General features: G+C 42.4%; 2 protein-coding genes across 2 annotated transcripts; one reads left to right on the top strand and one right to left on the bottom strand.

The window, feature by feature from the left end:
• Window positions 1-7207: 7207 nt before the first annotated feature.
• Window positions 7208-20708, top strand: CLN5 (CLN5 lysosomal BMP synthase). Its single transcript, XM_077297221.1, has 4 exons — window positions 7208-7341; window positions 14748-14922; window positions 18949-19174; window positions 19483-20708. Exons 1-4 carry the CDS (start codon window positions 7241-7243, stop codon window positions 19974-19976), a joined length of 996 nt encoding a protein of 331 aa, XP_077153336.1. The 5' UTR covers window positions 7208-7240; the 3' UTR covers window positions 19977-20708.
• A 14725-nt stretch (window positions 20709-35433) lies between these two features.
• Window positions 35434-53701, bottom strand: LHFPL5 (LHFPL tetraspan subfamily member 5). The gene is made up of 4 exons (XM_077299720.1): window positions 53543-53701; window positions 45901-46352; window positions 45142-45378; window positions 35434-38333 (listed from the first exon to the last, which is right to left on the bottom strand). Exons 2-4 carry the CDS (start codon window positions 46310-46312, stop codon window positions 38317-38319), a joined length of 666 nt encoding a protein of 221 aa, XP_077155835.1. The 5' UTR covers window positions 46313-46352; window positions 53543-53701; the 3' UTR covers window positions 35434-38316.
• Window positions 53702-72089: the final 18388 nt, after the last annotated feature.

The following is a 72089-nucleotide window of genomic DNA, read 5'->3' as shown; positions in this document are numbered from 1 at the left end:
TCGTCTCCCGATAATTACAAACACACAACCTCTGATCCTCACAAGATCTCCTTCTCTACTCCCCTCTTATCTCCTCTTCCAACAATTAGATAACCTGCTGTAACCACCGATCGACCAAACCACTGCATGAACAGCTCTACCCTCACCTACTGTATTCTCACCCATACCTTGTTGGAGCTTGTGAGGCTTTGCGGCCCGGTTCCTCTCTCCTCCAGGACCTTTTTTTTTTTTAAATTATTTTTTATAATATTTTTTAGAAAATGTTTACCCCCCCTTACATGTAAAGCGCCATGGAATAACCAGAACAAATAAGATTAATAATCATATTTTCTAACAAAAATGTGTATTGTTGTTTTGACTTACTGCCTTAGATCCATACTGGCATCCAAAAAGGACAGACGATCGTAGTAAATGTATTTCCTTTTTTTGGGTGGTGCTGCTGACCCACTTCTTGCCCGCTGCTGCCTTTCCTGCCGGTACTGGTCCCTGATGCTGCGCCATCGTGTCATAACATCATCCACTGCAATGACATGGTAACAAATATTGTTTAAGCTCATTCTGCACATTGCTTAAACCAGTTGGCATTGATAGATCATATTTGAACGATGATAATAAAATGAATTCTTAAAAATGATTTGCGTAAAGTTACAATTGCTGAAAAAAACAACAAAATATAAAAAAAAAATAAACGACAGGGTCCACACCTGTCTGTACCAGTTTGGCGAAAAAAAAAAAATATTAAGCAACGCAACATCAATATTAGCTATGTACGTAAACACTTTATCATGTTAATCATCTTTGCTTTTTTAAAAAAAAAAATAAAAATACCATACTAAGGCAAAAAATATTCTTCATGTAATCATGTTGGTAAAGCATTTTTCAAGGTTAATTAATGTCGCTACATGACTGTACTTACAAAGTTGTGTCTGCTCCGCACGTGGCCGTTGGGCATGATCTGGGAATAGGATCCCACAGATGGTCCTCCAAGCTGCCTCTTTCCTGGACCGGTTGGCAAAATTTGGATCCCGCTGGTCCCAGATTTCTGGCCTTTCTTGGACCAGGATGAGGAGCATATCCACGTTGATTATGCTGGCCATGCTGCTTGGAACTCAGTGGAGGCGAGCGCCAGACTTCCGGGATGTCTGTCTGGCTTTTTCAGCTAATTAGCATGTCTGAACTTCCTGATTGAGGGCTTGGCACAATTCCTGGCACCTGGAGATGTCTGGCGTATTTCTCACAAGTCACAAAGCTGGTCCGTGTGTAATCCGTATTTTTATCGCCCCATAGACTTTCATTGGCGATTTTTTTGCGCAATACGGTGACAAACGCAGCATGCTGCGATTTTCTACAGCCGTACAAGACCGTATAATACAGATCCGTAAAATACGGCAGATAGGAGCTGGGCCATAGAGAATCATTGTACCGTATGCAATCCGTGTTTTCAGCGCCTCTCATACGTCCGTAAAACTCGCTAGTGTGACGCCGGCCTAAATCATACATACTTGAAATGAAGGAGCAGATCTCTGATTTACATTGCCAATGGTTCGGGCAGCATGATTCATGTTACAGGCTCCCTTTAAAAATCAAAACTATCAATGTAGGCCTAGAACTATTCTGAATATACAGCTCTGGCAAAAATTAAGAGACCACTGCAAAGTTTTATAAAAATCAGCTTCTCTACATGTCTGACAGCCATTCCATTCCAGTGTCAGTTGAATTCCAACCAGAGTACACCTCATTCTACTTAATGTGATCAGTTGATCACCTGAACCAAATCTTATTTCACTGAAGGAAAATATAAAAAACCCTGCTGTGGTGTTCACAATCCTTTTCCAATAGGACAAGCTTAATGGTAAAACAAGTGCTAGTAATATCTCAAAAGTAATAGGAATGAAAAAATAATTTGTAGCCATGCCAAAGGAGTTGAAAAGTCTTGAGTAAGGAAAAGAAGGGCTCAATTCTGGCTTTACTAGCAGAGGGACACAGTGAGCATCATGTTGCCTCCATCCTTACAATTTCTAAGACGGCAGTCCATTACAACAAGGTCAAGCAGCAGACATTGGGGACAACATAGATACAGACCGACAGAGGGCGAAAATGACTCTCCACTGACCGGGATGACCATCATCTTTTATTTGAAGGTCACTCAGCAAACGCAGGATGACATCAAGTGACCTACAAAAGGAATGGCAAATGCCAGCTGGGGTGAAGTGCACGGCAAGAACAGTTCGTAATAGGCTCCTAGAGGCAGGACTCATGTCATATAAAGCTAGAAAAAAGACTTTCATCAATGAGAAGCAAAGGAGAGCTTCCTTTGGGCTTGATGTCGCCTGACAATACAAATGTGACATCAACCCCCCCAACCATTGCCCGACTTATATATTGAAATTATGAACGAGAATTTTAACTATATGGTGAACATGAATTCCCTTTTAAAATTAATTTTATTTACAAATATCTAAAAAACACCTTCCCAGTGGTTTTAGGCAAAAAAATAGCCAATGTTTTGACCAAGGTCTAGCGCATACCCTATGATAGGCCTTATCTGTCTCCTGCCTTACTGTGGAGGTTGGCACCCTAGATGTATGATTTTAGCGCCCCTACTCAGGGCAGTAAGGGATAGCCTACGTTATCTCACACTATATTCAAAGGTGAGAAAACAATAATTTAAGAACAGACATGAAAAAAACAAAAAAAATGGTCAAAAAAACAACACAAAAACAAATATAAGTAAACAATAAAAACCAAAACAATAAACAGCCTCAATAGAGCAGTGGCCTTTGGGTTTCACCCTATATTAGCTCCAAGATCCTACTGGCACAGGATATGATAAATACAAGGCCAATAAACTGTTTAAACGATCTTTGACCTTAATGTAGCATAATTTGCTTATTCAATGAATTAGCTGGGTATGCTTCCAGGCTATTAAATGTATATGCAAATTAACACCAACACATGAATTCATCCTATATCACATCCAATCAATAGGAACATAGATGAAATATCACTTATCCGATATAGGATGCCCCTTTTCTGGGGTGGCTGACAACTGATGTTTTTAGCTTGGGCGGGCCAGTATCCAAGGCCCCTTACTAGGTTATTAATATCAGATGCGCGGCTGTCTGACTTGCCATTGCTGGTTATTAATTATAGGGGGACCTACATAATTTTGGGAGGGGGACATTTTAATAACCAGTAAAGGCTAAGTATACAGCTGTGAGCTGATATTAATAGCCTGGGAAGCTCCATGGGTATTACCCCCTTCCCATGCTATAAACATCTGCCCTCAGCCTTTCCCTCTGCTGCTTAAAAAAAATACAAGGTAGCCCACATCATTTTTTTCAGAAAAATAATCGTTTAATAATTAAAGGCATGTACAGTAAGCTGCACGCACACTGTACTAATTGTACATGTCACTGACATCTATATATTTATCTATTCTTAGTGTATGTACTGTATGCATTCCATCTATTCTATCCTGTTGGGTCCCACTGTGATTTTACTGTATGTGGCTGCAGAATTGCTGACTTTTCTTCTATTTATCTATATATATATATATATATATATATATATATATATATATATATATATATATATATATATACAGTGGGTATGGAAAGTATTTTTCACTCTTTGTTCCATTGCAGCCATTTGGTAAATTCAAAAAAGTTCATTTTTTTGTCATTAATGTACACTCTGTACCCCATCTTGACTGAAATAAAACAGAAATGTAGTCATTTTTGCAAATTTAGTAAAAAAAAACAAACCTGAAATATCACATGGTCATAAGTACTCAGACCCTTTGCTTAGTATTGAGTAGAAGCACCCTTTTGAGCTAGTACAGCCATGAGTCTTTTGGGGAATGAGGCAACAAGTTTTTCACACCTGGATATGGGGATCTTCTGCCGTTCTTCCTTGCAGATACTCTCCAGTTCCGTCAGGTTGGATTGTGAACGTTGGTGGACAGCCATTTTCAGGTCTCTCCAGAGATACTCAGTTGGGTTTAGGTCAGGGCTCTGGCTGGGCCAGTCAAGAATGGTCACAGAGTTGTTCTGAAGCCACTCCTTTGTTAGTTAAGCTGTGTGCTTAGGGTCATTGTCTTGTTGGAAGTTGGACCTTCGGCCAAGTCTGAGGTCCAGAGACCTCTGGGAGAGGTTTTCATCCAGGATATCTCTGTACTTGTCCGCATTCATGTTTCCTTCAATGACAATAAGTCGTTATGTCCCTGCAGCTGAAAAACACCCCCATAGCATGATGCTGCCACCACGTTTCACTGTTGGGATTGTATTGGGCAGATCATGAGCAGTGCCTAGTTTTCTCCACACACACTGCTTAGAATTATCACCAAAAAGATCTATCTTCATCTCATCAGACCATAGAATCTTATTTCTCATAGTCTGAGAGTCCTTCCTGTGTTTTTTAGCAAACTCTATTTGGGCTTTCATGTCTTGCACTGAGGAGAGGCTTCCGTCGGGCCACTCTGCCATAAAGGCCAGACTGGTGAAGGGCTGCAGTGATAGTTGACTTTGTGGAACTTTCTCCCATCTCTTTTGGAAATCAAGGTCCCAGAGTCTGGAGGAAGAGTGAAAAGGCACACAATCCAAGCTGCTTGAGGTCTAGTGTGAAGGAGTGGACTACTGCTGGAGTCACACACACAGATGTATCCAGGACATGGGCTACAAGTGTCACATTCCTTGTGTCAAGCCACTCATGACCAATACACAATGCCAGAAGAATCTTACCAGGGCCAAGGAGAAAAAGAACTGGACTGTTGCTCAGTGGTCCAAGGTGTTGTTTTCAGATGAAAGTAAATTTTGCATTTCTTTTGGAAATGAAGGTCCCAGAGTCTGGAAGAAGAGAGGAAAGGCACACAATCCAAGCTGCTTGAGGTCTAGTGTGAAGTTTCCACAATCAGTGATGGTTTGTGGAGCCATGTCATCTGCTGGTGTAGGTCCACTGTGTTTTATCAAGACCAAAGTCAGCGCAGCCGTCTACCAAGAAATTTTAGAGCACTTCATTCTTCCCTCTGCAGACAAGCTTTTTGGAGATGGAAATTTCATTCTCCAGCAGGACTTGGCACCTGTCCACACTGCTAAAAGTTTTTTGTCATTTGTATGTTAGCTTACTGACTGAGTACTCCGCCGTTCAACATGTGTTGATTTTAATTACAGCAGGTTCCTACTTACCCACAAATGCAGGCATAGCTGACAGAGGTGTCCACATTCACCCAGAAATTCAGACATCAGCCTAAGAGAGGTGTTCACACAGGACAGGGACCCATCAGTTTTTGAGACCATCTTGACGATCGTTGATGGGCAGATATAATTTGGCCAAATGTTATGCTAAGCATCTCAAATTTTTTTCCTAATATTCAAAAGCCGTATTACTATTCATATTTCACATTCACATGCTTTAGCATGATAGAGTGCAACTTTTTTTTGTATATTGCAATTTGATTTTTAGTCGGATTGCATTCGTCCAATTTCATCGCAAGTGGGAATGAATGAGCCCTAAATGTGTTATCTCCGTGATCAACAGCAAAAAGAAAGCTGATACACACAGCATAGCCATAATTCTGGTCCGGTTAGGTTCGGTCCTTTAAATGTCAGGGCTGTCTGCAAATGGCTGCAGAAGTGGGCAATGGCTGTCAGAGACACCGGACTCCCCACAGAAGGGGCAGAGACAGGTCATTGCTGTTAGATAGGAGCCGCTGAATGATGAAAGTTGTGTAATCTGGGCAGGAAGCAAGTAGCTTCCTGATCTTGCTCCAGCAATCACATGGTCTGTAGTGACCGCAGCTGCAGGGTATAACAGGGCACACCAATCTGCAGTGTATGTCAGGAGGCTGTGTTTCTCCTGTAACTGGAGGGAATAATATGTTAGCCCCAGTTACATTGGAAATCAACAATAAAAAAATAAAATTGGAAAATAATTTAGGACACCCCAATGATAGTACATCATGTCCTGGGTGTATGGTTTTTGATCCCCTACAGCCAATTAATGGAGCTGCTGGAAATGTGCTGAGCTGATCTTCAGCACTCCCATATCAATGAATGAATGGTAAGACCACTTCCCCATTTACACAGGATTGGTGGGGCCCCAGCAGGCAGACCTCCACAGGTTGGGATGGGATAACATCCAAACTACATCATACCCATTACGTCCCTTCGTGGCTACAGATACATGTTCTGATGGAGCCAGGGACTGGACCCCAAACTGTCAGCACTGCAATAAATTGGCTCAGGATAAAAAATATAAACTAACGGCAGGTGCAGACGACCGTAATTTCAGTCCAAGTGAGATCTGACAATAACATTGTATTGCACCCGGTCCAATATTATTATATGGGGACATGTACACGTTTGATTTTTTTTCCTCTGACAAAGCCGGTCGGGAGAAAAAAATCGCAACATGCCTGAGTTTTATCCGCTATTTGTATCGCACTCGGCCATGCAAACCAATAAGTGCGTGGGACACATCGGACTGCGCTTGTATGACATCCAGTTTCCACGGACTGACACAATGAAGAAGACGGAGACATTTTTTCTCCATCTTCTCCTCATCTGAAAGACTCAATCACACAGATAACACACAGATCAGAGTGTGATCAGAGTGTGATCAGAGTGTGATATGCATAAGCGGCGGTATGCTCTCAGATGGGAGAATGGAGGGTCGCTGGCACCTGCCCTAAAAGTGTCACCCTGCCGCCAGCCCCCCGCAATGTCACGGCTGAGCAGCATGAAACCCCCTGCTAGCAGAACATAGTGCCCACTTGGTGCTGACCCGGTGTGTGCCAGCAGGTATTGCGCCTGTCCTCCCTGTGCTGTGCGATGCCGTGACACCGAGGACTGACAGCAGAGGGAGCTAGAGTACTCCGGCTCACACTGCAGGGATGACCGCTCTACTTGCAGGGCTCACTGGTAAAACACAGCAGTCACAGGGCCCACTACACGTGACAGTCACGGTCAGGGTCACGGGCTACGTCAGCAATAGCTCTCTGAGGGATCCTGGCATACATGCAATGCTATTGCTAATAACTAAAGATGCGCCGTCGTGTCTGTGTCCAGGCGGGCCGGTATCCTCGGTGTAGTACCGGAGTGGTCAGGGTGCGGGCACTGTGGGGAGGTGGCGGCTCGGGGCAGGGCACCGCCTGGAGATGCGTGTGTCTTCCTGGTCATATGACAGTGTGATGAGGAAGGAGCGGGCGGCGGCGGGGCTCGGGGGCGGTGGTGCCGCGGTCATGGCGCACGGGGTTGGAGCTGCCCTGCTCCGTGCTGTGGCCCTGCTGCTCCTGGCGGGGGCAGTGTGGAGCACAGCGGGAGGGTGGCCGGTGCCCTACAAGTAAGTGCCGCCCCCCTCCTCACTGCCTGGGTAACCCCTTCGGGGCTGGACACTTCCGGCACTATAGATGACATGGTGGCTTTCTACTGTAGAATGGCTTCATCATTACATTCCTTAGTATATTAGTGCAGGTGACAATATGGTGAGAATCTGCAGTGTTGTGGGGACATCACAAGAAGTGCCCTGTGCTGGGGATCAGTGGGGTGTCAGCAGGGGCGAAACTACAATAGGTGCAGGGATTGCAATCGCACACGGGGCCCCAAAGGTTCATATAAAAAGACCAATGCTATTAAAGATTTGCAAGAAGTGGGGGCCCTGTTGGAGCTTTTGCATTGGGGCCCATGAGCTTCAAGTTGTGTTACTGGGTGTCAGTGTTTGGAGAATGATGAAACCTATATCCCTCTTTATAACCCTTTAAGATGTAATCTGTCTATCCCTTTAAGATTCACCTGTTGCAGTGTTATGCCTCATGGCCAGTGAGGCTGGGGCACCTCTAGCCATGACTTAAGATCACTGTCTGCCACTCCTACATCACAGCATAATGCCGGGGAGTGGCATCGCATTGTGATCCGCACCGTACTGGGATCACGACAAGCAAATTACAAAATATCTAACTAGTTCCAACTTTCTGTGGCTTCCTAGATGTCACTTGCTTGCCATGTGACCCCACTCACCTGCACTGTGCTGCCATGTGGCACACAATGATCTTTGGCAGCAGGACTGGCATCACGGCTAAGTCACTGTGTAGTCCCAGCCTACGGCCTAAGTCATATAAATCGTATGAAAAATCGGTCCGAGTCTCCCTGCCGAGAGTCGCACACGTGTCATGCGAGTGCAATCCGATTTTTCACACTTGGTGTCCGATTTACGCCTGATTGCAGTGCAATTTTAACATGAGCTTTTATGGATCGCCCCCCAAGGGCCATGGGGTACTCGGTACCGGGTCCTGCGGTTCACAGGGGGATGTCACGGTGGCTGACCCGGTCCGTGGCCCTGGGACGTCCCTATAAAAGGGAAAGGTCTTTAAAGGGATAAAGTTTATGTTCGTAACGCCACCTGTGGTATTCGGTCAGGGTGACAGACGCTGCTTTCAGGGGTCCACTGGGGTGATGTTATGGCAGCTAGATGGTATACCTTCCCACAGGTGAAGTATGTCCCCAGGGCTTCCCGGTGTGTAGATAGTGGTATGGTGAGGGGCGCAGAGACGAACGAGGACACAAGGTTGCAGTCTCTTTACCTTTACTGAAGACTTCAGCATCCACAGTCCAGGGCACCAGATCACAGGGCAGGCAGAGTCCGGCCGGTTTGGAGGCACGTCCAGAGTTCCCTTGTCCAGGTGGAAATCAGTAGCCTTCCCTTGCGCTGCGGTGGTGATATCCCTTACTGCTTATGGCTTCACATAAGGGTCTCACAGATGCAATGTTTCGCTCTCTCTGTCCCCCGTATAGGATAGGACAAAACCCGTATGACTGGTGACTTGAGCCTGTTTATAGGGTCTTTTAGATAACCCGGCTCTGTAGGTGTCACCGTGCCTCCTGGGTTTAGGTGCGGACAGGTAACCTGCAATTAGCTGTCCTGCCTGTCTCTGAAATAAGGCGTAGAGGTCCTTACTCCCTCGGTGTTCCGGCTACCGGGATTTTGCGCCTCAGAAGGAGGCAGCCTGAGCAGGGCTGGTCCCCTTCTCGTATCCTCTCCTTTGCTTAGACTTCCTTCACGCTCTCTGCAACACAATTCTGCCTTTCAATGTCTCTTTCTGGTAGCTGCAGCTCTGAGGGCATGCACAGCTCCTTTAACCTTCCGTCCTCAGACTACTGTCTAGAACTGACTGAGCTGAGCTCAGCCAGCAACTATCTTCTGTCTGGAACTAACTTACCCTACAGACTACCAGTTATATATACTGTATATATGGGGAGTGTCCTAATAAATAGGAGCAGAAGCTCCCCCTGGTGGCCTTGAGTGTGAATGTGTTGCATGTTTGTGATACCTGGATGCAGTTATCCCTCTTTGCCTCCAAACGCAGTATCACTCTCCCCTAGAGGAAAACAATACCACTGCGACGACCAGGACCCTGGAGCGCCACATTTACATAGAAAAATTCTGTATGTCATATATATCATATATATAAAGTGCTTCTCACAAAATTAGAATATCATCAAAAAGTTAATTTCAGTTCTTCAGTACAAAAAGTGAAACTCATAGTCATTACAGAGTGATCTATTTCAAGTGTTTATTTCTGTTAATGTTGATGATTATGGCTTACAGCCAATGAAAACCCAAAAGTCATTATCTCAGTAAATTAGAATGATTAATAACACCTGCAAAGGATTCCTAAGCGTTTAAAAAGGTCCCTAACGCTAGGTTCACATTGCGTTATGGCAGTACGTTAAACGGACTACGTTACACCGCGGCATAACGCGGTGTAACGTAGTCCGTTAACACCGCCATTGAAAGCAATGTCGGACACATCGCTAGCGCACGCCCACAATGGGCGTGCGCTAGGCGATGTGCCGTCATTGAGTGACGGACCCGAGACGCGGGCTGCAGCGTTTCCGGGTCCGTCACTGCTAGCGCAGATGGAGCTAGCAGATGCTCCATCTGCGCTAGCGCTGTGCCAAAGTCGGCACTTGCGTTAGCGCAGTCCGTTAGCGTATGCGCTGAACGGACTGCACTAACGCAGTGTGAACCTAGCCTTAGTCTGTTTCAGTAGACTCCACAATCATGGGGAAGACTGCTGACTGCAGATGTCCAGAAGGCAGTAATTGACACACTCCATAAGCCACAAAAGCTCATTGCTAAAGAAGCTGGCTGTTCACAAAGTGCTGTATCCAGGCATATTAATTGACAGTTGAGTGGAAGGAAAAAGTGGTGTAGAAAAAGCTGCACAAGCAAACGGGATAACCGCAGCCTTGAAAGGATTGTTAAGAAAAGGTATTTCAAAAATTTTGAGGAGATTCACAAGGAGCGGACTGCTGCTGGAGTCATTGCTGCAAGAGCCACCACATACAAACATATCCAGGACACGGGCTACAAGTGTCGCATTCCTTGTGTCGAACCACTCATGACTAGAGTTGAGCAAAACGGATCGGTCATTTTCATAAGTCGCCGACTTTTGGCAAAGTCGGCGTCTCATGAAACCCGACCCGATCCCTGTGTGGGGTCGGCCATGCGGTACGCGATCTTGGCACCAAAGTCGCGTTTCGTATGATGCGTTTAGCGCCATTTTTTCAGCCAATGAAGGAGCGTGGGCAGAGTGATGACATAGGTCTTAGGGGAGTGCACGCCTTTCGCCCATTTTATCGCTTGTGCGCAGTAGGGATTTGCAATGTGCAACACGAGATTTTCTGCTGGGATGGGACGGAGAGAGAGAGAGAGAAAAAATATATATATATATATATATATATATATCCCCATTGACGTGCATAGGGTTTCGTGTTCCGGCCGATCCCCGACTTTTCGCAGTAATCGGCCGATTTCGCCTGACTCGACTTTTCAAATAGTCGGGTTTCGCGAAACATGACTCGACCCTAAAAAAGTCAAAGTCACTCAACCCTACTCATGACCAATAGACAAGGCTAGAAGCGTCTTACCTGGGCCAAGGAGAAAAAGAACGGGACTGTTGCTCAGTGGTCCAAGGTGTTGTTTTCAGATGAAAGTAAATTTTGCATTTCATTTGGAAATCAAGGTCCCAGAGACTGGAGGAAGAGTGGAGAGGCACATAATCCAAGCTGCTTGAGGTCTAGTGTGAAGTTTCCACAATTAGTGATGGTTTGGGGAGCCATGTCATATGCTGGTGTAGGTCCACTGGGTTTTATCAAGACCAAAGTCAGCACAGCCGTCTACCAGGAAATGTTGGAGCACTTCATGCTTCCCTCTGCCGACAAGCTTTTTGGAGATGAAAACTTCATTCTCCAGCAGAACTTGGCACCTGTCCACACGGCCAAAAGTACCAATACCTGGTTTAAATACAACAACATCACTGTGCTTGATTGGTCAGCAAACTCGCCAGACCTTAACTCCATAGAGAATCTATGGGTAATGTCAAGAGGAAGATGAGAGGAAAATGTGTGTAAATGGATAAGTAACTGGCTTAGTGATAGAAAGCAGAGGGTGGTTATAAATGGTATATTCTCTAACTGGATCGCTGTGACAAGTGGGGTACCGGAGGGTCGGTGGTGGGACCTATTCTCTGCAACATTAATGATCTGGCAGAAGGTTTACACAGTAAAATATTGATATTTGCAGATGATACAAAACTATTGTGGGGGTTGTACTCGCTCAGGTGCAACAAGTGGCAGTCAGGAGGCACGTTCCTTTAAAAGTTCACTGGGTTTATTCAACAACTCCAAAAACAGAAAACAAATAGCCTTAAGCTCAGGCAAAAGAAAATAGCAATGTCCAGTACTTCAGGCTCAGTCCTGGAGCCTCAACTCATATTGGAGGCTTTCACCTCCCCACATACAGGTCCTGAGTTAAGCATTAGGCTACATTATATAGTTTTAAACACACCCAGGAACCCATCACATGATTAGTCACGTGGTAGTGACATCACCGCAGGTCCTCAAACACATATAGAGATACGATGATGCCCCTACCCAGGGGTAAGGCATGTGGGTAGCCAGACCCTCCCATCTCTCACAGCTACCCATGATCCGGACCCAAGTGTACTCAATGATCCCTTATTGCTTATGTGCATTAGAAAAAACACTCCTGGTTACATCACAGAGACAAGCCATCTTTGCGAAACATACCTTCCGTCGACTATACGACCTTTAGCCACGCTACACTATGTAAAGCAGTCAATACAAGAGAAGATAGTATTCTGCTACAGGTGGATCTGGATAAGTTGGAAACTTGGGCCAAGAGGGTTCAAGAGAGGCCTGGATGTCTTCCTGGAGCGTAGCAATATTGTATCTAAGGCTAGTTTCACACTAGCGTCGGGCTCGGCCCGTCGCTGTGCGTCGGGCCGACGTTCCCGATGCTAGCGTCTCCGCCGCACAACGGGGGCAGCGGATGCATTTTTCCAGCGCATCCGCTGCCCCATTGTGAGGTGCGGGGAGGTGGGGGCGGAGTTCCGGCCGCGCATGCACGGTCGGAAAAAGCGGACCGTCGTGAGCAAAAAACGTTACATGTAGCGTTTTTTGCTCCCGACGGTCCGCCACTGCACGACGCATCCGTTGCACGACGGGTGCGACGTGTGGCAATCCGTCACAATGCGTCGCTTAATGTTAATCAATGGTGAAAAAACGCATCCTGCAAACACTTTTGCAGGATGCGTTTTTTCGGCAAAACGACGCATTGTGACGGAATGCAGTTAACGCTAGTGTGAAAGTAGCCTTACAGTTATTAGGTTCTTTAGAAGGATGTAGATCTAGGGATTTATTCTGATGGAATATAGGCTGAACTAGATAGACAAATGTCATTTTTCGGCCTTGCTAACTATGTTAGTACTAGATAGTGGCCCAATTCTAACGCATCGGGTATTCTAGAATATACATGTCCACGTAGTATATTGCACAGCGACGTAGTATATTGCCCAGCCACGTAGTATATTGCACAGCCCACGTAGTATATTGCCCAGTTACGTAGGGTATTGCCCAGCCACGTAGTATATTGCACAGCCCACGTAGTATATTGCCCAGTCACGTAGTATATTGCCCAGTCACGTAGTGTATTGCCCAGCCACGTAGTATATTGCACAGCCCACGTAGTGTATTGCCCAGTCACGTAGTATATTGCCCAGCCACGTAGTATATTGCCCAGCCACGTAGTATATTGCCCAGTCACGTAGTGTATTGCCCAGCCACGTAGTATATTGCACAGCCCACGTAGTGTATTGCCCAGTCACGTAGTATATTGCCCAGTCACGTAGTATATTGCCCAGTCACGTAGTATATTGCCCAGTCACATAGTATATTGCACAGCGACGGAGTACACAGCACAGAGCCACTTAGTATAGAGTTAAAATAAAAAATAAACATATACTCACCCTCCATAGGCCCGTTGAAGTCCTGGCCCTGTGCGCGGTGCAGGCGTCAGGTTCCGGTCCCAGGGTGTGATGACATCGCAGTCACATGACCGTGACGTCATGGCAGGTCCTTCTCGTGTAGGACCTGTGATGACGTCACGGTCACATGACCGTGACGACCGCAGGCGGCAGCTTCCGGTCCCAGGATGGTATGCCAGAAGGACCTTCCATGACGTCACGGTCATGTGACAGCGACGTCATCACAGGCCCTGCGAGAAGGACCTTCCATGACGTCACGGTCATGTGACAGCGACGTCATGGAAGGTCCTTCTCGCAGGGCCTGTGACATGTCGTGTTCACATGACCGTGACGTCATGGAAGGTCCTTCTGGCATACCATCCTGGGACCGGAAGCTGCCACTTGCATGGAGCGGTCACCGTAGCGACGCTAGGAGCGCGAAAGGCGGCGGATGGTGAGTATAGCAGGTTTTTTTTTTAAATTATTTTTAACATGACATTTTTACTATTGATTCTGCATAGGCAGCGTCAATAGTAAATAGTTGGGGACACACAGGGTTAATAGCAGCGGTAATGGAGTGCGTTACACCGCGGCCCATTACCGCTGCCATTAACCCTGTGTGAGCGGTGACTGGAGGGGAAGGGGATTATGGAGCGAGTGCCGGGCAGTGATTGCTGGGGAGTAGGGGAGGGACTAATCGGACTGTGGCCGTCGCTGATTGGTCGCGGCAGCCATGACAGGCAGCTGCCGAGACCAATCAGCGACTTGGATTCCATGAGAGAGGCCTTACCCAATGTATATCCGGGACAGACAGCAGACGGAAGTACCCCTTAGACAATTATATATATAGATGAGAGACACCAGACCCAACAATGCAGATGATCTGAAGGCTGCTATCAAAGCAACCTGGGCTTCCATAACACCTCAGCAGTGCCTCAGGCTGATCGCCTCCATGCAACACTGCATTGATGCAGCAATTGATGCAAAAGGAGCCCCGACCAAGTATTGAGTGCATTTACTGAACATGCATTTCAGTAGGCCAACATGTCGGATTTTAAAATCATTTTTCAAGCTGGTGTTATAAAGTATTCTAACGCTACGTAACGGATGCATTAGCGCACCCATTGACTACCACTATGTAGCGCATGGAGCTACTGTGCTATCGCGATCGCATGACGCGATCTATTCAAGGCACTAGCGTTGGTGCAGTCCATTTAACGCATGTGTTGAACGGACTGCAGCAACGCAATGTGAACCCTGCCTAAGGAATATTAGTGACCTGCAAATACTTTGGTCTTAGGCCTTTTGTATTATGGTCATGGAACTCGTCAATGATTTCATGAATTCTTAAAGGGGGTGTCAAACCTGCATATAATATAGTTAAAGAGCTGTTAAAAGTATAGTCTGTTGCCTTTGTCTCTAGGCGTTTTGACCATCGGCCCAAGTCGGACCCATACTGTCAAGCTCAATATACATTTTGCCCTACTGGATACTCAAATGGTTCGATACCCCTCATGAAGAATGAAGATGTCATTGAGGTTTTCCGACTGCAAGCTCCTGTCTGGGAATTCAAATATGGAGACCTGCTTGGACACTTTGTACGTATGATTTTATTGGGCTTAGATTTTTTTTTTTAAGATTTTCTCCATTGAAATATATTCATATAAACTATCCTATTCATTATAGATGTCAGCTTGGTTTCAGCTCAGCCTTGCCTTTTTGTTCCTCCTCTGTTGACCATCAAAATCTTGGATTAATTTGGAGCACATAACTAAATGGGGCAGCATGGTGGCTCAGTGGTTAGCACTGTTGCTTTGCAGTGCTGGGGTATAGCTACTACCTTTGATCACTGCTGTTTAACCATTTAAATGCTGCTGTTATTCACTGTAATGGGTGCTGATGTGCGCATAGGGGCTCCCATCATCCCACTACCATCTGTGGCACGATCATGGGGATCCGATAGGTTACCATGGAAGACGGGAGCATACTGAAGGCATCTGTCGCTGCCATCTTGGCCCAGCTAAGAAGCTTCACAGGAGGAGATCAGTTACTTTCTTTACTACAATACTTAAAGGTGTATTCCCATCTCGAAGATCCTATCACAAATATGTATTAGATGTAATAAAAATAATATTAGCAAATGCCTCCAATTAGAAATGTAGTATAGTTCTTCTGATTCGCTATGTCGCTTATCGCATGTGCATGACATTGCAATAGGTTAGGTATCCATGATTATGACCACTAACAACTAACTAACTGTCACTATATCAATGGTCGTAGCCATGGATACCTAAAATACTGCAATACCTGCATATGGGGTAAGCAATATAGCCAATCTGAAGAACTATACTATATTTATACTTGGAAGTATTTAGCAAATATTATTTTTACACATACTACATATTGGGATAGGATATTGGAAATGGGAATGCCCCTTTGAGTACAATTAATCAGAAAGGATAAAAAAAAGTAAAAATTTAAAAAAAAATATAGAAAAGTTTAAATCGCCCCTGTTTTCTCAGTCGAAAAATAAACAAATTTAAAAATAATAAAGAAAACATATTTGGTATCATCATGTGTGGAAAAAGTCTGATCTAGCAAAATATTAAATCATTTAAATTGCACGTTAACCGCCTACACAAAAAATTGCATTAAAAAGTGATCTAATGTAGGGTTGAGCGAAACGGATCGGACAGCAAAGTCGGGTTTCATGAAACCCGACCCAATCACACTGTGGGATCGGCCATGCGGTCGGCGATCTTCGCGCCAAAGTCGCGTTTCATATGACGCTTTCCCCGCCATTTTTTCAGCCAATGAAGGAGTGTGGGCAGCGTGATGACATAGGTTCCGGCTTGCTTTGTGCGGCGTCACAGGGGGTGGGGGTATAAACGCCATCTTAATGTTTGGGATATAGCGATTTGCACAGTGAAACACAAACTTTGCAGGGACGGAGGAGAGAGAGAGAGAGAAAAAAAAAATCTCCCCATTGACCTGCATTGGGTTTCGTGTTTCGGTTGGCCCCCGACTTTTCACAATAATCGGCCGATTTCACACGATCCGACTTTCGAGACAGCCGGGTTTCACGAGACCCGACTCGATCCTAAAAAAGCAAAAGACGCTCAAACCTAATCTAATGTCATGTGTACTTCAAATTGATGTCAATAAAAACACCAGCTCAGTACACAAAAAAAAGATCCTCAGATCCATCAACAGAAAATTCCACGTCAGAACATGACAACACAATAAAATTGTTATATATAAAAAAAACTCTAGAATATAATATCTAAAAAAAATAAATACGTTTGGAATCACCCTAGATGTACGGACCTGAAGAATCATATTGTACAGTCATTTTTACAGCACAATGAACACTGCAAAACAGTTGGGAATTTTTTTTAGTATATTATGTGCTAAATTACATTTATTCAAAGCTATAATTTGTATTGCCAAAACAAGCTCTCATACAGCTTTATTGACTGAAACATAAAAGAAAGTTGTGGTTTTTTAAAGCAGTGGAGGGAAAAAAACAAAAGAGCAATAACAAAAAAATGCTGGTCATAAACAGTTTAAACACTTAAAGAAGTTGTCCACTGCTTGGCTAACTTCTTGTCATAGCCCTCACTTGGCCTCCATAAAACAATATAGCTTATACTCGCTCCCGTGCCGGCACCGTTCCCGTCTCCCGGGGCTCCTGTGACACGTGACCACGGTGCCCAATCAGTGCTGGCGTCACTGTCTCCGCCTCCTGTCAAATTGAAAAGGAAGAGGAAGTCCAAAATTAGCTGTAGCTCGGACTTCCTCTTCATGGTCAATTTATCCGAAGGCGGAGACAGTGACGCCGGCGCTAATTGGTCACAACAACCACCGACCGGTGAGAACCGACACCGCAGGAATGGCCCCAGCACAGGAGGTTACTACAGGCTTTATTATTTTATGGGCACCAAACATTTTGATTAAGAAGGGCTTGTCCTAGTAGTTGACAACCCCTTTAATGAGTAGATGTCAAGTCTATATTATTATTGCAATGAACTTCCAGACATTAATGGGACCTGTTGAACGTTGGATTATCAGACGCTCTGGACTAGTATGAGGAGGGCGCCTCGAAGAAGGCTACATGTTATAGTAGATTGGCCATATCTGCTGGCACAGCTCTTTTCATAAAGACCGCTTCCCTTCTTAGTGGCCGGGCTACAGCAGGGCACACAATACTCCCATTCCCCTAGTAGGAGGGAAACACTGAGCTTGGCCTGTACGCTCAGCATATATGCCTGTTACACTTTCCAATCAGTTTGCCCAAAGACCATCATTGCTAGAGGAGTGTACTTTAGACGTAGCTTTGGGCGTTATTTATGGTCATACTTTTTTTTCAACTTTATTCAATAAAACATAGTCTTCTATGCAATTCAGTATAACTGGATTCTATAGCTAAGGATGCTGTGCTGTATATACTTTTACAATTCAATGATTTACTTCAAACATATATGGCCTCGTTGAACATGTGTGAACACAGCCTAAATCATCTTTGGTGGCACTTGCTAGTTTTTGTTATTGTTTTACAGCTCAGTCTTGTGTCATAGCTATGTAGGTAGATAACGCATTTTTTATGAAGAGCTGATGTGTTACGGGCCAGTTGAATAACAGAATAGAATGATAGAACAAGTTGCAATAATTTAAATGGTCACTGTCTTTTCTAATGAATATCTTAGTGAAATATTCTTGTTTCTCCACTTATGAGCCACGTCTTTCCTTTCCTCTACCTTCTGAACTCACTATTCCTTCTGTAAAAAAATACCAACTCAAATCTGTCTTGGTCAAAGCAAGACGCACTGAATTGTGTATTAAGTTACAGCTGCCTGTTAGTCTTTGGGAGAAGAGGAACCAGCGTGAGAACTTCCCATTACACTACTTGGTTCTGCTGTTTGATTTCTATCCAGGATGCTGCTGCTGCTTCTGAGGATGTGTGAGGCGAAATTCCCACCAGCGTAGAAATAATCTTCATCCAGAAAACTCAGACAATTTTTTTTCTCACTTGTCATACGTGTGTAAATCATATACAATCTATTGTTTACAGCAGCTATTAACCATTTACAGTTTTCTATGTTGCAGAATTGCAATGTATCCATAAGAAAATGGATGCTGTACTGTGGCTCCAAGTGGGCGAATCCCATCTGACAAACAGAAGAAATGAGTGCATGATGTGATGTTTTTCACAAGCATATTTGGTCAGTGGGAAAAAATTGCTCCTTTGCAGCCCCTCAGTGATTAACATTAATCCTAGTGCTGTATATGTGGGGTCCGTTTTTCTTACAGACAGCACTTGGACCAAAATACACTCATGTGAACAAGTCCTCACAGTGAGATAGGGGAACAGGATTCTCTCACATCTGTGTGTTGTGCATGAAAGACATCATAGCAGCTGGTGTCCACCCACTAGCTCAGAGACAACTGAAAATTTAGAACTGGGGTCTGCAAAAGAAAACTACCAGTGCAAAATTCAGGATGTAAGGCACATAATAGCCAGAAATAGTGTTATTCCACATGTACACGAAGCTTATTCTGAGCAGTCACCTGAGATGACGGGTACGCTTATGAACTAACCTCTATCTCTATTGTCTTTTGCTCAGAAAATCATGCATGATGCCATCGGTTTCCGGAGTACGTTAACTGGCAGGAATTACACAGCCGAATGGTATGAACTCTTCCAACTTGGTAACTGTACATTTCCGCACCTCAGGCCTGGCATATCGGAGCCATTCTGGTGCAATCAGGGAGCAGCGTGTTTCTTTGAAGGAATAGATGATCAGCACTGGAAAAATAATGGCACTTTAGTTCCTGTAACAATGATATCAGGTAAATGGAAAAACAAGGTTTTCTGATAAAATGAAGTTTGGGGATTAATCAGAGGCATATTTACATTTTTTTTATACTTTTAAGACCTGCCTACAATCAAAGGTAAAAATACAAAGGATCACCCTACCCAAAACTGAGTGTATGGTGGAAGTGGGTGATTTTAATTCAGCAATTGACTAAGGTTTATCTTATGTCTGTCAAACGACCCCGTTCCAACAAATATTTTAAATCTTATTTTACATATTCAACTTTTTTCCTGCTTTATATTTTCTAGTTAAAAAAGGTTTTAATGAATTTGTTCCCTTTAGGTTCCATCTTCAATCAGCTGGCGAAATGGATACGAGAAGATAACAACACCGGCATTTACTATGAGACGTGGACTGTGCAGGGATCGCTGGGACCCAACTCATCTGTGTGGTTTGATTCGTACGACTGCAGCAAGTTTGTGCTCCGCACTTACGAAAGACTTTCACAGCTCGGTGCCACATTTAAGAGAAACCTACAGACAAACTACACTCGCTTATTCTTATTAAGTGGAGAACCTGTCTATCTGGGGAACGAAAGCTCAATCTTTGGCCCACTGGGAAATAAGTCACTGGCTTCTGAGATTCAAACATTTTACTACCCTTATAGACCCCATCAGTCTTTGAAAGAACTTCTCCTGAGTATTCTGGATATTTATGGGAAGGTGGTTTTAGATAAGACATTTTATCTGTATTATAATTTTGAATACTGGTATTTGCCTATGAAGCCGCCTTATGTTAAGATAACCTATGAGGAAATTCCCCTCCCGTCCAGGTAGCGTAGTAAGGCAGAAATCACATCTCTTTAGTATTGTCATTTCAGATCTATGTAAATGTCCTTCTCTATTAAGAAGGTGATACACGAAAGAAAACTGGAGGAACTTTCCTGCATGATCATCTTCATCACTGCTCCTCTTCAGCTCTCCTACTCCGGCGCTTTAACGTCATTACATTTTGAATGTCATTGCGGAGAGAAGTGATGAAGATGATTGTGATAGATCCTGAGCATTGAATGTAAAGACATTACATCAGAGAAATCCTCCCTGCACTTGTGATAACAGTAAGCATCGGGAGTGAGGAGATCTCAGTGTGAGACATCGGTCTCCCCAGATCACAGTGGAGAAGCCTGTTCTGATCTTCACTGAGAGCGTTTCCTTCTTTCTCCTGTATGACACTGCCTTTTTTCCTCTTGATTGACACTGCCGCCTTATGATTGGGCAACGTGATATAGTGTTAAGAGTAAATGCCCCCAGAGAAGAATGTCTGTTAACGCCCCCTTGTTGAAGGGGAAATTGGCCTACTAGGCATTCTAAAATTAAGAAATCAATATCTCTTCAACAGAGAAGATAAATTAAAATGGAAAACTATGTTTTATTCAGCTCTTCAGACACTTTATCATGAGGTAGCCAGAATAACTTGCAAAAAGTGAATGGGGTTATTTTTGAAGGGACAGTCCACAACTTGCCTTCCGTAGGTTAAGTGTTACACTGTTGATCGCAGCAAAATAAGTTAAAAAAAAAAAGAAAACATGTCCACAAAGATGGAGAGCTCTTGTAAATATAGAATTTTTCTAACATGCCAATTGTTTAGAATGAGTAAACTGAGGATTTATTAGTGAGCTTATTCTGACCGTCTGACTGGAGAGTTTCATCAGTCTTTCCTGAGCCTGTAAAAGCCAAGCAATGCAACGTTTTTAATGATTGAAGAGTTTGCAACTCTTGTGGGTTTTGTTTCTTAACTTTTAATGAAACCCAATTGCAAAATGATTTTTAGCCCCAAAATATATGGATTTAAGATAAAAAATAAAACTTTCCCCAAAGATGCATGGCGCCTATAAATAGAGGAGCTGTCTGCTTTACTGACATGTCTGTTTCACTGTATACTTGTATATACAGTGGGGCAAAAAAGTATTTAGTCATTCAGCAATAGTGCAAGTTCCACCACTTAAAAAGATGAGAGGCGTCTGTAATTTACATCATAGGTAGACCTCAACTATGGGAGACAAACTGAGAAAAAAAAATCCAGAAAATCACATTGTCTGTTTTTTTATCATTTTATTTGCATATTATGGTGGAAAATAAGTATTTGGTCAGAAACAAACAATCAAGATTTCTGGCTCTCACAGACCTGTAACTTCTTCTTTAAGAGTCTCCTCTTTCCTCCACTCATTACCTGTAGTAATGGCACCTGTTTAAACTTGTTATCAGTCTAAAAAGACACCTGTGCACACCCTCAAACAGTCTGACTCCAAACTCCACTATGGTGAAGACCAAAGAGCTGTCAAAGGACACCAGAAACAAAATTGTAGCCCTGCACCAGGCTGGGAAGACTGAATCTGCAATAGCCAACCAGCTTGGAGTGAAGAAATCAACAGTGGGAGCAATAATTAGAAAATGGAAGACATTCAAGACCACTGATAATCTCCCTCGATCTGGGGCTCCACGCAAAATCCCACCCCGTGGGGTCAGAATGATCACAAGAACGGTGAGCAAAAATCCCAGAACCACGCGGGGGGACCTAGTGAATGAACTGCAGAAAGCTGGGACCAATGTAACAAGGCCTACCATAAGTAACACACTACGCCACCATGGACTCAGATCCTGCAGTGCCAGACGTGTCCCACTGCTTAAGCCAGTACATGTCCGGGCCCGTCTGAAGTTTGCTAGAGAGCATTTGGATGATCCAGAGGAGTTTTGGGAGAATGTCCTATGGTCTGATGAAACCAAACTGGAACTGTTTGGTAGAAACACAACTTGTCGTGTTTGGAGAAAAAAGAATACTGAGTTGCATCCATCAAACACCATACCTACTGTAAAGCATGGTGGTGGAAATATCATGCTTTGGGGCTGTTTCTCTGCAAAGGGGCCAGGACGACTGATCCGGGTACATGAAAGAATGAATGGGGCCATGTATCGTGAGATTTTGAGTGCAAACCTCCTTCCATCAGCAAGGGCATTGAAGATGAAACGTGGCTGGGTCTTTCAACATGACAATGATCCAAAGCACACCGCCAGGGCAACGAAGGAGTGGCTTCGTAAGAAGCATTTCAAGGTCCTGGAGTGGCCTAGCCAGTCTCCAGATCTCAACCCTATAGAAAACCTTTGGAGGGAGTTGAAAGTCCGTGTTGCCAAGCGAAAAGCCAAAAACATCACTGCTCTAGAGGAGATCTGCATGGAGGAATGGGCCAACATACCAACAACAGTGTGTGGCAACCTTGTGAAGACTTACAGAAAACGTTTGACCTCTGTCATTGCCAACAAAGGATATATTACAAAGTATTGAGATGAAATTTTGTTTCTGACCAAATACTTATTTTCCACCATAATATGCAAATAAAATGATAAAAAAACAGACAATGTGATTTTCTGGATTTTTTTTTCTCAGTTTGTCTCCCATAGTTGAGGTCTACCTATGATGTAAATTACAGACGCCTCTCATCTTTTTAAGTGGTGGAACTTGCACTATTGCTGAATGACTAAATACTTTTTTGCCCCACTGTACTATTATTTGCCTTCTATAAGCTCTCCGTTGTACTGACTATTGCAGGCCGCAGAATGATTGACCTGAGAATCTGTCAGTGAGCTTGTTCTGACTATATGACTGGAGAGTTTGTAACTCTTTTCTCTGTGTTTTTTATTATCTGAGTTTCTCTCAGATTTTGTTTGCTGGGAAAAAGCCTGTAAATGCGAATTGTTTTAATGGAAACTAATTGCCAAAAATTATTGCCAAAAAATATTTTTAGCTCTACATACATACATTTATATATATCAAAAGTCCCCAATAATGAGATCTCTTGTAAACTTGTAAATGGAGGATCTGTCCGCTCCACAGAGATGTTTATTTGAGAATAATATTTGTATTCCCCATAAAATAACAATTTTGTATCATCATTTCTTACACCTCTGCATTGTGCAAACATACAGTATATAGGCATAATTGCGTCTTACGTAAGCAGTTACTGAGGCATAGTTAGGTCTTGGGGGGGTGTGCACACATTCAGAAAAATCTGCTCCAAATACTGGAGTGTTGGCAGGAATAACGCTTCGTAACATACGTGTTTTTTCCCCATTCGTTTGGGTGAAAAACACTGCAAATATGCTAAAAGAATTGACATTCTGCAGTTGTGGAGGGAAAAAAATGGCATCATGGGCATGAGTTTTCAGAAATCTCAACCACTTTGCTGGTACGGTAAAACACTGTTTTTACACTGCAAGCACTCATCATGTGAATATACTGTAAGTGGGGTTATGTGGTTACAGAATAGCTCTGCTCTCAGGCGCAGATGGAAGTAAAAAAAAAAATGAGAATGTGCTTTACTCGCTCTACTCTGCTGCCCCCTTGAGAGCCTTTTGAAAATAGCAGAAAAAAATATTGTAGAAAAAGATGGTGTCAGTTTCTTTTTTCACTATTAAAGCAGGTAGATTTTTTTGGACAAGAATTAATTTTATAAAGCATGTCCTTTTAGAGACTGTTTTTATGAAATAGAGTTTTGTGGTTTTTGCGGTATTAAGCTTTGTTAGTTAAATGATATTTGGCCTTACCTAGCCAAACACTAAGCGGTCCCGCTTCTCTGTCTAGTGCCCTGACTGCATTCCAAGGTTGCCTCACTTTTCTTCACGGTTACTGGAACATGTTAAAGTTTATTGTATTGTTTACTGGTTTATAGTTTATTAATTCACTTGGAAATTTCCTTAAAGGGGTTTGCTGATGATGTGCGGTGAACAGGTATATGCCAGGAAGCATGCGCCGTCAGCGGGTACCATGAACCTATTTTATTCATTATATACAATATGGAACTGTCTTGGGAATTTCCTTCTTATTAGGCTGTATGTTACTCTGAATCCTATCATACACTGTGTGCAGAATCATATTAGACTCTTTGTATTTTTGATGGTTCATTTTATTATTGAACAACCACAGTGCTCAATATTTAAGAAAGTTAAAGCCAGATTTTTTCTTTCTTAGGAGAATATTTATGTGTGCAAAATTATTGGCAACTATTAGTGGGCAGAATTATTATGCAACTAAAATAAAAAGAAGAAAATGTTCCTATTATTTTCATTTTGTAAAGTGAGACTAATAACAAAACAACTCAATGTGCAAAATCACATTTCTAACATAAAAAAAAACAGCGTCTTTTTTATCAACATGTATTTTGCGATCCTGATGACTATTTGCAACAAAACTTTTGATGGTTCAGTAATAATCCCACAATTATATATTGTCAATTTCAGGACTTCTGCATCCCTGTCATGCTGGCTTTCACACTGGGGAGTGTGATGTGCAGTCTTTGATCTTCCTGTTGCTTAGCCTGAGTTTGGGCATTGGGTGTTCTCAGAATTTCAGCTTTGGAGGAGTTAACTGTTTGGTTTGTGTCAATTGAAGCCTGAGGCTGCTAGGAACACTCCCTTTAAGTATGGCTCAGAACATGACTGGATGCTGACTATAGCATTTGCGTGCCTCTTGCATACCGATCCCATGTTGGAGTAGCTGTTGTTACTCAAATCTTAATTTGGAGTCTGGTGAACTATACCTTGTTGTTTGTTCTTTTTCCATTTTGTATTGTGTTCCTCTCACACACTTATTGTGTCATCCTGTATTCCAATTGCTCCCTATGAAATCCCTCTGTAAGACTTGTAACAATTTTTGACTTTTTTTTTTAAATCAGTTAGGAAAACAAGCTGCCTAATAATTCTACGCACCTTGATAAAGAGTATTGATATCCTTAGGGTATGTGCACACGTTGCAGATTTGCCTGTGGAATTTTCTGCGCAGATTCTGCATCTCTTGGCAGAAAACGCAGGTAAAAATCCGTGCGGAGTTCATGCGTTTTTTTCATGCGGATTTGTATGCATTTTTGTTGGTTAAATAAAGATCTATTAATTAGCAAAAAAAAGAGAATTGTGATGTCATTTCCTTGTCCAACCTCTTCTTTTACATACTCCATTGAAGAATAATGTTTACACACACAGATAGATAGATAAATAGATAGATAGATAGATCTATAGATAGATAGATAGATCTATAGATAGACAGACAGATAGATAGATCTACAGATAGATCTATCTATCTATCTACATAGTATATAGATCTATCTACAGATAGATCTATATACTATATAGATAGATAAATACCAAGCCCGATGTTTAGTAATAAACATAATAAAATGGTACATAAAGAGTTAAGACACACACACACACATTAAATCTTCGTTAGGCTGGGGTTACACTTGCGAGAAACTCGCACGAGTCTGTTTCATCAATACCCTGCATTTCTGCCGCCACTTGGAACCGAAGCGTTCAGATGCATAGAAATACATGCAGCCACGCACTCCGGTCCCGAGTGCCGGTGGCAGTGCCAGGAATCGAGGTGCAAGAGTCGTGCGAGTTTCTTGCAAGTGTGACCCCAGCCTTAAACGCAACATCTGTTTAATCTAAAAAAAATATTGAAAACAAAAATGGCGTGGGCTCCCACACATTTTTCTGCGCCAGAGAGGGAAAGCCAGCTACTGGGGGTCGATGTTTATAGCCTAGGAAGGGGTTAATACTCATGGATCTTCTCAGGCTATGAATATCATCCCGCAGCTGTATATTTAGCCTTTGCTGGCTATTAAAATAGGGGGACCCAAAAAAAAACGACGTGGGGCCCCCCTATAATTAATAGCCTGAAAAGGCTATTCAGACAGCTGCGGGCTGATACTCATAGCCTAGGAAGGGACCATAGTTATTGCCCCCCCAGCTACAAACACCAGCACATAGCCACCCCAGAAATGGCGCATCTCTAAGATGCGCCAATTCCGGCACTTAGTCTCTCTCTTCCCACTGCCCTGTAACAGTGGCATATGGGTAATTTTTGTGGGGTTGATGTCACCTTTGTATTGTAAGGTGACATCAAGCCGGCTTAGTAATAGAGAGGTGTCAATAAGACAGTTATCCATTACTAATCCTATAGTTGGTAAAGGGTTAAATAAATACACAACCAGAATAAAGTATTTTAATTAAATAAAACACTACGCACATTTGTCCCATATTTATTGCACAGTTAATCCATGCAACGCCCTCGATCTCCTGCAAAAAAAATAAAAATAATAAACCAACACAAATACTCCCTAGTCCATTTAATAACGAGTGTCACACGACGATCTCTCCTATAGAGCAGTCGCATCAGAAGATGTGACTGCTCTACAGGGCCTCCAGTGACACACTGACAGGAGGTAATGGCTCCTGCAGTGCATCACTGAAGAGGTTACTTGAGTTCAGGCTCTCACTTTATGGCACTGCTGTGTGAGAATTTTCCCACACAGTGGCGCCGCAAGTGACAGCGATCTCTGACGGCGGAGTGATACACTGCGGAAGGATATCTTCCGTCATTGTATCACCGGAGCCCCTGTAGAGCGGTCACATCTGCCGATGTGACAGCTCTCCACGGGAGATCGTCGTTGGCCACTCATGAAATGGATTACGTCAGAACAGGGAGTATACTGTTGGTTTATTTATTTATTTTTTACAGGTGATCGAGGGTGTCGGGGATTAGCTCTATAGTGAGTATATACTGTATATGTATATGTATGTACTGTATGTGTGTATGTGTTTGTTTGTTGTTTTACACTTGAACACAGTGCTGGATGATGGGAATACTACTGCTGTCCCATCATTGGCTAGCTGTCACTGTAGCAAGCATAGCTGGATAGGACTAGTAGTCCCATTGGATGATGCCTGCCTACCTACAGACCCACAAACACACAGACACCCACATATTCACCGCACACACAGGCACACACAGATACACACAGACACGCACACACACACAGCCCAGCAGACCCCCACACACACAGATACACACAAATACCTGCACACAGACACGCAATCTTCACCGCACACACACAGTATCCTCCCCCACACATAGTCTCTGCCCACATACTCTTCCTCCTCCCGATCTGCAGCGCTTCTCGCACCCAACTCTGCAGCAAAACCGCAGATCTTTTTAAACCTGTGGTTTTGCTGCGGATTTGACTGAATCAATGGAAGTCAATGGGTGCAGAAACGCTGCAGATCCGCAAAAAGAATTGACATGCTACGTTTCTGCAGCATGTGCACACCAATTGTCAATTTCCCATTTGATTTGATTTGATTTGATTTGATGCAATTCCGTGAGTCCAAAAACGCTGGGGAAACGCATTAAAATCTGCAATGTGTGCACAAAGCCTTACAGCACCTGGTCTGCTTCCTCCAATACACATTCAAGTTCATACAGCTTGGAGTTGGAAAATGGTGATCTGGTCAAAATACTTACATTTCAGTAGATAATTGTGCACACAGTATTATCTACTGAACAATGCAGAGGGTATCCATCGCTGGGGATCCAGACTTTAGTTTTCCAACAATCAGATGAAGCTACCGTATATACTCGTGTATAAGCCAAGATTTTCAGCAAATTTTTTTAGGCTGAAAACGCCCCCCCTTGGCTTATATATGAGTAATTGTCCCAAAAAGACAGCGGGGGAGGGGGAGCAGCCGGTCACAGAGGCAGGATCTTGCGGATGTAACTGTGACCGCTGCTAAAAAGAAATGAATATTCACAGCGCGCACAGTTACAGCTGCAGGCACCGACTTCCAGCACACATCCTACTTACATTCCCTGCGCGCTCTTGCTGCATCTCGTTCCGGCGCCAGCAGCTCTTCCGGCCGAGTGATCTCGAGTCCCCTGCTCATTAAGGTAATGAATATTGACTGCTTTAATGAGCGGGGACACTTGATCGCTCGGCCGGAAGAGCTGCTGACATCAGAACGAGATGCAACGAGGGCATGCAGGGAAGGTAAGTAGGATGTGTTTTTTTTGTTTGCTTTTTTTTAATAAGAACCATGCATACAAGGATAGGGGATACGGAGCCATGCATACAGGGACAGAGAGCCATGCATACAAGGACAGGGATGGGGAGTCATGCATACAAGGACAGGGATGGGAGCCATGCATACCAGGATAGGGATGAGGGACAATGCATACCCGGCTTATACTCGAGTCAATAAGTTTTACCAGTTTTTCGTTTCAAAATTAGGTGCCTCGGCTTATACTTGGGTCGCCTAATACTCGAGTATATAAGGTAATTCCCCCAATAAAATTATATCAAGAAATTGCTGTCTAGACTTGTTTCCATTTCAGCACTTTTTATTTTATTATTTTTTTAATTAAGATATTGTTTTTAATCTTTTCTGACAAGAATAAAGTTACTTTGTGCATAAAGAAGATTTTTAAGATGTTTATACTGAATGTTTCAATAGTATGAAAGATAAATATTAAAGTGATTATTCAGCTTCCCTGACTCCCACATTGCTAGGCGAAAGACGCTAATGACATGGCGTCTGTTGAACACTTGCCAGGTCTCATGTTTTGTAACTAGAATAGGACGTGAGATAACCCCTTTAAGTTCTGTATAATGTAACTTTTTATTGGAGTTTACAAAATAAACTTTTAAATTTGTTGTAAGAGCATTCTTTAAATCTGCTTTATCAGACATTATCTTGGAAGTGAATGGAATGCTTTCTTTTAGGTCACTCAATATTCAGTGTGTTATGGAAAAGTATTAACCCCTTCAGAACCGTTAACATTTATTTACATCAAAGGTTGAGTCCCTGCCATTGAATGGCCGGCATTCATAGGAGATTGTGATTTTTGTTATTCATAAGGGGGAGACTATTGAAATCAATAAAAAGTGTGAAAATCAAAGTTTGGAAAAAAAAAGCAGTTCAAATCACCCCATTTTGCAAGATTAAAAATAAAACATTTTAATTTGGTATTGCTGCATTCAGAAATGTCCAATCTAACAAAATATAAAATAAATTAATCTTATCGGTAAACAGCGTAACGAGAAAAAAAAATGTTTTCTTACAGATTTGGAAAAAAAAACATATACATGTTTTGTATATACTCGTACTGACCTAGAAAATCATATTGCCAGGTCATTTTTACCATATAGTGAACATGATCAATTAAAAAAAAATGTTAAATTGCACTTTTTTGAAATTTCAAAACACTTGGATTTTTTTTCCCGCTTTCTAGTGCATCAAATGATAAAATGGATGGTGTCATTCAAAAGTACAACTCGTCCTGCAAAAAGCAAGCCCCCATTCTGCTACTGGGACAGAAAAATAAAAAAAAAGTTATGGCTTTTGGAGTAAGGGGAGGAAAAAACAAAGCAAAAACATAGAAAATCGCAATGCGATGAAGGGGTTAAAGAATAGTAAATCCCGCAGTTTATACGCAGTTTATAAACAGTCAGCTATATGCAACATTAGTGAGTTATCTGTCTAGAGGTGATGCACTGTCATTGCAGCAGATCTTCTGAGGAAATGGAAGTATCTATTGATCGCTAAAGCTGGTCATAAATATGTGAGAGAATTTGACATTGGTGTTCCCCAAATGCCCCATTAATGTGAGCGCTCTGCTTTGAAAACCAAAGGATCGGACATTGAAATTCCAACTTGACTGATCCTTCTCTTCTTTGACATCATCTGTCAAAGGAGACTCGGGAAGCTATCATAAACATCACTCAGTCATCTGGTGCTGCCCAAAATAGCCAGAATAGGACAACTTTCATCCAATGTGTTTTGTGACCTTTAGAGGTTATTGTTAAACAGTAATTATTATTTTCATATTTATTTGATAACTCAGCAGTAGACATAAAATAAGCAACTGTTTAATACATATTATCAGAGAAAATTAATTCACTTTCATTTCTTCGGTTAAAACTGTATTAAGTTAAGGCAGATTTTCCCATTACTGACATAGGAAATGATAGTTGTTGTCAGGGCTGGACTGGACATCTGATAATTTTGACATATGCCAGATGAGCTGGTCTAGCTGTGGGCCCTATCAATGGAGGCTATGTTAACAGTATCGGCATCCTCAGGACACCGGTAGTGTTAACATCTGTAGCAGCGCATAAAGCCATTGCTCCATGCTCTGTCACTTACTCTTGTAGGCCTGCAGTTTTCTGGGGGGCTAGCGCTACACAGGTGTCATCTGGCATGATGATTTCACTGCATCGCGTCACCAGTGTCTACTGCAAGCCAGGATTGAAGGGGAGGATGAAGGTTGAGGTGGATGCTAAGGTTGGATTAGGTGAGTATTAGGTTTGGCGTCTTTTTGTGGGCTGTGGTGCCGATAATACTGAGGACCATCTGGGGGAACCATCATACTATAAAGGGATCTATGGGTGGGACCATCATGCTATATGGGTGGTCACAGAAGATTATCATACTATATGGGTAGCTATGCGAGACTATCGTACTACACTCCCTGACAGAAGTTATGTCGCTTATCCATATTATGTAAATAAAAGCTTATAACCTGACGTTAAATTCATCCATTGGTTGTATAAATTATTCTTTTGAAAGCTGAAATCCTCCGAAATGTGGTTTAGGTTAAGAAAATCAATTGGCATCAATGCAGAAATATTGATCAGTTAATGGACACAGAATGGTCAGATTTTGGCAAGACAAATGTTTTGTCGCCTGGTCATATAATGCACCCAGACCTTCACTTGAACTGCAACTTGAGCTCTGACAACATGCCAAAAATCCAGCCTGCGACCAAAGCCTGGATTATCAAGAGGCTGAAGACCAGATCCACTGCAGAGGTGGCTGGCACCTTTAATGTGTCTCAGCGTCAAGTACAAAGAATTAAAAAAAGATTTGAAGAGACTGCAGAGAGTGTTTTGACAAGCCCAGGTCCGGCAGACCCCACAAGAAAACTGCTCAGGAGGAACATTTGTTGGTTAGAAAATCCAAAGCAAGCCCCTCTTCCACTGCAGCAGAGCTCCAACAGGCCTGGCCACCTCAAGTCCCTGTGTTAACTAGAACAGTTTGTAGGATTCTGTCTCGAAATGGCCTCCATGGTCGAATCTGCCCAGAAGCCAGCACTTAACAAAAGGCAAATAAAAAAAGTGTGGCATTTGCAAAGTCCCGCAGCCTGCTAAAGAAATGGATGCTGAAAAAGTGGCAGAAGGTGGATTTCTCTGATGAATCTTCAATAGAATTACACCACAGCCGCCACAAATACTGCAGGAGACCTACTGGAGCCCGTATGGATCCAAAATACACCCAGAAAACAGTTAAATTTGGTGGTGGTAAGATCATGGTCTGGGGTTACATTAAGTATGGGGGTGTGTGAAACATTTGCAAGGTGGAAGGCAATATCAATAGCCTTAAATATCAAGAAGTATTAGCTACCTCTTATATTCCAAATCATAAAAGGGGTCAAATTCTTCAGCAGGATGGTGCTCCATCTCATACATCCATCTCTACAACAAAGTTCCTCCAGGCAAAAAAGATCAAGGTGCTCAAGGACTGGCCCGCCCAGTCACCAGACATGAACATAATTGAGCATGTTTGGGGTAGGATGAAAGAGGAAGTTTGGATGACAAAACCAAAGAATCTAGATGAACTCTGGGAGGCATGTAAGACTGCATTCTTTGCTATTCCTGATGACTTCATTAATAAATTGTATGAATCATTGTTGAACCGCATGGATGCAGTCCTTCAAGCTCAAGGAAGTCACACAAAATATTAAATATGACTCTAATAGCACCACAACTTCATTCACCAATGTTATGCAACATATATTTGTATTTTAAGTTAATTATTTGTTTGAATATCACATTACTTTCTGTGGGCGACAAAACTTTTGTCTTGCCAAAATCTGACCATTCTGTGTCCATTAACTGATCAATATTTCTGAACTGATGCCAATTTATTTTCTTAACCTAAACCATATTTTGGAGGGTTTCAGCTTTCAAAAGAATAATTTATACAACCAATGGATGAATTTAACGTCAGGTTATAAGCGTTTATTTACATAACATGGATAAGCGCCATAACTTCTGTCAGGGAGTGTATATAGGGGCATGTAGGAGGACCATCATACTGTACTGGGTTTGTTGGGGGACCATCATACTATATAGGAGTCTGTGGGGAGACCTTTGCACTATATGGAGGGCTGTGGTGGGGCCATCATACTGTGTGTGGTGACCATTATACATTATATTGTGGGGGGCTGTGGTGTAACCAATATACTCTGAGAAGTGCTGGGGTGACCATCATACTGTGTGGGCGGCTAGGGTGAACATCTTACTTGTGGGGTTGTGGAACCATCTATGTAGTTGGAGGAATGGGGGAACATCATTCTATGTGGGGACATTTTGGGGGGCATCATACTCTACGGGAGCCGTAGAAGATGTATCAGACTCGTCAAGAACAGTAAGCTGCTTGAGTTGGGGTAAAATAACTGTACAAATGCTGCAATACATATCCCTCTCTCTCCATGTCTTATATTTAATCTGACATCTGATACATGCTGTCCAGTCAGACATTTTTCAGAGAAAAACATACTTTAATAGTTGGCCAAGGTCCCAGCCGCACCGTAGACTAGTCGGACAGGCAGTTCCCGTGTGACTTCTCCCTGCCTGCTGCCTATACGGGCACATTTGGGCAACATGTATTAGGTGTCATGTTAAAGTTGGCCCTTCTTGACTGCGCCTACATGCCATGATAGGACTTTTGCAAAGCGGTCCTGTGATTTCTATATGTGTCCCAGCTCAGGGGCATTATCACAAGGCAGCATAATAGAGGATGGGGGATAATTCTAAAGAGGCAAACTATGAATGATAATTATTATTATTATAGGGAGAGCACAGGAGGTGTTATTATTATAATAAGAAAGCACTCAGGTGTTTGAATAATTATAAGGAAGTTCAGGATCATTATTATAAAGGATCCTAGGCCATTATTATAAAGAGGCACAGGGGGACACTATTTCTATAGGGTGTTGTATAACTGAATAGGCGCAGGAGCCATTATTACTATAAGGAAGTAACAAAGGAACATTACTACTGTGTAGGGGCATAAAGGGAGCAGTCTTATTGTGTGGGGCACAATAGGAGGGTAATATTACTATACAGGGCCCAGAGGGGCATTATTTCTGTCTAGAGCACTGGTTAAAGCACTATATGCTTTGTATAGAGGTGGTAGAATGTGCGGAGGGTACTGGAAAAGCAGTACGTCAAGGATGTTTCTGCTACCTTTTACAGGGATAAGTTATGGATGGAAGAAGAGGTCATAGTGGTCTGGACCAAATGAAAAAGAAAAGGGAAAATATACAACTAATGATCAGCAAGAACTTCACTGGTAAGAACTTGCACATTACACACACACACGGTCTGCAGAGCACTGGTATAGAACTGATATTACCATTATATGGTCTCTGTATGGCGGTAATATCAGTCTAATAACAATCTGCATGATGGTATCCCTTCTGTATATGCTGGTGAATGATATGTGGTTCTGGTCTGGTAGTATTTGTTATATTGCAATATTATTATATCATTATAGCTTATATAGGGGTATTATTGGAAAATGTAGATAGTAGTCTTGATTTCCTGCAGGCAGTGTGCTATAATTTATCTGATAAGATATATTGCAAATATTATTCATTTCATGTGTACTTTTAAAATTTCTTTTTATTGTTATGATCACTGAATTTGCCCTGCTAAACAGCAACAAATATTAGCTAGTTTGCTACATAACCTGATTTACTACATTTTCCTGGACCAGGCAGGGAATTGGGCATTATTGTCCAGGGACACCATTTCCCACTACTTCACATGAGATCTTTGGCTTGGATTCCACAATTCTTATGTGCATACTATAAACTCCTAAGATGGAGTTTAAACGACATCCTTCATTTCATCTCCTTTTTACTTTTTATTAACCTATAAAGAGGAGTAAACTGCACTTAATGAGTTTATTAGGGATTAACCAGCAAATACAACAAAACTGATGTATGTAAACAGTGTGAAGAGACTGATTTGAGGTTTTGGGACTTTTGCCCGGATATTTCTCCATTAAGTGGATAATCTGGTCCTACTGGTTCCCCGCTTACGTTCATGTTGAGAGTTGTTCTTTGCAGCACTAACTAGTGCATATCATGTCTGCCGAGGCATTAATTCTCGGTTCATTCGAAGTTTGTAGCAGGGCTGTGGAGTCGGTGTCCATTTTGGTGACATCGGTATAAAATGGATCGACTCCTAAAATATCTAATAAATTGGTTACAGTAGTTTAGTGCAGGAAGTGCTTTAATGTTTTTGTATGAATTTGGGAAAGTTCTGAAATGTCCTATAAATGTCTGTTCTGTTCCTGATATAAGGATCTCGGCTTTTAGATGAGATGAATCTGTGCTGCACTTTATGCACATGCTCCGTAGTGACCAGTGCTGTGGAGTCGGGAGTCAGGTAAATAGAGGAGCCGGAGATTTGGCTTACCGACTCCACAGCCCTGGTTTGTAGACACCAGTTTGGTTGTCACCCATATTGCTGTTATTAAAGGATTTTCTAGGACATTGATATTGAGAGCAGCTCCTTACTAAGTGTACTCAATATTAGATCAAGGAAGGTCCGACACCCAACTATCTTCAATGGGATCTGTGCTGTTCCATACACCATGTACATCCTTCTGCTCTGGGTGATGAAAATAGCTGATTAGTGGGGGTCTCTGCTGGGAGACCCATACTGATCTGATATTACTGACCTTAATCTCAGAAAACCCCTTTAAAGTGAATCTGTCAGCAGGTTTTTGATACTCCATCTGAGAACAGCATGATGTAGTGACACAGATTCTAGAGATGTGTCACTTACTGGGCTGCTTGCTGTAGATTTGATATAATCACTGTTATCTGTTTTATCTGCTGCAAATCTAGCAGTTCTCTAAATGCCGAGCTCTGTGTGACTCCGCCCACATCACTGATTGGCAGCTTTCTGTGTACCCTGTGCATGGGCAGAGTGCTGCCAATCAGTGGTGGCCAGGCTTATACAGAGCTCATGAATATGGAGGACTAGATGGCAGCAGGTTTACTACTCCTCTAGTGATGATCTCCTGCTGAAAGAACAGTGATTTTTATCAAAACTACAGCAAGCAGCACAGTAATTGACACATCACAGGGTCTTAGTTTTACACTTTTCAGATTAGGAGGCAAAAACCTGGTTACAAATTCTTTTTAACTGACACATAAATCCCTTGTGAGCAGCAAGCCATAGCAAAGTGCTACGGATAGCCAAGTAAAATGGTGGAACACGGGTAAACTCCATCCTGTAGAACCATGACCAGTCTCCATTTGCTGAAGAGAAATAAATGTATTGTTAATCTTGTTGAAACAATAACTTAAAATGAGACGCACAAATGTGTTTTATTTTATTTCATGATAGATTAATAGAGCAAATTAGTTGTAAGATTCTTTTACCATTCCATTTTATTAACCACTTTTCTGTGGTAGTTGCACCAGCAATTTGTAAACTGTTCTTTCCAGGGAGTATCGGGAAGCAAATGAAAGGTTCATGGAAATGACAGAAACTTTGAATCGTTTACAGCTCTTTAAAAAGGAGAGACGCATCAGAAATGTATGGAAAGTAACAGAAAGAATAGTCATGTGCTGCCTGGTACATTCTAATGCGCATTATCATGATTTGGATTTGTAGCCTATATCTATGCCATGTGTGGCTATGGAGGAGGCGGTATACATCTGAAAATTAAAGCATAAATGTACAGACATATCCTGTGATAGAGTAGATACTGGGTTTATTACTTGTTTATGATTTAGGCCACATATGTGATTGGTACTCCGATTCATAAAGATTGGCCATCTCTTATCCCCTTCCCTCTGCAGCCCAATATTTTGCACTTTCATTTCTTTTCCCCTAAGAATGCAGTGAAATGGTTATAAAAATGCCATTCCGCCATTATTTGTTGGGCTTAGTTTTTATAGTGCTCATTGTGTTAAAATGACCTGGGACCATTATTTTCCAGATCAGTACCTTCACCGCAATCCCAAACTTGCATAGTTTTTTTTTCTATTTAAGTCATGAAAAAACTTTTGTATGTTTTTTTTTTAAATTATTTTATTTGTGTTACCATTTTCAGAGACCTGTAACTTTTTATTTTCCCATTGAAACAGCTGTCAGGCTTTTTTTATGGAAAGCTGTCTATTGGTGCTAATTTGCTCTATGTAAACGTTATTAAAGTACAATTTTCAGGGAGGCGTGGTGGCCGAAAAACAAAAAATTCTTTGCGCCATTTACCATATAGGTTAATTTTGTATTTTCATAGATCGGACTTTAACAGATGCCACAAAACCAGATATGTTTATTTTTAGTATATATCTGGGTTAAAGAGATTGACAGAATTTGAATATTTATATTTTAAAAATATTATCACATATGTTATTAAAGGGAATCTGTCAGCTGATACATGCTGCCCAAACCGCAATGTTTCAGAGACCAACATGCATGGCTGTGATGGTTCAGCCACTGTCTGATACATACACATTTCGGGCAGCATGCATCATCTGACAGGTCTCCTTTAAAAAAAAAATCCCCTAAAGGAACTTGAACTTTATTTCCAATATTTAAATTGTTAAACCAGAGTAATCTCAGCAATAAGCTCTGATCACTGCTGTTACAGGCAGATGTCTACTGTGTTACACGGCCGGAATCTGCCAGGTACGCTGCAGACTAAGCTCTTGAACCCGATCTATACATAGATACCCGACTGAGGATGTACTGTTAAAGGGAATTTTAATGAAAATTTTACATTTTATTTTAAATTGATAAATATGTTTTTTTATATTAAATTATGGACTTTCAACGTGTAACATTGGAAAACAATACTGGATAATTGGCACATCCGTTTTCGAAATGTCGCTTTTTGACATTTCTGCGCCCTTAATAGTAGTGTTTATTAAGGCCACAGTAATGGGAGAAACTGTCAGTGAGTTCATCACATGGAATATGAGTGCCATGCATTTTATCATGAATACTCGATAAAGAAGATTCATTTTAAGGGATATGGATGTTCAATTTATCCTCAATTTTTCTGATGTCATATTCATTATAAACAGGTGTTAGCTTTCACAATAATACTGTCAGTGATGATAATGTGACTGTTGAAAAGTCATCTGTACAGAACACAAGTGTGAGTCTTCAGTTAAGTAGAATGGCCAATGGGAAAATTGGTAGATTTGAGGGAAAGGGCTATTTTTTGGTATAAATAATGATTTAGGCTATGTTTCCGAGATGAGTTACAGATGATGTTACAGATTTTCTGCACCTATTAAGTAACTTTTTTCACTGCATTTTTTTTACATGTGTTTTTATCACGTTATTGACGCTGTGGTTTTTGTCTCTTGTTGGTTTGTCATATTTTAAACTAAACAGCTTTGTTTTTGATACTTCCTTTTATTTGTCTTCAACAAAACTTTATTGATATAGTCATGTGTGAATTACATGTCTTTTTTATGTTTCCACTAAAAATGCAGGTGCATTATTTACATCCTGATTTTCTGCATCTAATGCAAGTCTATGGTAAAAATCTGCACATAAACCGCCTTATAGCCGCAGTAGAAATGAACATACTGTGTATTTGAAACACGCACTGCAGGTCAGTTACCACAGAGTTAAAAAGAAAAAACACAGTGGGCATGAAATGTCTATAAATCCCATCCATTCTGTTGGAATTGTAAGGCACGGCGCTCTCCCTTGAGTATTCTGATTTTTGTTTTTCAATGGTTTTTATTTTCACAAAGGGGTGTGACTTACAGCGTAATAATGTTGAGCAGCGTAAAGACACGCCCCTAGAGCACCCTGTGAGTAACGCCCCGTTGGTAAAGATTATAAATAATAGCGCTAAAAAAAGAAAATGACACTCAGAGAGACAAAAATAGGAGCAAAAACGAGCCACTTTTCACTTGGTGACAGGTCCTTTTTAAACAGTAGGTTATTTTTTAAAGACATCTGTTTTAAGCCAATGAACTGCAAAATAGAAAAGCTAACTTCACATCAGAATACAGGGCCATATTTAGCCTAACGTACGTCAGTGCCACTCATTCTATGTATTCTCAATGCATATTGTGTACTGTATATTACATATCCGATAATATGGTTTCATTAATCATTTCCATTTACTTTCACATATTCCCATATTCCTTGCTTTGCTTCCATGGGGATCATGTTTTTACTTTATCTGGAGTGTAATGAGGAATCAGAATTTGCAGAATTCTTGCAGTTGGAAGAAGGTCCATTTACCCACTGTCATCCTCTGCAAAAGAAAAAGCAGGAATATATCTCTTTAATGTAATCCTCCCTATAGGGACAGTTCTTTTCTACAGTAATGAGATCTGGATATACAATTGTTCTAAAATGTAGAAAGATTTTCATGTTAATTTATAGAGGCACTTCCATTACTATTTTTTTCAGTAAATGTGTGTATATGTGCATGTACTCACCTACTTCTGCTCTCCAGTACTGTTCCACCCTTCTTCTCAGTGACGTCACCGCAATTCAGACTAGCCTGCCCACTACGTGCTATATGTGTGAGACGGAAGTCTCTTCTACAAAGTAAGCCTATTTTAGGTTCAATCTGATGCTCCATAGAATTGCAATGTAAAAGCCACTTCCGAGTCACACTGAGCGCACTGGGACCCGGTGTGTAAGGAGATGGCGAAGAACCTCATTGCTTTCCCTCTCTTATGTGATACTCTCTTATCCCATGCCCTTGTATTATGTGTATTAATGTTTTTCTGTTATGTTTGCTATGTGTCTGTGCTGTGTTTGCCGTGTTTTGATGTGATGCCAGGTATGTTAGCTTAGGGAAAGGAACTGGTTAACTTTGAGGGCTGTGTTAGCAGCCTCTAGAGAGCAGGAAGCTCCTGCTTCCAGTTAGTCGCCCGGGCACATTAGCCCTGGGCAGGAGCTCAGCAACGACCGGGACATTGCCAGACCCCAGGAGGGGACAGAATCTGTTGCCCCAGACCCACGGGCAGTGAGGTGGGCACAGGACTGTGCAAGTGCCCCACCGAACGGACTAGAAGCATCCAGATTCCAGCGAGTGAAGTCTCACTACCTTTGCTTATGAACGTTGACCGCCGCTGTGGCTGATGCTGAGACAGTGGTGAATAAGAGTAGGGAAAGAGCAGTAAGTCTCTATCGTATTTTCTCCAATCACCTGTCTCTACCTAGTTTATCCTACAAAAATAAAAGTTATCCCTGTTGGATTACTTCTGTGACCCTGGATTGTGATTGCCTGGACTGCAGTGACTGGGAAAAAGAGGTAACTCGTGAGGGGAGCTGTGTCCGTCCTGTCTATTTCATGTACAAGGTCCCGTGGTGTATACTGACTGTGGCTTAGCTGACTCTGCTGGGACTACCGCCCCGGGCCACCTTGTTACATCTGCAGAGCAGTGATGTCACTGAGAAGAGAAGAGCACGCTGGATCTCGAAGAAGGCAGCGGTAGGTGAGAATATTAATACACTCACACTACATTACATGCACATATACACACATATTACTGGGAGTGCTACTCTAAATATTTTATTAAAAATCATTTATGTACCATGGACATTGCCATCATGTAGGTTCTATCTGATGGGCACCATATGATCGCAGGAGTAATATCAGTCATCTGATTAGCATGACTTACCTAAGACTAGCCATTGCAAAAGCTATATGACTGCTCTCAGACATTTTTATGAAAAGAACCAAAAAGATGTTACATAAGATCAATGCAAAAATGCTAAAGACTATCTTCAAAAATTAATCTTTGTTGATGATAATTGACTACACATCTTATAAAAAACATATAAAACAAACTATACAGCACAAATGACATTAAAAAGCCAAAGTATGCTGAAACAGGCACAAGATGTAGATAGCGGTGTGATAGCGATAAATAGATGACCATGAAATTAAACCAATGCTAACTTGGTAGTCAGTATTGGCTGCTGGAAGACCTGTTCAATCTCATGGTTATTAATTTATTTTTGTTTATTATTATGTACGGTACATATTTTTTATCTAATCCAATTCATTTTTTAATCGGAAGCGGAATGGCATTAAAAAAACAGTCAAAAAACAATTACTGAATTGCTGGTTTTTGTTCATTCTGCCTCCCAAAAATCGGAATAGAAAGCGATCAAAAAATGTCATGTGACCGAAAATAATACCAATAAAAACGTCAACTCGTCCCACAAAACAGAAGCCATCACATGACTCTGTTGGCGGAAATATTGAAAAATTATAGCTCTCATAATATGGCGATGCAAAAACTAGTTTTTGCAAAGATAAAAAATTGATTAAAATCTGGTATCGTTGTAATCGCCACGACCAGAAGAATAAAGTTATATAATCCCTTATAATGCACGGTTAAAGGTGTAAAAAATAAATAAAACCAATTCTTCACCTACTTTTGATTTGTTCATTCTGCCTCCCAAAGATAGCAGTAAGGCTTGGCTCACATATATCCTTCACTCTGTTCTGAGTGCTTACACTTGGGTTTCTGTGTAAATCTCTGAAATATGTGATTCAGACAGAACCCTCGAAGGAAGATTCCCTATAATGAGGCCGATAGAGTCACTTTGGAAGTTGTCTGGCCTTTGATCCGGCGGTGTCTGTCATCTTCCTTATGCATAAAAGTGCCGTCGGCCTCAGTTTTGTGCACCTCACCTCTGAAAAGAAGGACGCAGATGAACAAAACCCAGAAGGAGTCTAGAGTAACTCTGCTGCCTCAATATAGTGAATGATCACTCTGGGGTTTCATCTGAATCATGTCATTCAGAGAGTTAGATGGATGTGAATACTTTTCGCCCCGATGATGACAAAAGTATTCTGGGAGTGATACCTTTATTGGCTAACCAGAAAATAATATGTTTGCAAGCTTTCAGAGCACAAAGGCTCCTTCTTCAGGCAAGATTACAAATAGATTAATAAGAAAGCACAACATTTAAAGAATACTATAGTAGGACATTGGAGGGTTAGGCTACTTTTACACTAGCGTCGGGCTCGGCCCGTCGCGGTGCGTCGGGCCGAGGTTACCGACGCTAGCGTTGTCTCTGCTGCACAACGGGGGCAGCGGATGCATTTTTCCAGCGCATCCGCTGCCCCATTGTGAGGTGCGGGGAGGTGGGGGCGGAGTTCCGGCCGCGCATGCGCAGTCGGAAAAAGCGGACCGTCGTGAGCAAAAAACGTTACATGTAGCGTTTTTTGGTCCCGACGGTCCGCCACAACACGGCGCAACCGTCGCACGACGGTTGCGACGTGTGTCAATCCGTCGCAATACGTCGCTTAATGTAAGTCTATGGGGAAAAAACGCATCCTGCAAGCACTTTTGCAGGATGCGTTTTTTCAGCAAAACGACGCATTGTGGTGGATTGCAGTTAACGCTAGTGTGAAAGTAGCCTTAGATGGAAATCCCGAAGTAAGCTCTTAGCGTAGAGTGCCGGATAAATGTGATCCTAAACGTTATGTAAAATGTTCCCAATAAAAGCTTCAACTCAGTCCATAAAAAAAGCCCTCACTCAGGTCACTTAACGAAAATATAGGGGGCTTCCATGTTACTGGCAGTACATTGGCTCTGGAAAAGCACTATGCAGGAAAGAAAATCTCCAGCTTGAAATTCCATTATAGAAAAAAGTCCAATATTTTATTGATAACAAACTTAATAATCCAGCATTAAAAATGGAAAGACATGATGACAAATGGGGTCCCTGGTGGTCTGAAACTGATGCGTTTTGACCATTCAGGTCTTACTTTTGCCATGAGTAAGGCCTGAATGGTCGAAATGCATTGGTTTCAGACCACCAGGGACCCCACTTGTCATCATGTCTTTCCATTTTTAATGCTGGATTTTTAAGTTATCAATAAAATATTGAACTTTTTTCTATAATGGAGTTTCACGCTGGAGATTTTCTTTCCTGCATTTGCTACAGACAACACCGTTAATCAAGGTGGCTCTGTGCGTGGACCAACAGAGGACTATTCAGAGACTGGTGAGCTAACTTGGTTCCCTCTTTTCCCCTTTTCCTCCATATATATTGGAAAAGCACTATGGCTCCTCACCCCCAAAGAAAATCAGCGAATTTTGCACTCTCAAATTCAAATGCCCCTCTCTAAATTATGGCGCTCCTTCCCTTCTGAGTTTTCCACTGTGCCTCAAAAGTTGTTCCTGATTACATGTAGGGTATTAGTGTACTCAGGAGAAATTGCATAACAAACTGAGAGGTTCTTTTTTTCCTAATAGCCCTTGTAAAAATAAAAAAGTTGGGACTAAAACAACATTTTAGCAGTAAAAATGTAATTATTCTTTCTTCACCTCCCAATGATATAAATTTATGTGAGGCACATGTGATGTCACCATGCTCATTGCACCCCTAGATTAATTAATTGAGAGGTATATTTTGAAAAATGACGTGATTTATGGGAGTTTTCTGTTGTTCTGGCACCTCAGGGGCTAGGCTAATGTGACATCGCACCCTCAAACCATTTCAGCAAAATCTGAACTCCAATGTGCAGCTTCTTCCCTTCTGAGCTTTTTTTGTAAACGGTATGACATTGGACAGTGTCTCAAAAGTAGTTCTCGACCACATATGGGGTATCGGTGTTCTGAGGAGAAGTTGCACAACAAATTATATGGTACATGTTGCTTCTGTTACCCTTGTGAAAATGAAAAATTTGGGGCAAAACCAAATTTTTTGTGGTAAAAATGTATTTAGTCATTTTCACAGTTTAATGTTATAAACTTCTGTGAAGCACCTGGGAGTTCAGAGTGCTCACCACATGTCTAGATAAATTCCTTGAGGGGCCTAGTTTCCAAAATGGGATCACTCCCACTGTTTAGGCACATCAGGGGCCCCTCCAAACAGGACATGGTGTTCGCTATTGATTCCAGCAATTTTGCATTCAAATGGCACTCCTTCCCTTTCCAAGCCCTGCCATGCATCCAAACAATAGTTTTCTTTCACATATGGGGTATTGTCGTACTCGTAGGAGAAATTGCTCAACAAATGTTGGGGTCCGTTTTCTCTTGTTACCCTTGTGAAAATAAAAAAATTGGGACTAAAGTAAAATGTTCAATTCCTGTGAAGCATTTGAAGGGTTAATAAACTTCTTGAATGTGGACTTTGAGGGGTGCAGTTTTAGAATGGTGTCACTTTTGCATCATATAAATTCCCCAAAGTCACTTCAAATGTTATGTGGTCCCTAAATAAATTGTTTTGTACTTTTTGTTGGGAGTAGGAGAAAGTGCAACTTTTACCTCTTCAAACTAAAAAAAAATTATGTTTAAAAAATGATGGAGGTGTAAAATAGACATGTGGTAAATGTTATTTATGCACTATTTTGTGTAACATAAATCTCTGGTTTACAGGCATAAAAAGTAAAGGCTTGAAAATTGCCAAATTTTTCAACATTTTCACAAAGAAATGCAAGTCATATCAAACAAATTTTACCACGATCATTTAGTATAATATGTCATGAAAACAAACAATGTCAGAACCAATGGGATCCATTGAAGCCTTCCAGAGTTATTACCCCACAAAGTGACAGTGGACAGAATTGTAAAATTTGTCCTGGTCATGAAAGCGAAAACCAGCTTGGGGTGTGAAGAGATTAATGATGCATATTGTGCTGTACATGTGCTTTTTTGAAAGTGTGTAGTCAGTTATTATCAATTAAGATAATATTTAGAATATAATATTTTGCATTTTTCTATTAGTGTTATGTCACATTTTTTGGGTTTTGGTAATTATATGTTCATAGACCCCTTACCAATCACATATTTGAGGAATTTTCTTCTAAGGATTTGCTTATTTTTCTGAATAGACCTTTTTAAAGAAGGACCACCATCAAAATTGTAACATAGAAGTCATCTGTGTGCTGTCCATGATGAACATTACAATGTATGGTAGAAGCTTTAAAATAAATGTATTTATCCATACGTGAACATCACTGATGAAAACAGTGCAGAAGTTCTTCTCAATGTGGGAATTCAATTTGTTTTTATCTCACAGAGTGCTGAAACAGTTATATGCAGCTCATTTTATGTCTCACATTTTACCCACCAAAATTGATTAAAATATTGCATTATTTTGTTTGGTGCTTTGAGTAGAATCTACAATAGAAGCTCTAAACTGAGCCTTGAATACAGATGTGAGCGGAGCCTAACTTACTGCAGTTCCATCATCTGTCACTTTCCTCAGACCATTTAACCTCAGTAATGCAAAAATGATGAAGATAAAACTGATAAAGACTACTGCAAAGTGTTCAATTTGGTTTTCAGTAATTATTTTATCTACTTAAATATCATTATCATATTCCACAGTGCTTTACATACACATCATCGCTGTCCCCAATGGGGCTCACAATCTACATTCCCTATCAGTATGTCTTTGGAATGTGGGAGGAACCGGAGAACCCAGAGGAAACCCACGCAAACACGGAGAGAACATACAAACTCCTTGCAGATGTTGTCCAAGGTGGGATTTAAACCCAGGATCTCATCTGCTGCAAGGCTGCTGTGCTAACCACTGAGCCCCTCCACTTTCAATACCAAACATTATTGATACACTGTGGGAATAAACTATGAACACTGTTTTATGCAGATTCATTCATTCTTATGGATTATTTAAAGCTGATTCGTCACCAGATTTCAAAATCTGCATCCATTAGTAAATAGATCTCTTACACCTGATGAGGCTGCTGTACTTTCTCCAACAGTAGCTAGACTCATAAAATGCTCATGTTAATATCAGGCATGAGAACTTTCAAAAAAGTTTGTACAGCCATTCTGACATGGATTATCAAAGTAAGTACACCATCCTTATTTTTCTGCCAAGCACTGCTCACATAATACTACATATGTAGCCCACAGAATGCTGCCGGACATAAAGCAGAATGGTTTTTTTTAATCCATTATCAGGTTTCTCTGGGTGGCCCCTGAAAAAGGGTAACTCTGGAGACCGGCCTATATTGCCATCCCCTATAAACAGCCTTAAACATTTGACCTAGCATTGAGTACAAATATTGTTTTGAAGTTAAGAACGTCTTCAGAAACTGTAAAAAATGAGAGACTAACCTTTGTTCTGAATCTTGAAATCCTCGGGCAACAAATTATCCTGCCTATTTCCAAGTGTAAAGGCAAGGAAGGAAAGTATAAGAGCATCCATGATGGCTATGATAGCTAGAATATAGGCCCAGCGCACAGTACAGGCTCCCAGCGTATATTTATCCGTCTTATCTCCACACATGCGCTTCACTTCTGTAGAGTCCCACCCATCTGGGTAAATTAGGCATCCGATCATTATGCCAGCAGCTGCAAGGTGAGGAAAAATTTAAAATTTTCATGTGCCAAAATGGGGAAGAAAATAAAAAGTAACTGTTCACACTCATAATAAGTATAATGGAGACTGAAGCATATAAAGTAATGTCATTATTTTACACTACTGCACTTTTTTATGCACTATCCTCTAAATCAGGGGTGGGGAATCTTTTTTCTGCCAAGGGCCATTTGAACATGTATATCATCCTTCGGGGGCCGTAAAACTCCACCCACAAAGTGCATCCTGACTCTGGCACTGGTTTCAGGATGTAATCTTTCATTGCATGCCCTTCAGTGTTCAGTAGTGAACACTGCATGTGTGTGCTAACAGAGCAAGAAGAAATTAATGAGCTGGTTGTAATCAAAGTACACCTCCCTGCCCAAGAATGTGGTCCCTGAGAATCTGCTCAGTGGCCTGATAAAAGATCATCGAGGGCCGTAAATGGCCCTGGGTCCTGAGGTTCCCCACCCCTGCTCTAAATAATAAATCAATAGGTAATGGATCTTATTTAGTACCTGCAGCCAACTGCATCCATGCACAGACCTTGTACACTGTGGCCGAATTGCAGAAAAAGAAAAGACTGAAGGCCAGCATGGAACCCACCACCAGAAACATGGACACTCCAATAAAAAACATGGCAGTCTTGAAGGCTCCTGACGGAATGCTCTCAAAGTCCAAGGCACTTCCTTTGCAGATTAGCTCTGATGTCAGTGCATTTCCTATGCAATAGCTGAACAGACCGAAATAACCAGCCTGAGGAGTATTTAAGCTATCCCCAATCCAGTAAGGTTGGATGAAGACTTCTACCATGATGACAGAGAAGCATATGGTAAACACTGCCCACAAGACACCGATGGCGCGTGCGTTACGTACATAGTTGGTGTGGTATATTTTGGCTGCTTCTTGTGCTGGCAGCAGCTGAACCATTTTGATCCGATTTTGGTATAACTCTTCTCAAAAGAAAAACCTTAAAGCAATGAGAGTAACAAAGATCAATAAAATATACAGTAAAGGCACTCACAGTTTAATGATACTCATCGGTTGTTTTCAGATCACACCCTTCAATGCTTCACTCAACCCTTTCTCTAGCCACTAAGTTTTGACTTCTGGAGTATGGTGGCTCCTGTTAGCAGCTGAGATTCCGGCCCAATGGGAAGTGATCTTATCTATGGTGAGAATCAAATCTTTAACCCTTTCACTTATCAGACAATTTTCACACCTTTGTCAAACACTAAGCTGCTCTTCTTTTATTACCTTTGAAATAGTACAAGACTCAATATTTTAAAAGCCCTTAAACATGTTAGCTGCAAGCCAAACACTCAAGAAAAAGGTTAAAGTTGGTGTTTTTGCTTGACCCACCTCCAAAATAACAAAAACTAATGAAAAGAAATAAAAAAATCCTATCTACAACAACATGACACACGCACAAACTACAGCTTGCAAATTATATAGCTCTGCCAAAACAAAAATAGAAATATTAGGGGTCTTTCAATGTAGAAACATATATACAGTATTTATACAGCACCGTGCAAAAGATTTAGTCAGGTGTGAGAAAAAAATGCAAGAATACTTTAAAAAATAGAAGAGTTAACATGTTAATTTTTTATCAATTTTAAAAATACAAAGTGAATGAAAGAGAAATCTAAATTTAATCAATATTTAGTGTGACCATCATTTGACTTTTTAAAACAATCAAAATAAAACAATATACAAATTTTAATCATGCACGTTTTCCAGCATTAAAAAAGTTAAAATATTTTGGATCACCATGTCCAAAAAACTCCAGTCTAGCAAAAAAAAAAAATAATTAACCCATATGGTAGACACTATAAGGAATAAAAAAAAAACACTACTTCCTAAAAAAATGCAATAAAAACATTGTGTGTTCACCAGTTTGGAATGAGTGATAGGGGATTTGGGGATAGGGGAAAATATGTGTAAGTGGGTTGAGAGCTGGCTCAGGGATAGGAAACAAAGGGTGGTTATTAATGGAGCACACTCGGACTGGGTCGCGGTTAGCAGTGGGGTACCACAGGGGTCAATATTGGGCCCTCTTCTTTTTAACATATTTATTAATGACCTTGTAGGGGGCATTCAGAGCAGAATTTCAATATTTGCAGATGACACTAAACTCTGCAGGGTAATCAATACAGAGGAGGACAATTTTATATTACAGGATGATTTATGTAAACTAGAAGCTTGGGCTGATAAATGGCAAATGAGCTTTAATGGGGATAAATGTAAGGTCATGCACTTGGGTAGAAGTAATAAGATGAATAACTATGTGCTTAATTCTAAAACTCTGGGCAAAACCGTCAATGAAAAAGTCCTGGGTGTATGGGTGGATGACAAACTCACATTTAGCAGCCAGTGTCAGGCAGCTGCTACAAAGGCAAATAAAATAATGGGATGTATTAAAAGAGGCATAGATGCTCATGAGGAGAACATAATTTTACCTCTATACAAGTCACTTGTTTGACCACACTTAGAATACTGTGCACAGTTCTGGTCTCCGGTGTATAGGAAAGACATAGCTGAACTAGAGCGGGTGCAGAGAAGAGCGACCAAGGTTATTAGAGGACTGGGGGGTCTGCAATACCAAGATAGGTTATTACACTTGGGGCTATTTAGTTTGGAAAAACGAAGGCTAAGGGGTGATCTTATTTTAATGTATAAATATATGAGGGGACAGTACAAAGACCTTTCTTTTTAATCATAGACCTGAGGCAGGGACAAGGGGGCATCCTTTACGTCTGGAGGAAAAAAAGTTTAAGCATAATAACAGATGCAGGTTCTTTACTGTAAGAGCAGTGAGACTATGGAACTCTCTGCCGTATGATGTTGTAATGAGTGATTCATTACTTAAATTTAAGAGGGGACTGGATGCCTTTCTGGGAAAGTATAATGTTATAGGTTATATACACTAGATTCCTTGATAGGGTGTTGATCCAGGGAACTAGTCTGATTGCCGTATGTGGAGTCGGGAAGGAATTTTTTTCCCCAATGTGGAGCTTACTCTTTGCCACATGGGTTTTTTTTTGCCTTTTTGCCTTCCTCTGGATTAACATGTTAGGGCATGTTAGGTTAGGCTATGGGTTGAACTAGATGGACTTAAAGTCTTCCTTCAACCTTAATAACTATGTTACTATGTTACTATGAATAAAATTGTCACCTTGCCCTCACATAGCTTAATCAATGGAAAAAGGAACAAGTGTACGGGTCTCATAAAATAGCAACACAAACTGTTTTTTATTTTCTTTTACAAACATCTGATTTTTTTTCTATGTAATGAACTATGTATAAACAGAACCAAAAAAACAATGGTGGACTTTCATTCCATTTGAATTTTTTTTTTCAGTACATTATATGGTAAAATAAGTCATGTCAATCAAAACTCTTCTTCAACAAACAAACCCTAATCCAGTTATGTTGACAGAAAATTAAAAAAACTTATAGCTGTTGGAAGAAAGGAATAGGAAGATATAAAACTGGCTGTAGAGGCAAGTGGTTAATACCCCGTATGTGAATATTCTCTCTTCAAACCTGATGTCATCCGCGCCTCTTGTCATAGTAGAGGCCAACATTTCACTATTCTGAACATTATTTCTTCTATGTCAATCATACTTTTTACCTTTCTATATTTCAAAACATAATTCAGAATAAACTGGAGAATGGTTATTCCAGAAACAAGAAGAGATCCATTAAGATAAAATATATATAATTTATTAATTTCATTTAAAACCATCACTGTAACAACAAAAAAAAGGTAAAAGAGCAGAGTGCCTCAAAAGGAGAAGACCATAAATTCCCAATAATACATATAGCGTACATAAAAAAAGAGTTAAACTCCTAAATGATAATATATAGAGAGGTAATTAGGTAAATAGGTATGTATGAAGAGATGGACTATGAGTGCATTGTATAATACCCGTTAATAATTGGATAGTAAGAGGTGTATAAAGCTATAACTACGTTCAAAATAGAGCAATAACTAACAGATAACCGTAGTCCAAGATGTCCTTGCCCAAAGATTAGCTAGAGCATGCATACTTGCAATTGTAACTCCATTGCTCATAGGCTATTACCCCACTGTGTGGAGAGATTACAGACCAAAAAACACATATCAAAGACAAACAAGCCCAAGTGGTTACCTGGTTACCTCATGCAGATAGGAAAGGCGTCTCCCGTCCCGACGTGCGTTTCGCCGCTGTCTTCTTTCCCGGGGGCGAGTGAGTTTTTATTCCTGATATGTTTGCACATATGTTTTATTTGTTAAGCTCTGTTTTGTTTTCTTTTTCTATCACGTGTTTTGCTTTGAATTTCCTCACCTGTGTATTTAGGGTGGGTAGTTGCTCACTTTAAGTAAGCTTTCACAAAGAACGTTGACATACATTCATATCTTCCTTGGATATAGTTTTTAATTTTTATACGGAATAAAGTCTCAAGAATTTTTTACCGGGAACTGGAATTTCTTTCATGTTTTCTACATAAAATTAAGCCAGAGGTTAGGGGTGGACTCGAGTACATTTGCACCAAATGTAGCAACTGTTTGAAAAGCCGCAAATGATGAATCAGGTAAAACCATCTGGAAATCTCATACTTTACCCACAGTAGTGTAGTGAAAAAAAAAAACAGATAAAAAGTAACTTTAATAAAGGCATAAATGGAAAGATGCACAAATAAAAAAGGTGCAAAATACTAAAAACACAATTAAAACAAACGCAAATGCAATAATGAATGGGGAGCAAAGTGTTTTGTATAAATGACACTATAGTATTTGAAGTAGTTTTTGATTGTATGCCAGTAGTGGATCAAGCAGAAAGAAGACATATAAGTCGTTCCTTTGTTTTTTTCCATTCCATTTGAACTCACTTTTGGCTTTGGTACTAAGTCTGCAAATGTAAGAAAGTGGAGGTGCTGCCCACTTGGCCTTAGAGATAGGTTGTTGTTATACACTGCTCAAAACTAATAAAGGGAACACTAAAATACCACATCCTAGATATCTCTGAACGAAATATTCCAGTTGCAAATTTTTATTAATTGCATAGTGGAATGTGTTCAGAACAATAAAACATTACAGTTATCAATGTAAATCAAAATGAATATGGATTTGGAATGATACTCAAAATCAAAGTGGAAAATCAAATTGCAGGCTGATCCAACTTCAGTGGAAATGTCTCATGACAAGGAAAAGATGCTCAGTATTGTGTGTGGCCTCCACATGCCTGTATGACCTCCCTACTGTACAACGCCTGTGCATGCTCCTGATGAGGCGGTGGATGGTCTCCTGAGGGATCTCCTCCCAGACCTGGACTAAAGCATCCGCCAACTCCTGGACAGTCTGTGGTGCAACGTGACGTTGGTGGATGGAGCCAGGCATGATGTTCCAGATGTGCTCAATCGGATTCAGGTCTGCGGAATGGGCGGGCCAGACCATAGCCTCAATGCCTTCATCTTGCAGGAACTGCTGACACACTCCAGCCACATGAGGTCTGGCATTATCCGGCATTAGGAGGAACCCAGGGCCAACCGCACCAGCATATGGTCTCACAAGGGGTCTGAGGATCTCATCTCGGTACCTAATGGCAGTCAGGCTTCCTCTGGCGAGCACATGGAAGGCTTTGCGGCCCTCCAAAGAAATGCCACCCCACACCATTACAGATCCACTGCCAAACCGGTCATGCTGAAGGATGTTCAGGTCTGCGGAACGCTCTCCACGGCGTCTCCAGACTGTCACATGTGCTCAGTGTGAACCTGCTTTCATCTGTGAAGAGCACAGGGCACCAGTGGTGAAGTTGCCAATCCTGGTGTTCTGTGGCAAATGCCAAGCATCCTGCACGATGTTGGGCTGTGAGCACAACCCCTATCTGCGGACGTCGGGCACTTAGACCATCCTCATGGAGTCGGTTTCTAACTGTTTGTGCAGACACATACACATTTGTGGCCTGCTGAAGGTCATTTTGCAGGGCTCTGGCAGTGCTCATTTTCTTCCATGCACAAAGGCGGAGGTAGCGATCCTGCTGCTGGGTTGTTGCCCTCCTACAGCCCCCTCCACATATCTTGGTATACTGGCCTGTCTCCTGGTAGCGACTCCAGGCTCTAGACACTACACTGACAGACACAGCAAACCTTTTTGCCACAGCTTGCTTTGATGTGCCATCCTGGATGAGCTGCATTACCTGAGCCACTTGTGTGGGTTGTAGAGTCCGTCTCATGCTACCACGAGTGTGAAAGCACAACCAACATTCAAAAGTGACCAAAACATCAGCCAGAAAGCATTAGTACGGAGATGTGGTCTGTGGTCCCCACCTGCAGAACTGCTCTTTTATTGAGGGTGTTTTGATAATTGCCAATAATTTCCGTCTGTTGTCTATTCCATTTGCACAACAGCATGTGAAATTGATTGTCAATCAGTGTTGCTTCCTAAGTGGACAGTTTAATTTCACTGAAGTTTGATTTACTTGGAGTTATATTCTGTTGTTTAAGTGTTCCTTTTATTTTTTTGAGCAGTGTATAATTACTCCACTTAGTTGGGGAACAGATAGAGTAGGTCAGATAGGGCCTAGCAACGAGTATTGTAAGACCCAAGTCTGATAGTTGGCTGACTGACATGGTACAATGTGATGCATGCGAAGAGAGAGGACCACTACACATCAGATAATGCATCCTTTGGACTACAGAAATGTAGAGAGATATTTGACAGAGAGATATTTGACAGATTGAAATCCAGGCCAGTGAGGACATCTAAACGGTATGGAACTTTACCCACGGGGAAGCAGAAGGCCCAATTAAAGAGGATCAAAAGCAGAGAGAAGGAATTATATCAGCAGGGTGCTAGTGAACAGTTGTCTACTGTGAAATGAAGCTCGATTGTATATATTCAAAAAGAAGCTATGGTAACCATATAGGGAATTAATTATCCTACAGAAAGTAATGGACTTTCATGGTTCTAGTGAGGAGTCGTACCGACGTAACCCAAGCAATTGTTAGTCATTTGATAACTGAGAGTAGCTGTGAGTGGCCACAGCGTTATACCTTGACTTGTGTGGTCCTCACAGGGGAAGATGAGGTCTCTCAAAATCAGTTGCTGGATTATCATGAGATGCAAGATTATGAAGTGCAAGGAAAAGGAAGTGTCGTTAAATGTAACTGAGAAGTGACTATGTTTAATGCAAGAGAAACACTTGCGAAGATTTGTACCTCTTATTTGAAGTACATAATTGTTATCAAGTTGATGTTTAGTAAAGAGAAGTTTATAGTTGGACTTTGGTCTCCCTCACTCATCCTTGTAACATCTGGTCATGACCCGCCCAGTACATCGGCATCATGCAGTCTGCAGAGGCGTATCACCCAGTTAACACAAACACACACACCTAGAGAGGACCCCCATTTTCATGTAGCGTACTGGGGTGTGAAACATGAGTACCTCGCCCATGGCTATCGCCTCAGACTACCTTAGACTGAGGGCAATTGTAAGGGCTCAACTACGATTGAACTTGACTGATTTGACAGTGCCAGGTTTAGAGCGGATTCCATCAAATGATGCTTCAAAAAGTGATAAGCATTTTCTTTTTTCTCCACTGGGCGTTTTACAAAACCAGAAGCTGCAAAAAATGCTTAAAAGACTGAGCATATGAGCAGTAGAGTGGTCTTGCAAAGGAGAGGAATACGAAGAGTCCTTTAAACATTCTTAAATGATTTTTCAGACATTTTTTTTAGCAGACTTGCTACAAATACCTTTGTGTGCACTTTGCCTAATGGTATTTTACACTTTGTAAGAGACCATATTACAATAAAGCCACATTCACACGTTCAGTATTTGACATCAGTATTTGTAATCCAAAATCAGCAGCCGAACAATCAGAGGAAAAGTAGAATAGAAACACGTCACCACTTCGGTATTTATCACCCACTCCTGGTTTTGGCTTACAAATACTGAGGTAAAATACTGACCAAATCCTGCTAGTGTGAATGTTGCCATACAGAGCTATTGTTTTTGGAATTGCCATTTAACAACATATTGATGTAACTTATTCCTATATTTGCCATTTATGTAAAGCAATCTCAAGGGCAGGTTGTCTCAGTTACATAAACTTACTAAACTGTTTAGTTACAGAATAAAAGATCAGATAAATACATTGGTATAATGCAACTAACCTTAATGCATGTGAAAATCCAAGGCGGCAAATTAATTTTCTAGCTGAGCATTACAAAGATCAGAATGAGCGACCCAGAAACTCAACTGCATGTGATGCTGGACCAAAAGGATGTGTATATTATCACTGAAATGTAATAGGATGACTGCTCCTGTGCTGTAATGTAATGCCCAATATATTATTTATGCCCAGCGGGTTTACGGTGTCATCTCTATGCTCTTTTAATCCTGGAGTGTTAGGTGAGAATTTACATGCATCCCCCATCATCCAGGTGCATTATGGGACTGTAGGTAATCCTCTTACTATTGATTGTCTATTTAGTATCATCCGAGTTTACAAGATTAGTACGTGTGACTACAGATACTATGAATGTAATGTGAACATATGTCTTCTGCAGGTCAATGATAAAACCAATTACTATTAGACTGCCGTCACACATTCAGTATTTGGTCAGTATTTTACCTCAGTATCTGTAAGCCAAAACCAGGAGTGGAACAATCAAAGGAAAAGTATAAGGCCGGCGTCACACTCGGCGTAAGGCCGGCGTCACACTTGGCGTAAGACAATACGCCACGTATTATACGTCCGTACTACGGCCGTAATATGGAGAAATGTTCCCAAAATATTGATCCGTAGGCAGGGTGTGTCAGCGTATTTTGCGCATGGCATCCTCCGTATGTAATCCGTATGGCATCCGTACTGCGAGATTTTCGCGCAGGCTTGCAAAACCGACATCTAATGGATTTATGTGCTCAAATGTTCGGGAAAACATATATACAGTATATATATATATATATATATATATATATATATATATATATATATATATATACAGTGGGGCAAAAAAGTATTTAGTCAGTCAGCATTAGTGCAAGTTCCACCACTTAAAAAGATGAGAGGCGTCTGTAATTTACATCATAGTTAGACCTCAACTATGGGAGACAAACTGAGAAAAAAAAATCCAGAAAATCACATTGTCTGTTTTTTTATCATTTTATTTGCATATTATGGTGGAAAATAAGTATTTGGTCAGAAACAAACAATCAAGATTTCTGGCTCTCACAGACCTGTAACTTCTTCTTTAAGAGGCTCCTCTGTCCTCCACTCATTACCTGTAGTAATGGCACCTGTTTAAACTTGTTATCAGTATAAAAAGACACCTGTGCACACCCTCAAACAGTCTGACTCCAAACTCCACTATGGTGAAGACCAAAGAGCTGTCAAAGGACACCAGAAACAAAATTGTAGCCCTGCACCAGGCTGGGAAGACTGAAACTGCAATAGCCAACCAGCTTGGAGTGAAGAAATCAACAGTGGGAGCAATAATTAGAAAATGGAAGACATTCAAGACCACTGATAATCTCCCTCGATCTGGGGCTCCACGCAAAATCCCACCCCGTGGGGTCAGAATGATCACAAGAACGGTGAGCAAAAATCCCAGAACCACGCGGGGGGACCTAGTGAATGAACTGCAGAGAGCTGGGACCAATGTAACAAGGCCTACCATAAGTAACACACTACGCCACCATGGACTCAGATCCTGCAGTGCCAGACGTGTCCCACTTCTTAAGCCAGTACATGTCCGGGCCCGTCTGAAGTTTGCTAGAGAGCATTTGGATGATCCAGAGGAGTTTTGGGAGAATGTCCTATGGTCTGATAAAACCAAACTGGAACTGTTTGGTAGAAACACAACTTGTCGTGTTTGGAGGAAAAAGAATACTGAGTTGCATCCATCAAACACCATACCTACTGTAAAGCATGGTGGTGGAAACATCATGCTTTGGGGCTGTTTCTCTGCAAAGGGGCCAGGACGACTGACCCGGGTACATGAAAGAATGAATGGGGCCATGTATCGTGAGATTTTGAGTGCAAACCTCCTTCCATCAGCAAGGGCATTGAAGATGAAAGGTGTCTGGGTCTTTCAACATGACAATGATCCAAAGCACACCGCCAGGGCAACGAAGGAGTGGCTTCGTAAGAAGCATTTCAAGGTCCTGGAGTGGCCTAGCCAGTCTCCAGATCTCAACCTTATAGAAAACCTTTGGAGGGAGTTGAAAGTCCGTGTTGCCAAGCGAAAAGCCAAAAACATCACTGCTCTAGAGGAGATCTGCATGGAGGAATGGGCCAACATACCAACAACAGTGTGTGGCAACCTTGTGAAGACTTACAGAAAACGTTTGACCTCTGTCATTGCCAACAAAGGATATATTACAAAGTATTGAGATGAAATTTTGTTTCTGACCAAATACTTATTTTCCACCATAATATGCAAATAAAATGATAAAAAAACAGACAATGTGATTTTCTGGATTTTTTTTTCTCAGTTTGTCTCCCATAGTTGAGGTCTACCTATGATGTAAATTACAGACGCCTCTCATCTTTTTAAGTGGTGGAACTTGCACTTTTGCTGACTGACTAAATACTTTTTTGCCCCACTGTATATATATATATGTCATTGAGACACATATATATATTCTGTATTTAGATTTCATTCAGCGCGATATCTGTGAAAAGTCGGTAATTCAATTGCCGGCTTTTCATTTCTCCTGCACAATCCCGACAGGATATGAGACATGGTTTACATACAGTAAACCATCTCATATCCCATTTTTTTTGCATATTCCACACTACTAATGTTAGTAGTGTGTATGTGCAAAATTTCAGCACTGTAGGGTTAAATGGCGGAAAAAATTGGCGTGGGCTCCCGCGCAATTTTCTCCGCCAGAATGGTAAAGCCAGTGACTGACGGCAGATATTAATAGCCTAGAGAGGGTCCATGGTTATTGCCCCCCCCTGGCTACAAACATCTGCCCCCAGCCACCCCAGAAAAGGCACATCTGGAAGATGCGCCTATTCTGGCACTTGGCCACTCTCTTCCCACTCCCTGTAGCGGTGGGCTATGGGGTAATGAAGGGTTAATGCCACCTTGCTATTGTAAGGTGACATTAAGCCAGATTAATAATGGAGAGGCGTCAATTATGACACCTATCCATTATTAATCCAATTGTATGAAAGGGTTAAAAAAACCACACACACATGATTTAAAAGTATTTTAATGAAATAAACACAGCGGTTGTTGTAATAATTTATTGCTCTCTCAATCCATCAGGAACACCCTCGCTTGGCAAAATAATAAACGCACAAGATACATACCTTCTGATGTCCTATCACGTCCAACGAGGTAATCCATCTGAAGGGGTTAACTAATATTACAGGCACGAGCTGCGATAAACCACTCGCTCATGCCTGTAATCCCCGGGTGCTGAAAGGAAAGCTGGATCTGTACTTACATTGAGTCGCGGTGATGCGCCCCTGCTGGATGTTCTCATGAACTGCAGCCTGGGAACTTTTTCCCACGCTCCAGGTCATATGAGGACATCCACCAGGGGGCGCATCACCGCGACTGAAGGAAATGTAGGTCAATGACCTACATTTCATTCATTCGCCGGGGAATTACAAGCACGAGCACACAGCTGCATTTGCAGGGCTCCTGCTTGTAAATTATTTTAACCCCTTCAGATGGATTACCTCGTGGGACGTGACGGTTCAGCTGAGGGTATGTATCTTGTGTGTTTATTATTTTGCCAAGCGAGGGTCTGCAAATGGATTGAGAGAGCAATAAATTATTAAAACAACTGCTGTGTTTATTTCATTAAAATACTTTTAAATCATGTGTGTGTGTGTTTTTTAACCCTTTCAAACAATTGGATTAATAATGGATAGGTGTCATAATTGATGCCTCTCCATTATTAATCTGGCTTAATGTCACCTTACAATAGCAAGGTGGCATTTACCCTTCATTACCCCATAGCCCACCGCTACAGGGAGTGGGAAGAGAGTGGCCAAGTGCCAGAATAGGCGCATCTTCCAGATGTGCCTTTTCTGGGGTGGCTGGGGGCAGATGTTTTTAGCCACGGGGGGGCCAATAACCATGGACCCTCTCCTGGCTATTAATATCTGCCCTCAGTCACTGGCTTTACCATTCTGGCGAAGAAAATTGCGCGGGAGCCCACGCCAATTTTTTCCGCCATTTGACCCTTTATTTTAGCAGCTACAGCGCTGAAATTTTGCACATACACACTACTAACATTAGTAGTGTGGAATATGCAAAAAAAATGGGGATATGAGATGGTTTACTGTATGTAAACCATGTCTCATATCATGTCGGGTTTGTGAAGGAGAAATGAAAAGCCGGCAATTGAATTACCGACTTTTCACTAACACCGCTGCGTATTTCTCGCAAGTCACACTGCTGGTCCGTGTGGAATCCGTACTTTTCTCGCCCCCATAGACTTTCATTGGCGATTTTTTTGCGCAATACGCTGACAAACGCAGCATGCTGTGATTTTGTACGGCCGTAGAAAGCCGTATATTACGGATCCGTAATATACGGCTGATAGGAGCTGGGCCATAGAGAATAATTGTGCCGTATGTTATGCGAGTTTTACGGACGTAGTTTCTGCGCTCTTACGTCCGTAAAACTCGCCAGTGTTACGCCGGCCTAAGACAATACGGTCCGTATTTTACGGCCGTAATACGGCCGAAATACGGTGAAATGTTCCCAAAATAGTGATCCGTAGGCAGGGTGTGTCAGCGTATTTTGCGCATGTAATGTTGCGTATGCAATCCGTATGCCTACCGTAATGCGTATTTTTCACGCAACCTGCCAAAATGGACATTTAACGGTTTTTGAGGCTGTAATTGATTTAAATCAGCCTCAGAAACCCTATTTAAGGCCTCGACAACAGGTGCCACCCTCCCACATGGCCATTTTGTGCTTGTGCATTTGTTGGTGTATTCTCTCAACCTTTGCAGCATGTCTGACCTCCTACACTTCACCCCAACGCAGCGGGTTTTGTATAACTGGCTCTTGTCACGTTGCTTTGGCCATCCATATCCAGTTATTGCTGATCCGCGAAGGAGGAGAACAAGAATGTGGGTGCATCCTCTTCTAATGAAACGCCAAACTAAAGGCCATTTCAAGAGGCTATATACAGCTCTGCGGCAACATCCCGATAAATTCTATCTATACTGTCGGATGACTATCACAACATTTGATAGATTGTTGGAGATTTTACGTCCTGGTATAACATATCAGGACACAAGGTTGCGCAAAGCCATATCCGCAGAGGAGCGTCTTCTACTAACCTTACGGTATGTATTACATATTCACCCTCCTCACATACTGTTTTTTTTTTTTTTAAACAGTTGATTTTTATCCTTTATTTCCAGGTATATGTGGACAGTAGGTCACAAACATATATCTAAGCTTTACCAAAAGTTAAGAGTCAAGTTGCATTTTTTATGTTTGGCTTTTGAAGACCTTATCCTGCTCTACAAGAAATAACACAAAATTGGGCCTAGTAATGTTTTTGGTGTACTGGTTTAACATAACTATTTTTTTGTTTGTTTCTTTTTTCAGCTTCCTGACAACAGGCTTGTCATATGCGGGACTTCACCTGGAGTTTTTAATAGGACGCTCAACAATATCTGGCATTGTCCGTTTAACCTGTCGCCAAATCTGGGAGAAAATGAAAGACATTGTTATGCCTGAGCCAAAGCAGGCTGATTGGATACAAATAGCCCGTGGTTACCAGCAAAATTGTGACTTCCCTAACTGCATTGGAGCCGTGGATGGGAAACATATCAGGGTACGTAAGCCGCCGAACTCTGGCTCCCAATTCTATAATTATAAGCAGTTTTTCTCTGTAGTTCTGTTAGCTGTAGTTGACAGTAACTACAGGTTTATAATTGTAGACATTGGGGCCTATGGGCGAACTGGAGACTCTAGGGTCTTCAATTCGTCCATTATGGGTCGGCGGCTACGTGACAACCTGTTAGATCTCCCACCGCCTCAACAACTCCCAGGCTCCAGTGCAGAAGCAGTGCCTTTTGTTTTTGTTGGAGATGAGGCCTTCCAACTAACCAGACATGTCATGAGGCCTTATCCACGGCGCAACCTCGACCACCGGAGGCAAATCTTTAATTTACGGCTTTCGCGGGCGCGGAGACTGGTGGAGTGTGCCTTTGGGATTCTGGTTGCAAAATGGCGTGTCCTCCAGTCTTCCATTCAACTCAGTGAAACTTCAGTGAACGAAGTGATCAAAGCGTGTGTAATTTTGCATAATTACACTCGCATACATGAATGCTCATCAGATGCTATTGGTGAACACATGTTGAGCAATGTGATTCGGCCTACACCACATGGCCCTCCTACGCGCCGTCCCCTTTCTGGCATAAAAGTAAGGGATGTTTTCACCAATTATTTTGTCTCTCCTCCTGGTGCCACTCCCTGGCAAGATTATGCTGTGTCTCAGTTGTGATGTGATTTTTTTGCCCTTATCTTTCTTTAATACAATTTAGTATGCCATTTTAAAAGGTAACGTGTGTGTCTGATTTCCTTAAGTACCATTTTTGTAGCTGACCATATGTGTGTGGTGTTGAAATGATTAGTCCACAAACTTTTTGTTTGTTTTCTGTTTTTTTTTGTCACAAACTGCGTCAAAATTTTTAGGGCAACTTGCCACCATATTTGTGTTTGAACATGGTTTTTGGGCTTAACCAACAAAACCCAAAAATAACAAAAAACAAAAACAAAACAACAACAGCCATGGGTTGGCTTAACATATATGGACCTTAAACAAAAGCAAAGCCAAATTACAGATCCCTGTAAGTAGGCGGGGGAGATAGCGGCAGCTCGGGGTCCTGTTCAGGGGGCCTTGGTTGCGCCAATTGTCCTTGAGCCTGTGAGGAGGCAGATGGTTGCGGAGTGGAACTCTGCCCTTGTCCATATTGGGCATTTGGTTGTTGGCCATAAATAAATTCGCGCTGCAACTCCTGCTGACGCAGATATTGTTGGTAGTCATACCCCATCCCAAAATGGCCATGTTGTCCAAACCCATGTTGGGACCAGCCTACATCACTGGGTCTGGAAAAGTGGCCATATTGGGAATGAGGGTTGTAGGCTGCCATTTGTTGCAGTGCAGGCCTTTGCATATTTTGAGGTGGGATGGGCTGAGGTGGAGGCCTACGTGGAGTAGGTGGTGCAAATCCTGATTGATCCTGCCCCTGTTGAGGAAATTGAAGGCGCAAGAGGTTTGTTGGGGAAAGCTGCCTCATCTCAATAAATTCAAATACCTCATAGGGGTTATTTGGAGGGGTGCTTAAATCAATCAGGATTTGCATGCACCCTCTCACACGTAGCCTAACCTCACGGGGAAGGGGACGAAGGTAGCGGGCAAGGCTGCGAGCAAAGGCCTCCTCACCATCATCTGTAGCTGCCCTGGACAAATAATTAAGGACACCTGCGTCCACATCCCTCCTTGTCGCTTGCACCTCTCTCCTTCGGCGCCCTCTGGGTAAAGGCACAGATGCCTGTGGGGATGCGACCGGTGGGCCAGTAGGACTGCTGCTCAGGCCTTGCTCCTCCTGGCTTGCAGGGTCATGTGCTGCTGAGGGTGGTGGGTCTTGATGTTGGCCACTTGGTGCTGTGTCTTGGGATGCTGGAGCAGATTGTCTTGGATTGATGGAGTGATCACATGAAGAAGATGGGCCTGCCACCTCTTCATCCACACCAACCGGATCAATTACTGCTTCCGATTCCGACCCGGTCTCCCTCTCTGTGAGGTTGGAGTGTGTTCTGTCCAAAAAAAATAAAGACAAAAATAAAACAGGAAAGCGGTCAATATTTTTCTCACATTATTTTCTCGAACATCTGTGACCTCATGTCAGGAAAGATATTTCCAATAAACTACAGAGCAGCAACAGCTATAATTCCAAAAACCCATGCTATATGCAATTCACACAATGTGATCCACGATTTATCCCGTGAGTCTCACAACCTGATGAAAATACTACCACAACACATCATACTGTCGCATACCATTGAAAAGCTACACAAACAGAGTGAAGACCCACCTCTTACAACAATCACATAAAAAGCAGTAACCACATAGGAAAAGCAAAAAATAATAACCAGCTGGACCCACGCCTACTGTATTGTCACCCATCCCTTGTTGGAGCTTGTGAGGCTTTGCGGACAGGGTCCTCTCTCATCCTGGCCCATATTTGGACAATTATTGTTAGCCATTTTGATTTTGCATATCTTTAACAATCCTTACATACAAAGTGGCATGGAATAACCCTACCAAAAACCACAAACACTATCCCAAAAAATGACTAATAAAGTGTGGTGTGGTTATAACTTACGGCCTTAAATCCATACTGCCATCCAAAAACGACAGACGGTCATAATATATGTATTTTCTTTTTTTTGGTGGTGCTGCTGACCCACTTCTTGCACGCATCTGACGTTCCCGCCGGTGCTGGTCCCGGATGCTGCGCCATCTTCTCATAACATCATCCACTGCAATGACATGGTCCAACATTTTGTAATTACCAAGCCCTCATTCTGCACATTGCTTAAAACAGTTGTCATTGATATCTAAATAATCTTAGTATGATTTTTTTAGATAGCAACATTAATTACATGGTGCTGGACATCTGAAAGGGGTTACATACAGGGTTCTAGATATCCTTTACAGTTAACAGGTTTACAGTGACAGAGTGGTACTGAGGGGAGAGGACCCTGTCCTTGCGGAGTTACATTTCTGGAGTTTGGTAAGACGAAACATCAAAAGCATTAGGAAAATATTATCCTAAAGTAATACCTCAATTATGACTAAAAACAAGAACATGGCCCACAACCCTCAGTACTAGTTTTTTGCTTACTAAAATAGGACACAACGACACATCAATATTAGCTATGTCCGGTAACACTATATCATGTTCCTAATCTTTTGTTTGTTACCTAAAGTTGCCATAATAGCAGAATCGAAATAGTTAAAGTATAATCTTGCTTGAAAAAAGGTCTGGGAAGCATTTTGGAAGGAGACATAATGGGAAGACATTATTGTACTTACAAAGTTGGGTCTGTTCCGCAGGTGGCCTTTGGCCATAGTCTGTGAATAAAATCCCACATATCGCACGCCATGCTGCCTCTTTCCTGGCCCTGTTTGAATAATTTGCATCCCGCTGGTCCCAGATTTCTGGCCTTTCTTGGACCAGGATGAGGAGCATATCCACGTTTATGATGGTGGACATGCTGCTTGCAACTCCGTGGAGGCGAGAACCAGACTTCCGGGATGTGTGTGGGGCGTTTTCAGCTAATTAGCATGTCTGAGATTGAAGATTGAGTGTTTGTCACAATTCCTTGCACCTGGCGATGTCTGGAGATGTCTGGCGTATTTCTCGCAAGTCACACTGCTGGTCCGTGTGTAATCCGTATTTTTCTCGCACCCATAGACTTTCATTGGCGATTTATTTGCGCAATACGGTGACAAACGCAGCATGCTGCGATTTTGTACGGCCGTACAAGACCGTATAATACGGATCAGTAAAATACGGCTGATAGGAGCTGGGACATAGGGAATCATTGGGCCGTGTGTTATGCGTATTTTACGGATGTATTTTCTGCGCCCATACGTCCGGAAAACTCGCCAGTGTGACGCCGGCCTAACAGAAACATATGCACCACTTCTGCATTTATCACCCACTCCTGGTTTTGGCTTACAGGTACTGAGGTAAAATACTGACCAAATACTGCTAGTGTGACGGCAGCCTTACAGTGTATATAACTATACCTGACTTTTTATTTTTGAAGAGGCTCTGATCTCATCTGTATCTTTGTTAACGGCAGATTCTGTTGTTTTAGATAGGGAAACTAGTATCGCATGTAGTGCTATGGACACCTCAGAGGTAACCAACAGAACCCATTATAAGGTTATGTGCACATCTGCATCTGAGTCGCTGTCAGGAGCTTCGTTCGTAAATTACGACATTTTTGGATGGGAAGAATATTGTCACATGCAGCGTTTTTTCTTGTTAAACTTACACCCACAGAGTGCCAGCTGACAGACTGCAGCAGGGATAACTTCCAAGCACCCTCTCCTGTCAACTTGGCAGTCAGAAGAAAGATGGGGAGAGGGGGCTGCAGTGTATTGCTGGGTTGAGGAGGCCTATCAGTCAGGGGACCACTTACACACACAAAGTACAGACTGCACTGGTAATGACAACCCTGCATGAGTACAAGAACCTGCATTGACATCATCATGACATGCTTCTCACTTTTCGCAAGGAGAAACGTTTCCACTTAGGCCCCTAGTCTGGGAAGGATGGGAATAGGGAAGCTGCTGCTCTTAGTGGGGAACGCTGGTTTAGAATTGAGTTTTACTACCACTGAAGTAGGGGCAATAATGCTACTAGTGAGAAGGTAAGAACCTAGGATAAATCAATAATTCTTTCCATTCTTGCCTTTAAAAAAATGGTCAAGACATAATTGAGGTGGATTTGGAAGGGGATTGGGAGTATGAGGTAGAGGTCAGGCGCTTTCTGCAGTATCCATTATGGTCCTGAAGATAACTCTTTGGTTAATTCAGGGGATCCTCATGCAAATCACCTGGTGAGAGTTCCATCAGAGGGTAGGCGCTTCTGAGGGTCTAGTGGCCGCTCGTTGAAGGGGGGTCTAGTCATAGCTCAGTTTGGGTATTTTATCCGGTAACCTGTTGCAGAAGGGTCAGATCCACTGTCTGCCTTAGCTTTCCCTTTCTAACCTATATCAATGTGTTTTATGTTGTGTATCCGCTTTTTGGGCTCCCCTGGTGGTTGCTGGTGGTACTGGTGACTTGTTTGCACTTTGCTTCTTCTGTTCACCTGCTTCCATCAGTGTTTGGGAGTTTCCTATTTAGCCTTGCTCTCCAGTCATTTCCTTGCCGGTCATCATTGTAACCAGAGCCTTCGGTTGCATGTTCCTGCTACTAGTCTGCTGATCAGCTAAGTGGACTTTGTCCTTTTGTTTTGTACCTTTTGTCCAGTTTGCAGTTTTTGTATTTCTCTGTAGCTAGAAGCTCTTGCGGGCTGAAATTGCCACTCCTGTGTCATGAGTTGACACAGGAGTCTTAAAGTAATTTCAGGATGGTTTTTGAAAGGGTTTTCAGTTGACCGTGAAGTCCTCTTTTGTATCCTTCTGCTATCTAGTAAGTGGACCTCTCTTTGCTAAATCTACTTTCATACTGTGTATGTCTATTCCTCTTAATTCACCGTTATTACATGTGGGGGGCTGCTATCATCTTTTGGGGTATTTCCCTAGAGGTAAGCCAGGTCTGTTTCTTCCTCTACCAGGCGTAGTTAGTCCTCCGGCTGGCGCGTGGCATATAGGAAGCCGTAGGTATGCTCCCTGGCTACTGTTAGTTGTGTGGTAGATTTAGCTCACGGTCAACTCGAGTTTCCATCACCCGAGAGCTCGTTCGTTACTTATGTGTTTTTTACGTTCCCTTGCCATTGGGAACCATGACAGTATGACCGGCCTACAAAGTGTTAATTGTTTGGGCTGAAGCAGGAGAAAAAGAAGTGTTGAAGGGAATTTTTTTTTTTTTTTCTTTCCCTCAGAGTTTTGCTGCCTAGCCCTTAATTGCTGTCTAGCTGCTTCTTACCTCCTCTTAACCCTTGAATGGCTCTGACCTTAGCTGTTTAACATGGATGTCCAGAGTTTGGCTGCAGGTTTAAATAATCTTGCTACGAAGGTTCAAAATTTACAAGATTTTGTTATACATGCTCCTATTTCTGAACCTAAAATCCCTACACCAGAGGTGTTTTCCGGAGATAGATCTCGCTTTTTGAATTTCAAATATAATTGTAAATTATTCCTTTCTCTCAGACCTCACTCCTCAGGAGATCCTGTCCAGCAGGTTAAGATTGTAATCTCTTTGCTGCGAGGTGACCCTCAAAATTGGGCATTTTCATTGGCACCAGGGGATCCTGCGTTGCTCAATGTGGATGCGTTTTTCCTGGCTTTAGGGTTGCTTTATGAGGAACCTAATTTGGAGATTCAAGCTGAAAAAGCTTTGATAGCCCTATCTCAAGGGCAAGATGAAGCGGAGATATACTGCCAAAAATTTCGTAGGTGGTCTGTGCTTACTCAGTGGAATGAGTGCGCCTTAGCGGCAAATTTCAGAGAGGGCCTTTCTGATGCCGTTAAAGATGTTATGGTCGGGTTCCCTGCGCCTACAGGTCTGAATGAGTCCATGACAATGGCAATTCAGATTGATCGGCGTTTGCGGGAGCGCAAACCCGTGCACCATTTGGCGGTATCTTCTGAAGAGACGCCAGAGAAAATGCAATGTGACAGAGTTATGTCCAGAAGCGAGCGGCAGAATTATAGGCGTAAAAATGGGTTATGCTTCTATTGTGGTGATTCTGCTCATGTTATATCGGCATGCTCTAAGCGTACTAGGAAGGTTGACAAGTCCATTTCAATTGGCACTTTACAGTCCAAATTTATTTTGTCTGTAACCTTGATTTGTTCATTATCAGTTATTACCGTGGATGCCTATGTGGACTCGGGCGCCGCTCTGAGTCTTATGGACTGGTCCTTTGCCAGGCGCTGTGGGTTTGATTTAGAGCCTCTGGAAGTCCCTATACCTCTGAAGGGTATTGATTCTACACCTTTGGCTTGTAATAAACCACAGTTCTGGACGCAAGTGACTATGCGTATGACTCCAGACCATCAGGAGGTGATTCGCTTCCTTGTGTTGTACAATTTACATGATGTTTTGGTGCTTGGATTACCATGGTTACAGTCTCATAACCCAGTCCTTGACTGGAAGGCTATGTCTGTGTTAAGCTGGGGATGTCGGGGGGCTCATGGGGACACTCCTATGGTGTCCATTTCGTCATCTATTCCATCTGAGATTCCGGCATTTTTGTCTGATTATCGTGATATTTTTGAAGAGCCTAAGATTGGTTCACTCCCTCCTCACAGGGATTGTGATTGCGCCATAGATCTGATTCCTGGCAGTAAATTTCCAAAGGGTCGTTTGTTTAACCTATCTGTACCTGAACATGCTGCTATGCGCGAGTATATTAAGGAGTCCCTGGAAAAGGGACATATTCGTCCTTCTTCATCACCTTTAGGAGCCGGTTTTTTCTTTGTCTCTAAAAAGGATGGCTCTCTGAGGCCTTGTATTGATTATCGTCTCCTGAATAAAATTACAGTCAAATATCAGTATCCGTTGCCTTTGCTGACTGATTTGTTTGCTCGCATAAGGGGGGCTAAGTGGTTCTCTAAGATTGATCTTCGTGGGGCGTATAATTTGGTGCGAATTAAGCAGGGGGATGAGTGGAAGACCGCATTTAATACGCCTGAGGGCCATTTTGAGTATTTGGTAATGCCTTTCGGCCTTTCTAATGCACCTTCTGTCTTTCAGTCCTTAATGCATGATATTTTCCGGGAATATTTGGATAAATTTATGATTGTGTACTTGGATGATATTTTGATTTTTTCTGATGACTGGGAGTCTCATGTTCAGCAGGTCAGGAGGGTTTTTCAGGTTTTGCGGGAGAATTCTTTGTGTGTAAAGGGTTCAAAGTGTGTTTTTGGGGTTCAAAAAATTTCATTTTTGGGGGGTATATTTTTTCCCCTTCTTCTATTGAGATGGACCCTGTCAAGGTTCGGGCTATTTACGACTGGACGCAGCCTACGTCTCTGAAGAGTCTCCAGAAATTCTTGGGCTTTGCTAATTTTTATCGTCGATTTATAGCTGGTTTTTCTGGCGTTGCTAAACCTCTGACGGATTTGACTAAAAAGGGTGCTGATGTTGCCAATTGGTCCCCTGCTGCCGTGGAGGCCTTTCGGGAGCTTAAGCGCCGCTTTTTGTCTGCCCCTGTGTTGCGCCAGCCTGATGTTTCTCTTCCCTTTCAGGTTGAGGTCGATGCTTCCGAGATCGGAGCGGGGGCGGTTTTGTCGCAGAAAAGTTCCGACTGCTCAGTGATGAGACCTTGTGCGTTCTTTTCGCGAAAATTTTCGGCCGCCGAGCGAAACTATGATGTTGGTAATCGGGAGCTTTTGGCCATGAAGAGGGCATTTGAGGAGTGGCGTCATTGGCTTGAGGGTGCCAGACATCAGGTGGTAGTTTTGACTGATCACAAGAATTTAATTTATTTGGAGTCTGCCAGGCGCCTGAATCCTAGACAGGCACGTTGGTCGTTGTTCTTTTCCCGGTTTAATTTTGTGGTCTCGTACTTACCGGGTTCTAGGAATGTGAAAGCAGATGCTCTTTCTAGGAGTTTTGAGCCTGACTCTCCTGGGAATTCTGAACCTGCTGGTGTCCTTAAGGATGGAGTGGTTTTGTCTGCTGTCTCTCCAGATTTGCGACGTGCTTTGCAAGAATTTCAGGCGGATAGACCTGATCGTTGTCCGTCTGGTAGACTGTTTGTTCCTGACGAGTGGACCAGTAGAGTCATCTCGGAAGTTCATTCTTCTACTCTGGCAGGTCATCCGGGAATTTTTGGCACCAGAGATTTGGTGGCTAGATCCTTTTGGTGGCCTTCCCTGTCTCGAGATGTGCGTGTTTTTGTGCAGTCTTGCGATGTGTGTGCTCGGGCCAAGCCTTGTTGTTCTAGGGCTAGTGGGTTGTTGTTGCCCTTGCCTATTCCGAAGAGGCCTTGGACGCACATCTCTATGGACTTTATCTCGGATCTCCCTGTTTCTCAGAAGATGTCTGTCATCTGGGTGGTGTGTGACCGTTTTTCTAAAATGGTTCATTTGGTGCCATTGCCTAAGTTGCCTTCCTCATCTGAGTTGGTCCCTCTGTTTTTTCAAAATGTGGTTCGCTTGCATGGTATTCCGGAAAACATCGTTTCTGACAGGGGTACCCAGTTCGTGTCTAGATTTTGGCGGGCAGTCTGTGCCAGGTTGGGCATTGATTTGTCCTTTTCGTCTGCATTCCATCCTCAGACCAATGGCCAGACGGAGCGAACTAATCAAACTTTGGAGACTTATTTGAGGTGTTTTGTGTCTGCGGATCAGGATGATTGGGTTGCCTTTCTGCCGTTGGCGGAGTTTGCTCTTAATAATCGGGCTAGTTCTGCCACTTTGGTTTCTCCTTTCTTTTGCAATTCAGGGTTTCATCCGCGTTTTTCATCTGGTCAGGTTGAATCTTCGGATTGTCCTGGAGTGGATGCGGTGGTGGATCGGTTGCATCGGATTTGGGGACAAGTAGTGGATAATTTGGAATTGTCCCAGGAGAGGACTCAGCAGTTTGCTAACCGTCGTCGTCGTGTTGATCCCCACCTTCGCGTTGGGGACTTGGTGTGGTTGTCTTCCCGTTTTGTCCCTATGAGGGTTTCTTCTCCCAAATTTAAGCCTCGGTTCATCGGTCCTTATAGGATTTTGGAGATTCTTAACCCTGTTTCCTTTCGTTTGGACCTCCCGGCATCTTTCGCTATCCATAATGTGTTCCATCGGTCGTTGTTGCGGAGATATGAGGTACCGGTGGTTCCTTCTACTGAACCTCCTGCTCCTGTGCTGGTGGAGGGTGAATTGGAGTACGTCGTGGAGAAGATCTTGGACTCCCGTATTTCCAGACGGAGACTTCAATATCTGGTTAAATGGAAAGGCTATGGTCAGGAAGATAATTCTTGGGTAACTGCCTCTGATGTTCATGCCTCGGATTTGGTTCGTGCCTTTCATAGGGCTCATCCAGATCGCCCTGGCGGTTCTTGTGAGGGTTCGGTGCCCCCTCCTTAAGGGGAGGGTACTGTTGTGTATCCGCTTTTTGGGCTCCCCTGGTGGTTGCTGGTGGTACTGGTGACTTGTTTGCACTTTGCTTCTTCTGTTCACCTGCTTCCATCAGTGTTTGGGAGTTTCCTATTTAGCCTTGCTCTCCAGTCATTTCCTTGCCGGTCATCATTGTAACCAGAGCCTTCGGTTGCATGTTCCTGCTACTAGTCTGCTGATCAGCTAAGTGGACTTTGTCCTTTTGTTTTGTACCTTTTGTCCAGTTTGCAGTTTTTGTATTTCTCTGTAGCTGGAAGCTCTTGCGGGCTGAAATTGCCACTCCTGTGTCATGAGTTGACACAGGAGTCTTAAAGTAATTTCAGGATGGTTTTTGAAAGGGTTTTCAGTTGACCGTGAAGTCCTCTTTTGTATCCTTCTGCTATCTAGTAAGTGGACCTCTCTTTGCTAAATCTACTTTCATACTGTGTATGTCTTTTCCTCTTAATTCACCGTTATTGCATGTGGGGGGCTGCTATCATCTTTTGGGGTATTTCCCTAGAGGTAAGCCAGGTCTGTTTCTTCCTCTACCAGGCGTAGTTAGTCCTCCGGCTGGCGCGTGGCATATAGGAAGCCGTAGGTATGCTCCCTGGCTACTGTTAGTTGTGTGGTAGATTTAGCTCACGGTCAACTCGAGTTTCCATCACCCGAGAGCTCGTTCGTTACTTATGTGTTTTTTACGTTCCCTTGCCATTGGGAACCATGACAGTTTTAGTTCCTTATCCTGGGTTTTTGCATAGCTCCCAACCGTCCCTCATTGTGCGGGACTGTCCCGGTTTTGAGCCTTTGCCCAGCTGTCCAGCACGGGATGCTCTGCTTCCCGCAGACAGCAGGAGAAGCAGCCGACACGCCCCCTTGTGTTAAGCCATGCCCCGGGCCCTTACCCTTCCGTATGGCTGCCTGCTTTCTGCGCACAGGACCTGTGATGAGGTCACAGGAGAGGAGTCAGGGGTCACATGATCGGGACCTCCGTGGATTGCAGGACTCGACTATGCTGGTTGCCAACTTGCCACATGGTGCTGTAGGATGAGGTAAGTAATGCCTTGTGTGGGGTCAGGAGGTGTACAGTGTGGATGTAGCAGAGTCATGTGTGTACGAGGTGTATGGAGCGGAGCCATGTGTGTACGAGGTGTATGGAGCGGAGCCGTGTGTATGAGGTGTATGGAGCGGAGCTGAATGTGTACGAGGTGTATGGAGCAGAGCCGTGTGTGTATGAGGTGTATGGAGCGGAGCCGTGTGTGTATGAGGTGTATGGAGTGGAGCGCGTGTGTACGGAGCGGAGCCATGTGTGCAAAGTGTACAGAGCGCAGCCGCGTGTGTAGGAGTAGCTATGTGTGGCCATTATATGGTACGAAGTATCATGTGCGGCCAATATACAGTATGGAGCATTATGTGCAGTCATTATACAGTATGGAGCATCATGTGCGGTCATTATACAGTATGGAGCATCATGTGCGGTCATTATACAGTATGGAGCATCATGTGTGGCCAGTATACAGTATGGAGCATCATGTGCGGTCATTATACAGTATGGAGCATCATGTGGAGCCAGTATACAGTATGGAGCATCATGTGTGGCCATTATACAGTATGGAGCATCATGTGCGGTCATTATACAGTATAGAGCATCATGTGGGTCATTATACAGTATGGAGCATCATGTGGGGCCATTATACAGTATGGAGCATCATGTGCAGTCATTATACAGTATGGAGCATCATGTGCAGCCATTATACAGTATGGAGCATCATGTGCGGTCATTATACAGTATGGAGCATCATGTGCGGTCATTATACAGTATGGAGAATCATGTGGGACCATTATACAGTATGGAGCATCATGTGCGGTCATTATACAGTATTGAGCATCATGTGGGGTCATTATACAGTATGGAGCATCATGTGCGGTCACTATACAGTATGGAGCATCATGTGCGGTTATTATACAGTATGGAGCATCATGTGGGGTCATTATACAGTATGGAGCATCAAGTGCGGTCATTATACAGTATGAAGCATCATGTGGGGTCATTATACAGTATGGAGCATCATGTGGGGCCATTATACAGTATGGAGCATCATGTGCAGTCATTATACAGTATGGAGCATCATGTGCAGTCATTATACAGTATGGAGCATCATGTGCGGTCATTATACAGTATGAAGCATCATGTGCGGTCATTGTACAGTATGGAGAATCATGTGGGACCATTATACAGTATGGAGCATCATGTGCGGTCATTATACAGTATTGAGCATCATGTGGGGTCATTATACAGTATGGAGCATCATGTGCGGTCATTATACAGTATGGAGCACTCTGTGACCATTGTACAGTATGGAGCATCATATGCAGCCAATATACAGTATGGAGCATCATGTGCAGTCATTATACAGTATGGAACATCATGTGCGGTCATTATACAGTATGGAGCATCATGTGCGGTCATTATACAGTATGGAGCATCATGTGCGGCCATTATACAGTATGGAGCATCATGTGCGGTCATTATACAGTATGGAGCATCATGTGTGGCCATTATACAGTATGGAGCATCATGTGTGGTCATCATACAGTATGGAGCATCATGTGTGGCCATTATACAGTATAGAGGACTGTGTGGCCATTTTTTTTGTTTATAATTATTGTATATGAAACAGTGTGATCAGCAGTGCTAAATGGGTGTGGTTGGGACGTGGATATGGGCATGACTAATTATGAATGGGTGTGGTTAGAGGCGTGGCCTAAAATTTGCCCCTCTTTCCCATCTTCAAAAGTTGGGAGGTATGGTTTTTGTATCTTACTTCACACTTTCATTTCCCTTTGCCAGTGTGTTGCATCTTCACCTCTGGTTCCTCAGGAGGTGCGAGGAACTCCTAAACAGCTTTTTTGAGAGTTATGTCCAAAGTGGTGTTTTTAGTCGTGTGGCTAGGGCCTT

The sequence above is a fragment of the Ranitomeya variabilis genome, chromosome 3, assembly GCF_051348905.1.
Source record: "Ranitomeya variabilis isolate aRanVar5 chromosome 3, aRanVar5.hap1, whole genome shotgun sequence".
Classification (NCBI taxonomy): domain Eukaryota; kingdom Metazoa; phylum Chordata; class Amphibia; order Anura; family Dendrobatidae; genus Ranitomeya; species Ranitomeya variabilis.
Note: the sequence above shows the minus strand (reverse complement) of the source record. Positions and strands in the feature narration are given on the sequence as shown.

Excerpts from the sequence above, each read along its gene's own strand:
- CLN5 (XM_077297221.1), top strand. The coding sequence starts at position 7,241 with ATGGCGCACGGGGTTGGAGCTGCCCTGCTCCGTGCTGTGGCCCTGCTG. Across the intron at positions 7,342-14,747 it reads GGGTGGCCGGTGCCCTACAA|GCGTTTTGACCATCGGCCCA; the intron begins GTAAGTGCCGCC and ends CTTTGTCTCTAG. Across the intron at positions 14,923-18,948 it reads GAGACCTGCTTGGACACTTT|AAAATCATGCATGATGCCAT; the intron begins GTACGTATGATT and ends TCTTTTGCTCAG.
- LHFPL5 (XM_077299720.1), bottom strand. The coding sequence starts at position 46,312 with ATGGTTCAGCTGCTGCCAGCACAAGAAGCAGCCAAAATATACCACACC. Across the intron at positions 45,379-45,900 it reads ATGGATGCAGTTGGCTGCAG|CTGCTGGCATAATGATCGGA; the intron begins GTACTAAATAAG and ends CTCACCTTGCAG.